General features: G+C 45.9%; 2 protein-coding genes across 2 annotated transcripts; both read right to left on the minus strand.

The window, feature by feature from the left end:
• Positions 1-13,396: 13,396 nt before the first annotated feature.
• Positions 13,397-22,737, minus strand: LOC125757850 (uncharacterized). Its single transcript, XM_049414060.1, has 5 exons — positions 22,727-22,737; positions 20,485-20,632; positions 17,411-17,578; positions 16,160-16,318; positions 13,397-13,576 (listed from the first exon to the last, which is right to left on the minus strand). The coding sequence occupies exons 1-5, from the start codon at positions 22,735-22,737 to the stop codon at positions 13,397-13,399; spliced, it is 666 nt and encodes a 221-aa protein (XP_049270017.1).
• A 12,492-nt stretch (positions 22,738-35,229) lies between these two features.
• On the minus strand, positions 35,230-48,910 carry LOC125757851 (uncharacterized histidine-rich protein DDB_G0274557-like). Its single transcript, XM_049414061.1, has 5 exons — positions 48,828-48,910; positions 43,105-43,235; positions 39,103-39,153; positions 35,778-35,839; positions 35,230-35,505 (listed from the first exon to the last, which is right to left on the minus strand). Exons 1-5 carry the CDS (start codon positions 48,908-48,910, stop codon positions 35,230-35,232), a joined length of 603 nt encoding a protein of 200 aa, XP_049270018.1.
• Between the last annotated feature and the right edge of the window lie 23,179 nt (positions 48,911-72,089).

Raw genomic sequence — 72,089 nt, forward strand, 5'->3', positions numbered from 1 at the left:
ATTCATATAACACGTATATGTATATGCACACCTTCTGGCTTTCTTTTTAAAAATAGGGATTAAGCAACAGTTAAAAGAAATAATACTTCTAAACTATGTTGGAGGCTACATGACCGTACTAATGTAGCAGTAACCAAAGGGATGCCGCAAAGAACATGTTGATGTGCATTTTTCTGTGAACGGCTTTCGCCCAAATTAATAGTGCGATCCCTCAGACGCCGACTGCGGCCTTTAGGTAGGAGGTATGATGAATAATTATGATTAACGAATGCGGACAAGCACTTGCAATTCGCTCTCGACAGTATTATACACCTTGTGTCTTCAGCAGCCTATAACGTGTGTCTTTTTTTCTATATCTTTAAGCAGTTCTGCCTCCAAAAGTTTCGATTATTATTAACGCGACAGCGTTAAAGAGCTCGCTTCGCTCCGGTGTCGGAGTCGGCGTCGGTGTCGTTGGTTGTGAGCGAAAAAGCAGCGTTCTCCGTGAGCGAAAAATTGCAATAGATGCAAGTAAATAAAAATTATTAAAATATTCGGACCCAGTGGGAATCAAACGCAGCTTTCTGCGGGGCAAGCAACTGTTCAGCCACAGAGCCAAGCCCGTGCTCCGAATTCCTTTGGAACAGAAACACTGTATGAATGTTAAGCAGTGCAGGGAGTGTCATGAACACATGTAATATCGCGTGGCAGACGCTTAGAATTTCACGTCACAACATATGAGTAGCACAACGTATGTTACCATGGTTTAAAGTTCTATCCTTGACAAAGCGCTCAAGAATAAGTAATTATCATCATCAGCAGCAGCATCAACGCAATGGCCAGATGCGAAGGTGTGCGTGTTGTCCTACGGATGCGTTGTGAGTACTTTGGTAATTGGCAAAAAAAAAATTTGCAGATTCCATGTATTGTAGGAATTGATGTTACGCGAAGCATGCGCGGGGTGGTGGTGACTGTGGCGTAATTTTTCACATCGAGTGAAACGTTACGGAATGACGCTAGAGAAATATGGAAGTGATAACCGCACACTCATATGTTGAAGAGTCGCATATCCATTATATAACCAGTTGTTTACAATTGCGTAACGCTGGCAATAGCAACATGAGTGTTAGCTACACCAGACACTGTAAGCTGATATGCAGTGCTTATATTGCAGCAAGATGGCAAGTTGGGCCAGTTGGATTACGTTCATAATTGAAAATTTTGTTGAAAATTTTGTTATTCTTCAATACTGGACAGCGCGAATCCGAAAAGGACAAAGAAGGAACACAGATGCTTAGGACAGGCGTTACTCGCAACTAAGCTTTCCCTAGATACATACACAGCCGAGTGGCACGAGCAGGCGCACTGCACGTAAGTTACAGTCACAATTACAGTTGTTATGCTTATACTTGCCCGTTATGAAGGAGAGCGCACGCACGTTTCACGAACCCGTGTGTATGTGTAGAAGGGGTTCTTGACAGTTCTTGAACAACGTCACCATCACCGTGATCAGTGAGCACAAGCAGCTGTACCGAACTTGTTAATCGGATCCGTTCTTGATCGCGGCTATGAGGGGTCTAAGTGTAGTGAAGTGCGAGGTATAGTGCAGCTGGTGGAAATTCTGGACGCCTCTAACGATGAAATGATCTATGATGACGCCTGTCCTCGACGTGGCAGCGAGGTCTTTTGATGCCTTCTCCACATCCAATCCGTCTTTCACGCAGTATAAGGACCAAGCGTTGTTGGGTCTTGATAAATCAATGTTGAAGTCAGCGGTAATGTTTAGAGGCCTGGTTCTCTCAGCGTAGTTATTGTAGGAAACATTTACGCCGGTTTTTGCGTAATCCACGTAGTCCACGTTGCTGACCACGTGGAGTGGACGGTAGGTGAGCGTCTTCAAGGGGTGTTCTTTCATGAGTTTCCTAACTTTCCTTGCGTCCGCCGCGGTGGTGTAGCTGTTAAGGTGCTCGGCTACTTACTGGAAGGTCGCGGGTTCGATCCCGGCCGCGGCGGTCGCATCTCGATAGAGGCAAAATGCTAGATGCCCGTGTTCTGTGCGATCCCGGTGTACGTTAAACATTACCCGATGGTCAAAATTTCCGGAGCCCTTCGCTACGGCGTCTCTAATATCATATCGTGGTTTTCGGACATAAAACCCCAACAATTATTATTGTTATTCCTTTCCTTGCGTGTCAATGTGTGTGTTCGCGGTTACTGTGTTCGTTGAGACTCTGTATCACCTGTGGCACATACCCGCACAACATTAGCTCTGGTTTACGGGTATGTGCCGCACGTGAATGAGAGAAAGGGTTTCATGGCCTACACGACCGGTATTTTGCGGTATTCATGTTATGACCAGTGAATCGTGTTTGTCATACACTGATCCCCTGCTATGCCAATTTTGGTATATTACGAGTAATAGAGACGACCAGGAGAGCGCCCAGACGTAGGCGGCTGGATAGATAGATAGATAGATAGATAGATAGATAGATAGATAGATAGATAGATAGATAGATAGATATAGATAGATAGATAGATAGATAGATAGAGATAGATATAGATAGATAGATAGATAGATAGATAGATAGATAGATAGATAGATAGATAGATAGATAGAAACGGCCAAAGTGCCTGAGGTTCGCTAAGAAATGCTTCGCATTTAAAAAACAAATTATGGCGTAGTAGGCAACTCGCGACTGTGCTTGCAGAGGCATTCTAGGATAGTTTGAAAGGGTTTATGTTAGGTGTATAGACGTTCCTTTGCTTACGGTACGGTTGAGGTGTCCGTCGAGAAGCGGAGCCAGGCTAGCGATTGAGAAGGCGATGTGAACTGAGCCCGATTACGCTATCGCGTTCTATATACTCTTGTAGGGATGCACAAGAGCCTCCAAGTTGCTTTCCCGAACACAGCTAATCTTGAAAGAATAATCTTTGATAAGCCCTCAAATTATCTTCCCAACTAGTAGCCTGAGCGCCCATATTGCAATAGTTAAACTTAAATCCGGCTGTAATGATTCCGTGCATCTAAAAGCAATATTGAGCTTACCACTCCTAAGGTACACGACATTACAGTACTAATACATCGCTTTTTGTTTACGCAGTCTATTACCGTGCATTTAGAAGAAAGAAAAGAAAAACTGCAGGAGTGATCCGAAATGTTGGAATGCTTAGTCTGTGTCATTCGGTGTAATTCACAGGTATCCCCACAAAAAAGGTAAAAACAAAAGCAGCTACACATGTAGTGTAGCTCTCACCAGTTGCTATCACAATCGCAGTGCAGCTTTGTACTCAAAGAGATGGATGGCAATTTTAATTGAAAGCAATTTCATTTGGAACCACATGCACTTTTGCGGTTTCTGTCTCGCTGTCTTGCTAGCCAATTTTCTATCCATCCATCCTCATCTGAGCGGTCTCGCGATCGCCTACTTTGTTTATACAAACATTGGTATAGGAGCGAGACGGCAAGTTGGGGCACTTCGTTGGGATTCATCTTTGCTCGTTTCCTTCTTTTGGTCCTTGTCTAGTGTTGCGCTGTAAACGAGTTCAAGATGCATTCACATAGGAGGCTATGAGTGGATGCCGGATATGATTCACAGGTCATGACATGAATATCAGAACATGCGTGTCGCGTATGTCATAAAACTGTTTCTCACAGTCACGTGTGGCGCATGCGCGCTTACAGCGGCATATGGAATACGGCTAATATTAACAGGTGAATCACATCTTCAACAAGGTATTCAACACGTGATTCATGACGCCACAGATGATAAGCTTGGGTTCCTAGATCGAATCGTAAGTGTCCTATCGACTTCCTCGGCCTTCTAAAGACATTCACCCAACATTTTGTGCTTGCTGCTCATCAATCTGTTCAAGGGCTCTTCTACAACCTGCGTAAGCCAGATAGTCTTATTTACAGCCTGTCCGTAGTCGCCTCGACAACGCGGTTGTCTCGTAGTTGCCTCGAGACCTCGAGAACGCGGGTCGGATTTCAAACCCGGGGATTGTATTTTGGCAGGGCCGAAACTGTGGCTTGCCTCGCAATCATATAATACATTGAAAATGCAAACAACGCACCTCGTTAATCCAACAGTTTGACGAGTTCGAAATGAATTTGATTTTTGTTTTCCTTCCTCGAAAAATATTTTTCGGTGAACTAGAGAAATTATATTGACAGATCCAATTACGTTCTGCGCGCTCCTCTGTGTTTAGCGCGATTTCTTGGGCGCCACTGCAGAATATATTCAGCCACATCCAAATTAAAAGAACAGCTTCACCAGAGTCATTGAGCTGAGGTACAGCTTCCGTTGCTCTTCACTTGTAATTTCTGAGCAATACACCAAATGTTTAATAGCAAACAAAGATATTGAGTGGGTGTGGCTGCGGGCGTCAAGTTGCAGTTTATAAGTGCGTTCACAAGAAAATGATTTCTGCCATGCAGCTACAGCGCTGAAGCCAGGCTTAGGTACGCCTGCATCATCAGTAGTAAGTGCTGCTTGCATTATTTTTCACGCTTGAAATGGGCCAAGCAGTATGTGCAGTAACTACCTGCATCAAAAACAAAACACGTACTTGACATAGATCGGTATGAGGATATACTGTTGCGATTTAGCAAAGGTGGATGCGTAAAACACAATTTAAAACTTCAAGAAGAAAGCTTACAAGTATACCTGGAGAGTGGCTCAGCGTGGATGACTGCCTTGTCTCTTTTGTGGCAGTGGGAAAAGTGGCCACATTTTGTTTCTTTAGTAATTGGTTTCTGTAATAATATTGTTAGTGGGTCTAATCTACAGCGAAGGAGCAGCAGCGACAACAACAACAGAGTAGAAAGGAAGAGAAGAACGACGTGCAGTACTGGCTGACACGCCGTCCAGTGCCTTACTGCCTTACGAATAAAGCTCTCTTACAAACCTCGTAACAGAGTGGTGGAAGTGCTGGGTACGTGAGCACCGAACAACGGAATCGCTACACTTTGACCCCCGTCGGAGTCGTCGCCTTGCGGGACTTCCGCCCGCCTCAGCAGGAGACATGCTACCGGGAACTCAAACACCGAGGTCAGTGGCCCCATCGCAACTCTACAAGGAGCCACCCTGCTTTGCCGGGACTGCCAGTGAGGACGTCGACGAGTGGTTGAAGCAGTACAAAAGGGTGAGCAAACTAAACGGCTGGGACTCAGCAGCTCAGCTGTCACATGTTGTGCTATCTCTCACGAATATTGCGCTCCTGTGGTACGACAACCACGAAGACACGCTCACGACGTGGGAAATATTTGAAGAGGAACTGAAAAAGTGCTTTGGAGATTCAATCACGAAAAAGAAGCGAGCCGAACAGACTCTGTCACAACAAACGGTCCAACATAGTCAGCGAGGAGTTTTTGACTCAGTCCACGTTTCCGCACCGGAGTCCATAACCACACTAGGTCACCAGGATTGTAGGTGACCTGACGGTGTCGACTATCATACCGGGATTTATAGTGCTCTTGTGAAGCTAGAGTACGCAATCGGGCGAGGCGCCGAGTCTCCTCCGCCCGGCAGAGGGTTTCCGCGATACAAGCGTCGTTGTGACTGCAGAAAGCAAAGATAGTTTCCAAAGTGTACCTCGGTGAACGAGCGTAAAGGAGGAAAAACGGGCTGTATCCAGTGGTCTCATGCTGCGCGGTATTATATGCGTACGTGACGAACGGCAGCACTTCGTCCCAGTTCTTGTGGTCCGAGCTGACGTACATGGACATCATGTTCACAAGAGTTCTATTCGTGCGCTCAGTCAAGCCATTGGTCTGAGGGTGATAGGGCGTTGAGTGTCGCAGGTTTGAGGCACACAGACGTAGAAGTTCTTCAACAATATCAGCTGTGAATTGACGGCCACGATCACTGATGATCACGCGAGGGGGGCCATGGCGAAGTATTATCGAATGCAGTACAAAATGTGACACTGCGTTTGCAGTTGCAGAGGGTAGCGCCGCCGTCTCGCAGAATCGAGTCAGGTAGTCGGCGCATACTATGATCCAACGGTTGCCTTTGGATGAACGTTGGAATGGTCCTATCAGGTCGATGCCTACTTGTTCAAAAGGTGATCTGGGTGGCACCACGGGCTTTAGGTAACCGGCTGGGGCAGCAGTAGGTCTCTTGTGACTTTGGCACTCGGCACAGCTGGCTACGTATGTCTCCGTTGTCTTGCGCATTTGAGGCCAGTAAATCTTTCTTTGGCACGATGGAGTGTTCGCGTGGATCCTAGGTGACCTGAAGTTGGGTCATCGTGCACGACGCGCAAAACAGAAGAGCGGAGGGCTTCTGGCACCACGAGAAGAAACTGTGCACCTGTCGCGGAGAAATTCTTCTTATACAGCAACCCATCTCGAACACAAAAATGGCACGCTGTTGACTGTTTAGCGGCAGAGAAAAGTGGCTCTAAACTTGAATCTTCGCGCTGTTCTTTTGCGAAGGTTGCGACATCTGGGAAATCTCGATGTACGGTTGCAATTAAATGGTCAAAACTGTCAGCGTCACATTCCGTTGCACGAAGAGGCATCCTGGAAAGGCAATCGGCATCAGCATGCCGTCGCCCGCTCTTGTAGGAGACAGTGAAGCTGTACTCTTGCAATCGCAGGGCCCATCGTGCAAGGCGTCCCGACGGATCACGAAGACTGACGAGCCAGCAAAGAGAGTGATGGTCGGTGATGATCGTAAACTCTCTCCCGTAAAGGTACGACCGAAACCGCTGCACAGCAAAAATAACAGCGAGGCATTCCTGTTCAGTAACCGTGTAGTTACGCTCGGGTTTGCTTAAAGACCGACTTGCGTAGGCGATGACATGTTCCTTGTTGTCTAAGCGCTGAACAAGAACAGCACCAAGACCTACACCACTCGCATCTGTGTGGAGCGGCTGCGACGTCAGCAGAAACTTCAGTTGTCGAAAGGAAGCAGAACACTCGGGCGTCCACTCGAATGGGGCGTTCTTGTGCAGGAGGCTTGTCAAGGGATAAGCGACGTCAGCAAAGCGAGGAATGAATCGCCTGAAGTAGGAGCATAACCCCAAGAAGCTGCGAAGTTCTTTCACAGACTGAGGTGGCTCAAATGCTTCAACAGCCTCCGTTTTTGCAGGGTCGGGCCTGACGCCGTCTTTATCCACGAGATGTCCCAACACCAAAGCTTGGCGTTCACCGAAATGGCACTTTTTGGAGTTAAGCACAGACAGGCCTTCTTTATGCAGCTGAGGACAGTGTCGAGACGCGCGTTGTGCTCGTCAAAGGTACGACCAAAGATGATAACGTCGTCGAGATAGCACATGCATATCTCCCATTTTAACCTCGCAGAATGGTGTCCATGAAGCGTTCGAAGGTGGCAGGGGCGTTACACAAGCCGAATGGCATAACGTTGAATTCAAAAAGTCCGTCGGGTGTCACGAACGCTGTTTTTTTCTTTGTCTTCGTTATGCATCGGTATTTGCCAATAACCGGATCTCAGGTCGACAGAAGAAAAGTAAGAAGCCGAATGAGACAGTCCAACGCATCGTCTATACGCGGAAGCGGGTAGACATCTTTCTTAGTAATGCTGTTCAGCCGCCGATAATCTACACAAAATCGCCAACTGCCATCTTTCTTTTTGACGAGAATAACCGGTGCAGCCCAAGGGCTCGCGGACTCCTGAATTACTCCCTTCTGCAGCATTTCTTTAACTTGCTCACCAATTATCTTACGTTCATCGGGTGCCACGCGATACGGCTTCTGTCGTATAGGGTGCGCTGACCCTGTATTTATACGATGGCGGACTCGAGACGTCGGAATTGGGGACGTCTTACCGTCTTGCGAGAAGTCGAACACTTCTGCGTGCTTGGTATCTTTGCTTTCTGCAGTCACAACGACGCTTGTATCGCGGAAACCCTCTGCCGGGCGGAGGAGGCTCGGCGCCTCGCCCGATTGCGTACTCTAGCTTCACAAGAGCACTATAAATCCCGGTATGATAGTCGACACCGTCAGGTCACCTACAATCCTGGTGACCTAGTGTGGTTATGGACTCCGGTGCGGAAACGTGGACTGAGTCAAAAACTCCTCGCTGACTATGTTGGACCGTTTGTTGTGACAGAGCGCCTTAGTGAGTTGAATTACAGGATTGCACGCCTAACTGCCAGTGGAAGACGGTCATCCAAGACCGAAGTCACGCATATAGCACGCCTGAAGCCCTTTACTCAGCGACCCTCCAACTGACTTCTCGCCCGGAGGGCTTCGTCTGCAAGAGGAGCAATGTTAGTGGGTCTAATCTACAGCGAAGGAGCAGCAGCGACAACAACAACAGAGTAGAAAGGAAGAGAAGAACGACGTGCAGTACTGGCTGACACGCCGTCCAGTGCCTTACTGCCTTACGAATAAAGCTCTCTTACAAACCTCGTAACAATATGATAGATACGGTGTGATATCATAAATTAATATGAAGATGAGTGCTTGCACTTTTTAATAGTATTACTTTAAAAAATCATGGTATATTATGCAAGAATATCTATGAAGATCTAGATTTATTGAACATTGCATACTACATTTCTCATGCTATGCCCCCAACATAAAATACACAAAAACGAAAAATAATCTGAGATATACAAAATATTTGCTCCGCAGATATTCATATTAAAGTAAAAAGTGATCTATATCAAAAATCGTATCAGATACCTTTTTTTTTGTCTGCCCACTGAAAACTGCATTACTCTATCAGGTTACACGATTATATTTTTTCCTCTATACATATTTCAAACACAGCAATAAAATAAACATAACTGAGAAGAAAATATACATTTGCTATTGATCCATAGGTATTTAATCAAATTACACTGAATGGCAGCAAAGAAAAGAAATTTGATACCAAGAGATAGCACTGAAAATGGCACCGAAACATCCGAAAGCATGGCTTCACCGCACACAATATAAATGTTCCAAACTTGAAGAAAACAGCCTTCACATTTTTATGTCTGACATTATCGAAACTGGTGGAACCATGGCTGAAAGGTCTAAGATGTAAAAAAAACTTTTTCTAAGGTTGGTGTGCGAGCAAAACAGGCGTTACGAGTGGCATTTGTCCAGTCGTCAAGTTTGTCATCTTAGTGCTTTTCTTTATTTTGTACGCTTCGTCAATCAGTAGGACATGTTCTGGATGTTTTTGTTTTAGGAGGTGTAGTCGTGGAAGCTCGACAATGCCCATATAGGCCAGCAGGAAAATGAAATTCACCATCTCTGCGGCCGTGACCATTTCTCAAAAACCATCATCTTTGGCATAAGACTGCTTCTACGGGATTTGCAACGACGCACACTCATTTTTGTTAACGCAAATCCGGTTTGTTACCTCCGCTGTCAAAAAGATGCCCAAAAGGCCGATTTTTGTTGTGACACATATCGCTTCACTGCGCATTACCACTCTGAGGTCACGGCCAGGTAGCCTTCTTAGGATGAACATTGCTCTCTACTGGCTGAAGGTCATATCACCAAATGTTTACCATATACTGTTGAGACACTACAAATGAAATATATAATAGTGCCAACATCTTCACTACACTTCAGTCGGAGTAAAAATCGATGTTCCAGAACGCGTTACGTACTGATCAACACCTGACTGCGATCCGCGCTCGTTCTACGGTTTTTTTTTGTTTTTTAAATCGAACCTTTGGCGCTTTGAGCGTTTCTGTCTATGTATCTATCTATCTAGCCGCCTACGTCTGGGTGCTCCCATGACCGCCTCCTTAACGTGCTGTGGGCCAAAATTGGCATGGGAGGGTAAGAGGATTTGATAAATATGACTGTCTGGTCATGACATGAATAAGGTGAAAATCCTGTCGAGTACGTCATAAAACCCTTTCCTCCAAACACGTGTGGCGCATACCCTTTTACCACAGGCCACAGTGTACGGGTATGTGCCACAGGTGACTGGCAGTTCATATCTACCCAGGAACTTCGAGAACAGACATTGGTAATTTAATTGAGAGAGCGTTAAGAAAAACCCTACACCGGCTTCTTTGATCCGACGAATGGAAAGAATCAAAATTGGGATCCCAGCAGCAATCGAACCCAAGCATACTGCGTGGCAGTCAGGTATTCTACCACAGAGCCAAGCCAAGTCTAATATACTGGTTTGGCAAAACAGCCTATGCAGGCGTAATGGCGGTGCAACGTCAATTGTTCTTATGGTGCTGGCTATCTAATTTCACAAGAAAGCAATATACACTACATATGTACTCCAACAATAGAGGCGACATATCAGATTAACGCCTGTGGCTCCAGTGTTGGCTCCGCTTTTATAGCAGTCTAATAAACATTACCCTTGTTTTCCTATGATTCAGCAAGCTATATTGAAGGGTTGTTCGACGCCAGAGGAATACATCACCGAAAGTTACGTAGGATATCCACATCATTGCACCGTAAAGTGCACGTCGTTTTGATAATACTGACGTATGTGCTCTAACGTGAGTGCTGACGTTACGGCACAGCATGAGTTACCCTTCAAACGCCAGTGTTGTCTACGTGACTGGTAAGCCAACGATGTAGACACAACTACCACACTTACAAAAACACGTAGGTGGACATCGAAATGCTTGGCTCAAAGCCATGAAATACAGCATAACAGTACTAGCTGACTGCTTCGCATCAAACCACTTCCCACAAGGCGTGGGATCTGCCAAATTGTTTACCGTCTGAACCATATTTGCACGATTTTATATCGTCCTTGGAGTCATTTTCTGCTAGAAACGACAGCAAAATCGCTTGTAGACGCAGCAGAAGTTTCCAAGAAAGAACACTTCTGAGAGAGTCTCCCTACCGTTCGTCTGCCATTTTTGCGAACAAACCAAGCGAACCGCTATCCGAGTAGCTGTTAAATATCGCTGCCGCTAGGGGAAAAAATCGAACTATGCAGGAAACGAAACATTGGTGCGTACAGAATGTGCTAGATGGTGTAACTAGTTCATAGGAGCGCTCGTACTTTTAGATTCTCGTTCGGCGTTCGGGTTACCTGTGACCAACGTTCTGTAGGCGCGGTCACGAAAGAGTTATTATACTGTGCTGCCATATTTTGCATCGGACCGACAAATTTCAGGTTCATATTAAAATAAATTGGGTAGATCTTGTGTTTTTTTTATTCGAAAATCAAAACTACTCCTGCGTACTATTTCCGTGGGGAGCCTTTTTACCGTAAGGCATAGAAGTGCCTGGTGTGGGTATGACGTTGTTGCTTTCTATTCATGGTGAGTCAGATCTACCGGTTGCAATCGGAAACGTGATCTCAGAGAACTTAACAAAATGGCTAAAAAAGCTATAAACAAGCGATATGCAGAAGACCCTGTCGCCCACAATAACGTAAAACACAGACAAGCATACATGTGTAAGTCCTCGCTGCAAACTTATGCGATCTAGCACAAACGATAAATAGCTTGATAAGTTGCTTCGCTAAAATATTGCAACTTGACGCTCTATTAATTATTTCAATGTGTGCAGGTTTCCCTTGGCACAGAATGACTCCATTGACAACGACGCCGCAGCACCAAACTTTAGATGCATCCGACGACGATGATAGCCTGGTTAACGTCTCGGTACACATTGCAAGTCGACAACGCTGTATCGTCTGCGCATAGCAGCGCCATATCGCTCTATTAGTTTTGTGCTGTGTGTGTTGAGCGCTTCCGTTTTCCTCACTAGTCTTAAAGTTAGAAGGAAACAATGCGTAGAGAACTTGTATACCGCGTGCTATCAGGTGGTATTCTAGTTCGTTTCAAAACAGTGATTGTTAGCCTTCAAAATAGGAACTACAGTGAAATCTGGGTAGCAACAGAAGCAGCCGCGCATGTTATTTCCCATGCGTTTAAGCTACTGCGTCCATCTTATATTAAGCACGTAAATAGCCCTAACTTGCTTAATGCTATTGTGTAATATGCTTGAAACCCATGCACTTTGATTTAGAGCACGTCAAGAAACCCTAGGTGATGAAAAATTCCGGAGCCCTCTACTATGGCGTGCCTCGTGCTTATTTTGTAGATTTGGCCCGTAAAAACCCAGCAATTATTAGCCTACTATTACATACATCGTTCCGAAACGTTTCTGAATTCGAAACGTTCGAAACGTTTCTTAATATTAACACTACCAGGGATGGAATGCACACAAATATCCGACAGTGTGGACGAGAGAGCACCCTCCGTTGCATCTAGAGGTAGAGCATCGGACGTGCAATTGGAAGCTTGTGGGTTCGCATACCACTGACGGAAAGGGTGCTTGGTCGTTCGCTTTTATTACTGTCAATAATAATGATAATATCTGGGGTTTAACGCCCCAACACCACAGCGTGATTATGAGAGACGCCGTAGTGGAGCGATCCGGAAATTTCGACCACCTGAGGTTCTTTAACATGCACCTCAATCTAAGTACACGGGCCTCAAACATTTTCGCCTCCATGGAAACTGCAGCCGCCGCGGCCGAGATTTGATCCCGCGACCTTCGGGTCTCCAGTCGAGTGCCATAATCACTAGACCACCATGGCCAAGCTATTCCTCTCATTTTAGGCCATAATTAGACTACAGTTAAAACAGGAAATAATGTTCTCAATGCTTTCCTTAGCTTAATTATCTGTTAGTTTCATTGGCTGTGTCTTTCACGAGGCACAGACACACGTTGTCACGTGCTAGACAAAATGAATATGCACACAATATGCTATGTTCCGCTTTAAATAGGCGATTGTGGTGAATGACACATGACAATATTAATCGGCCTATTTCATTTACTTGAATGCATCTAGTACGCATGTGTTGGTTACTGGCCAAAAGAATCTCAACTGCTCCCTGAGCGATGATATCCTTTTTCCCAGTCCTTTACAGATATTCGCAATGAGTTTGTACAGTGAGTGTGTACAGGCTACATTTGTTTCGGCGTGTTTGTCAGTAGTACCAAAACTATACACACTATAAAAAAGACACAGCGTATGGTCACTGCAAAATACCACAAGAAAGCTTAAGCCAACGTAAATATTAACGGCTATACAATAATGTTGACGATGCCAAGGTTCATGTGGTCGTTACTTGAAGCTTCAGCATGGCGATAATGAAGCGATAAATGTTGTTGCAATACACGTAATGAAGGTTGAAATGAGAGGTTTCGGCAAAATAAGAATACAAAGAAGGCTAAAACATAATTAACACACGGAAACTTCGCTAATTAGTGCGTCCACAGCGTAAAAATGTACTAAAACCGAATATCCACTTCGGGTTCATGGATTAACACACCAAACGTGGCACAACACGCAGCGGCCACCGACAGTTTGAAGCACAGCGCGTGTTTTGTGTGTGCCAAATGGTCGCCATTTGTGGCAGCTGGCCGTAGATAATCGCCTGTCATTGATAGATTCACGGCTGATAGTGGGCGGACGTCGCAGAAAAGACGTGCACGTTCAAAGATGTTCTGTCAAGGAAAGGGTCCTCCGTAGAGTTTCGTCATCAGAGACTGCACGGCCGACAGTATCTCGAACTTGCCAAAATTAACAGTCTGGCCAGCGTAGGTAAAATTCCCGGCCACGTTGTCATCTGACAAGTTATCCAGGACGACGCACTTGTCTTGCCCGTAAGCCTTGAGCATTTCGTTAAGCTGTAAGCGAACGCAGCGTCATATGAGTACATTGCAAACCACTTTGCGCCCTTCAAGTGACGTCAAGCAACGAAAACACCCTTTGGAAAGCCATAATTAGCTGATATGGGAGTCTAAGATTGTGACGCCTTCCCTATTATCCTTCTCAGTTGAGCAAGGGTTAATGATCCACCCGAAACATACCTTAGGACATGAGGGCGTTATGTTAAGCAAAACGTTGATTACTGGGAGGCTTTAGAATAACCGCATTTCTTAACGATATCTACAAGCCGACAGTATAACTTACGCACATGCTGTAATTCCGCATTGTTTGATTATGCATGACATGTTTAATTGTGCACTGAACGGCGGCTGAAGGTAATATGGCTGCATATACCAATAGCTTGGTATATGGCCGTGTAGCAAAGCACTCTGTCTTTACTATGCTATGGCTATGTGTAGGTTAAGTGTGTGTATGTGTGTGTGCGTGTGTATGTGCGTGCGTGCCTATGTGTGCGCGTGCGTGCGTGTGTGTGTGTGGCATACAATCCTTCGATGTTCATGCGAGTAGATTTCCTTCGACTGGTAACCTTTGTTTCAGTTTTTCTAGTAATAAGGGTGTTTCAATGATTAACAAGCGGCCATGATATCGGTGTATCGTGCTTGATAAAGACAACAGCATCATGTTAACATGTTTTGAAGTTATCGTTATCACGCATGCCCATTAACGATCAAATCGGCAAACACGCCATCGGAAACATTTCTTAAATGTGTTCTTCGCTCTTACCTGTGATGCATAATTAGCTGAGCTAATAAAGCAACGATGTTATTTGACGCCTGAGGCTTGGCTCGATTGTATTGTATGCGCGAATGGATAGATATTTTGATTTGTGAAGATGTATTTTATCTCAAGTGCATGGGTGTTGGTTTTCCCTAACGGCGCTTCGTACGTAAGATCGCTGCGTTTCCAGAGAGCGCGTGTGCAAGACTTCTCCTCATGCGCACTATGCGAAACGCAGCGTTGTTACATACGCAACGCCGTTACGGACGCTACGTACGCAATAATAAAACTTGCTATTGCCGACAATAATTTCTGCACGGCCTTTCCGCGCACCTTAGCAAGAACACTTCTACTACTAAGACATTCAAATGCTTCATCATCGGACGCGGAGTCTGTTTTTTTTTTATTTCGTACAACACTGCAGACAGTAGTACAAGTAGGAGAGGGTGTACATAAAGAGACACACAAAGGGAAAATATCATAAATTACCGCGTAACAAGGTTGAGGTGGATGACAATGAATTTCACTCCATGATTGTTCGCGGGAAGAATGATTAGTAATACGAGTTACTTCCTGCGAACAGAGTCGATTATATACAGAGATTATTTAGAGTAGCCGTGGTGACAGTCAGAAGGAGGACAATACGGTAATGCGTATTTCACAGGCTATCCAGGATCCCAAATCATTTGCCCAGATGCGGGAGAAGGTCATTTGGAATTGCTGAACGAGCGCAGGTACCGCCGTAGTGATGGCAATAGAAAATTCATGTGAAATCTGCGAGGAAATACGCAAACGGAAACAATGGGTCGCTGACTCGCTTACGAGCTTAACAAACAGGGCTAGTATTGGTACACCTTTCTTCATCGTGGCTTTAAAATGTCACCAGGGGAAACAATGCATGCATACGTTATTGGTCGCTCTGTAGTAGTTCACGTAATAAGCCCCATATGTGCTTTGTCGCCGCTTTATGTCGAAGGACCTGGCGAGAAGCGGCTCCTTCTAGGCTGGGCTCTTGACCTGCGTCTCCCGACGAATGGCAATGGCGGATTGCTAGTTCAGTATCTGTATAAAAAGCTCTCTTTGTGAACTTTTAGTGAGGCTGCCTCTCGTACTTCAAATGTAACATTCCACTGCGAGCTCTATAAACGTCTAAGCTTTATGAAATTAGACTTCTTATGCGGTCCAACATTTTGCTGAGTTTGACATTTAAGATTGTCCTTTCCACCATGTACGCGTGGCCGCTGACTGCACAATAGTTACAGGACTAGACTTGCCTGTTAGTTTTTCTAGGTTTCACGTTCCGTAGCAGCTTTCCTTTATAATCTGGCTTCCATATTTTATTTCTAATTCATGTATATTTCGTATTCGTTATCAGACATATGCTTGTTTCTGCTACTTGTCTTTTCCTTTATTATATGTGTGGTCTTTTCGTTATTCTATACATCGTAGCAATGCTGACGATCGTGAAGAGGACAATATGGTACTGTGTATTTCACAAGTTATTCAGGATCCTAAATACTTTACCGCTGTATACAAGATGTAGCAAACTCTTCGGAATTTTTTCATTCACAACTGATTCACAACTATTGTGTACACGGCAGCTGGAAAATATTGAGGAAGCGAAGAAATTTAAGTGCACTATTAACGCAAACTTATCTCGCAGCTTCCATCATTATTGTGGCAATGAAGATACAATATAGTTTAGCGTAAATACAATCTTCTGTGAACTAATAATGCCGGGACATCGTAAAGCTCTACACATGGTATATTCTTGCGAGGCTATGCTCCATGGCACGTTTCACCTCGTTGCTTGTATGACATACCTTGTATGACAGTGTGTCACCCGTGTCGTATGCGAAGAGGGTTAACAACTTGCCGTCGCGAATGGAGCGCCAAAAGTGCGAGTAAGTTGTATTGTCGAAGTGGTACCTGGTCTGCTTGTCTTCTACCGGGTACTTGTTATTGCTTCCCGGGGTTGTGAACTGCAGATACGTTTGCCGCGCAGGCAAACAGAAAAAAGGATGATTCAGGTGCATTGCGGACAAGGCACGCGCTAAACAAAAAGGATAAGGGTTCTTTGAAAAGCCAGCTGGTACCTGTTACTTGGACGGAAACAGCGCATTAGCACACAATAGGAAATATTAGCCATTACTAAGCCAGTATAAAATAGTTGGGGTTTAACGTCCCATACCCACGATATGAATACGAGAAGCGCAATAGAGGAGAACTCCGGGAATTTCGACCACCTGGGGTTCATTAAAGTGGACCTAGATCTAAGCACACGGGCCTCAAGCATTTCCGCGTCCATCAAAAATGTGACCGCCGCGGCCGGATTCGATCTCGCTCCCTTTGAGTCAGCAGTCGAGCACCGTAACCACCAGAGCGCCGTGGCTGGTCATTACAAAGCCAGCAATAGTGCTAATTAATGCTGGTTTTTATTAACGCTGGCAAGCCAGCAATAGTGCTAATTACTAGACAACATTCATAAAAACCTGCTTTAAAATGGATGCAATAGATACAGAACTGTCAAGTAAAGAACTTAGGTTTCGTGCCACAAAAGTAGATCAGTAGTAATCGACGTAAGGCTAGTTGCTGCCTAGCGAGGTATTAAGTGTACAAGGTGCAAGACTTGAGAAGTGAAAAAAGAAAAGAAGGCAGAAGGAGCGCCAAGTTCCAGCGTAGCCTTTGCACTACACACCTTTATTATTTACGAAACGTGGCCTTGACCACATTGTATACACCTGTCAGAATATTGAGGCCACAGATATCAGTCAGCAGTCAACATTTCAGCCAACGTTTCAGTCTACATTTCAGACATCAGTCAACTGTTTCAGGGGTGGGAAGCGACTCTGCCCAGCTCTGACCTAAAGAGCAAGCAAGAGTTCATTGAGAGAGCATAGTTGCAGCCACCTTTGTGAATGGGCTCTTGAATTAGTTTTCCAACCAAACCCTGTTTTAGAAAGAGTGTAAGTAGGGAATATTATTATAATTATCTTGGATCGCATAGTTTCGAACGTCCACATTAGAAAAGAGCACGCGTTGGTGAGATTTTCGAACGCTGTGGCGGCACTCACTCTTTGCCGTCCGTATCGTTGCACGTCCTCGTCGTTGTGGACTTCGCTGACGAAGTCGATGGGATCCGCGCTGCTGCGCATGTAGTTGATGGATGTTGTGACCGAGAAGCACAACGATTGGCGGTTTAAAACCTGCTTCCAGTGTGGGAATTCGCCCAGTATGTCCAGCTTTAAAAGACAAAGTGAAAGACAACAAGACGTTACCAGCAGGTATTTCAGGCGCGGTGTTTTGCGAAGAAATATTCAGACACCTTCAATCAGTGTTAACGCTACCAACACGCAGCGCACCCTGGCATTCGCTATCGAACGCTACGTTGACGGTCACTATGGTGATTATTATGACAGTTATAGGAGCCGTCTGCGGTATAAGGCAGCGGCAAATTATAGCTTAGCCTATTTGGCCTAATCATGCGTTACTATTTCTATTGCGCGCGTCTAGAGGTACCCCCTATAGACGATTTTTACGTCAGACGTATGGGCGCCGCCACCTTGGGCTGTTGAACGAATGTTTTCATTATTTTTGTATGTCGCGTAGTGAATTATTGATGTCATGAAACGTCGTATGCACCAAGCCAACCGTTTTCATGCGTAGACGTCCACCGTACCGATACTGTTCCTTTTGCTGTGAAAAATACAAAACGACAAGGTTAAGAGCCAAATATGGCGGCACCTGAAATCTCCCGGAAGGTATAGTCTCAGATGAGGAATTTCTGTGTTATTATTCAAACATACCAGCTCTAAGTTTTGTCAATACCTGCGACGTGGCAACCTCTGGTCTGACAATCTTGTATCTGCTGCGTTTTCAGCTGTGCCCCTTCAGTGCTATCATCTTATCTACCCTTGAGAGCGCATCAGCGGAACTTCTGGTCTATGTTACAAGCGGTCAAAGCACGTTACCTATGCAGAAACGTGACGTATGACGCAATTGCTAAGCCAGCACGTCGCGGTCGACTCTCTTTATGACAGCGCTGCTGCTGAAATAGTAGTGCGAAGCGCCAAGAGGCACGGCGTAGGTTATTTGAACCCCGCGTGACCGACCACTTACATTGGCACGATAGCGAGAAATAGCAATACTTATGCAACGCCTCGTCCAACCGTTTACTGAAATGTTTCGCGGCTGTATGACGTTATGACTTAAGTGTTTGCTAAAGTCACGTGAAACTCTCGCGTGTGACGGCGACCGACCGCAAGTTCCGCTGCCGTTCTCCGTAGGATGCAGAATCATGCTTCAGTCTCTCGTCCAGCAAAAAACAAAAGCAAGAACAGCATGTAGATGGACTAGACATCTTCACCTTCTGTATCATCCCTACAGCGGCAACTGCGCACGCACACTGGGACTCGCCCAACTTTTTAATGAGTGGCGACGATCTAGAGGACAGATGTACGCGTGCCACTACATGTCTGCGCGCACTGCTGGCCCAAATTCACTGATGAACGCTACGTTTCATTGAATCTTCATCACGTTCGGCCTCCTACATCGACTACATTCCTCGACTTGTGTCGCCTACCTAAGCAGGTCCTCATTATAGGCCAAGTGCTGTACACCACCGCTCCTGCCCGTCGCTCTACGGCGCGAAGGTTTGACGAGTCAATCGAAATGGCAAAGCAGAAACTAAACCATGTGCTCCAAATGGGCATAATACGCCCATAGTCCACCTCTTTGGCCTTATCATTCAGTTAGTGCTACATAGCAACCGGTATACTGTGTTTTGTACCATGACTACCGCGATGCCAATGCTCATTTTGTCAACAATAGTAATGTGCTATAGCTGACAGTTGGTTGTTTAGGTCTCACTGCGATAGATCGAATACTTTTTATTATAGCGTGGGTTAGGTAAAGCCCAAGATCAAATACGCAAGCATCACGTAGATATACGAGCGCCACGAGAACTCAGTTTGCCTCACTTGAGGGCGAATACTTGAGGGCGCTTGTGAGCCACATATCGTGGCTCATATTTTCGCAGCTGCTCATTGCAAGGCGGCGCGTAGCGTCGGAACTCTACCAGCATGCAGTGATGTCATCCATCTACAATGATATCGCGAGTGCCCATTCCGCACGGTTATTTCCAGCAGCTATATGAACTTGTCAGTGGATGCCCAAAAATATTTGTTCAGGCATTCTCAGGTGGAGCTTTTGTACAACAAATTGCCATCCTTAGAGATCACTTCCCCCTCAAATATTCACGGATTTCTACCACAAAGAATATTGTGCAAAGAAGAACGTTGATAAAAGAGTCGTGCTTATCTGACGCGCAATTCTGTTACTGCTATGAATTAACTATTATTCTAGCACTTATTCAAGGTCCGTGAGTTCGTTGTATCTTTTGCAAGGTTCTGTAGAAAAGTTCTAAGTTGTACCAATACGGTATATGTCACCTTTAACAGAAGGCTTCGTATTTAAATAATTTTGAACCCCAACACATTGCGAGCTTAGAGGGGGTTGTTACTCGTATGGGTGAGACAGCACTCACCCACAAACAAGCAAAGGGAACGCACGAAACAACACGACATTGCAAATGCGCTGAAATATTATTATAAGGTACCGATGACGCTGTTCATAGTTTAATTAAACCTCAAGCCATCGGAGCCTACACCACATACTTCGTACAGCGACTGCCATGCAATCATCTCCCCTGAGATGTTTCACAGTTGGGTTCATAAATCACCCAGCGCCATGCTATCGATGAAGCATCCGTGACGCCAGAAGGGTGCTCCTTCGATATAACTGCGGAGACACCATGGTGCGTGCTCGTAGACATTGCGTCAGGCGGTGTGTCGGCAATCCGCAGAAATCTTCTCCATGCATGAAGTCTTGCATTCTATATTTCCATTTTCGACTGCAACATTCCTGTGAGTGAGCCTCAGATGCTAAGCAGCTCTATGTGTCCATAGTCATTGCGTAATCCTTCGCTCTGGGTTTCGTCACAAACAGTGTGCTACTTTCCATCGGTAACAAGGATTAAATAAGTAACTTCATTATAGAAAGTTAATAAACACGATCAGTAATGAAATAGCCAATGCAGCAAAGTAAAACTAGCAGTTATAAGGTGAAAACAAAAGGACGCTTTCCTCACCATTCCTCGGGTGCCTGGAGCGACTGCGTTGAGGGGATTTGGCGGGGAAGCAGCTTTGTAGGGAACAGCGTTACCCCCCGCTCGGCCCAGGATGATATTGTTCTCGTCGGTGGTGTTACTGGTGCTTATCCCGACTACGTCAGCGTCCCTGCGCATGACAACCAGAGGAAAAATTACAGAGAGAAGTCAAAAACACGCTACAAACGGCTAGGCGTCATGAACTTCATGCACACTTAGGTGTCTAGAAATGCAAATATTCGCTCAACGTCTACCTTTAAGCGAGCGTCAAGTGCAGCTGAAATCGCCATATTCTGCGTTTCCTTTCGGTGCATTCTGTTCCGTCTTGCTGCGTCACAATATCAGAAGGCCAACAAGGGTTGGCCGTCCACTTCCTTGTAGCTTATGTACATAAATACATAACCACGATTGTCTGCTATGAAAACATTGTCTTCATACCTGCACTCCTCCCCCTCCCCTACCTTCAGCACATCATTCTCAGCTACCGATGCGCGAAAATAAAACATAAAAATGAATATCAAAAAGGGGCCGCTCTTACACATGCCATTCAATCTGATGCCACATCTCTAGCGATGCAACACATGCGCCGAATGCGCTGACAACTGCATTGTTGAACAGCCTGAACCGATTGCCATTCACGCTGCGATTTGCACACGACAAAGAGTGACAGTGGTGGTCATTTGATTCATGCATTTTGGAGGCTTCAAAAGTCAGCAATGACCTCTGTGCGCAAATCGCGTTACTTGACAAGGCGCTGATGTTTTGCTCTGAGAGGCCGCGCTGCAATCAGTGAAAGTTATTTCATTTTCGAAATTATTGCTAAAAATGTGGCATTTATTTCTATATAGAAAATTGAAAATATATTAACTACGTAATTTGATAATTGGATGCGGCGTGGGGAAGATACTCCGTATTTCACTGGAATAAAAAATTCGGCAGATCTCATGTGCCGTGGGAATCGATTTTATGCGAAGCATGCGCAGGAAGGTGATTCTGTCGCAATTTTTCACATTCAGCAAAACGTTACGGAATTACGCTAGAGAAATCTGCGAATGGTACACGCACACATATTTTGAAGAGTCCCCCATGTGTTATATTGTCACGGGGTACGTGACGTCGACGAAGAAAGCAGCCGGCGTGTCGAAGGTGAAACTTTTATTTGGCCGAACTTGTGGCCGGGAAAAGGAAAGTCAAACTACAGCAATACACACTGTATACTGATAGCGGCGAACAGAGCGTCGGCCGTCGAAAAACTGACGAGCGATGAAGCGCGTCGGCATTTGTACATGTGCCGTCGAATATTCCAGCGTTATCGCTGGTTGTCGCGCATACTCTAGAATAAGCTCGAGTGTTCGCGTCTTGCGCGCAATCTTAACAAAACCATCTACAATAATCGCGAAGCTTCTCAGACAATAAGGCGCGGTTTGCGCTGAGCGTTGCTGACAGTCGTTGTGGGCGAAAACCGAATACAGTAAAAGTGATAATAAGAAACGCACGTGGCAATATAACCAGTTGTTTACAGTCGCTTGACGATGCCAACAGCAACACAGGTGTTACCAACACGAGACGCAGTAAGCTGATTGTAGTGCTTATATTCTTCAATACTGGCTAGCGCGAATTCGAATAGGACAATGAAGGAACACAGATGCGCAGGACAGACGCTACTCGCAACTAAGCTTAATTCAAGGAAAGTTTCGCTAGATATACACAGCCGAGTAGCACGCGCAGGTACACTGCACGTACAGTTGCAGTTGTTAGAGTTGCGTTAGATTTGTTATGCTTACACTTATCCGTTATGACAGAGAACGCACGCACGCTTCACGAACCCGTGTGCATGCGTGGAAGGGGCTCTTAGCAGTTCTTGAATAAGGTCATCATCACCGTGATAAATGAGCACCAGCAGCTGGACAGGACTTGTTATCAGATCCGTTCGTGATCGCGGCTACGAGCGGTCTAAGTGTAGTGATGTGCGAGGTATAGTTAAGCTGGTGGAAACCGCGGATGGCTTTACGAAGAAATGATCTATGATGCCTCCTGTCCTGGACATGGCACCGAGGTCTTGTGATGCCCTGTCCACATCGAAGTCGTCTTTCACGGCGTCTAAGAACCAGGCGTTGTTGGGTTTTGATAATTCATTGCTGAAGTCCCGGGTAATCATGAGGGACATGGTCCTCTCGACAGAGTTATTGTACGAACCACTGACCCCGATTTTTGCGTAACCCACGTGGTCGACATTGCGGACCACGTGGACGATAGAATGGTAGCCCAGCGTCTTGCAGGGGTGCTCTGTCTTGAGCTCCCAAACTTTCCTTGCCTCGGCCGCTGTGGTGTAGTGGTTATGATGCCCGGCTGCTGACCCGAAGGTCGCGGGTTCGATTCCGGCCGCGGCAGTCACATTTCGATGGAGGCGATATGCTAGAGGCCCATGTACTGTGACATCTTAGTGCACGTTGAAGAATACCAGATGGTCAAAATATCCGGAACCCTTCAATACGGCGTCTCTCATAATCATATCGTGGCTTTGGCACGTAAAACCTCAAAAATTACTAGTAATATCACTTTCCTTCTGATGCAATGTGTATGTTCGCGGTTACTGCGTTGAGACTCGGTTATCACCTGTGGCACATACCCGCATACTAGATCATCTGTGGCACATACCCGCATAACATGAACTCTAGCATGCGGGTATGTGCCACACGTGACTGAGGGAAAGGGTTTCATGACGTACGCGACAGGTATGTTGCGTTATTCATGTCATCACCAGTGAATCGTGTTTCGCCATGGACTCATCCTATGCTATGCAAATTTTGGTATATTACAGCTTGTGGAGACGACCGGGAGAGCGCCCAGACCTAGGCGGCTAGATAGATAGGATAGATAGATAGAGAGAGAGAGAGATACGTAGATTGAAACGCCCAAAGTGTCTGGGGTTCGCTAAGAAATGCTTCGCATTAAAAATATCAGCTTTCTAAGGTCTCAAGCGTGATGCCGTACCTCAACACATCGGAAACCATTGACTCGGGTACGCGTGCGCTGCCACCAGGCCAGACGGCTGCGGTGTGAATGTACACCCAGTCGGGTTCCAGGATGGGCTCACTCGCGGCCCGGAAGGCCTGCGCACAGATAGCGGTGGAAGCCAGAGAACTAAGAGGCCTGAAGCTCTGCTATAGTGGCCACTTGGTTATACATTGCCTTTCGTAATAGCACTGTACCACCTCGTTTTGATGCTTCGGTGTTAATATTTATATATGTCGAAAGAACCAGATACAAACAGTTCTCGGTTTGCGTGTCGTGTTGTGCAGGTCCACGTTTATCTCAATCTCACAAAGTTAATGCTAAAGACAATGGGATGCTTGATTTTTCGAGACCAGCTGCACGAAAGTGCCACGAATGCATTCAAAGTCCCATAACGCATCAATTAAAACAATCGTAAGAGTTGACAACAGACTAAGTATTCTGACGCTAGAAAAAAAATGAATACACATGTAGTCGGTCGAGATCACATACTAGGCTACAAAGTTGCGGCAGACTACAAACAGAGGACGCACTACACTGGAGCATATTTTCCACATAATATTGTTATAAGAGCAGTGTCCTGCTAGGCTTGTGCATATGTTCTAGCAAAACCAATCTAGCTAACTGTGTAGGCCTAATACAGAATATATAAGGCATCTACTTTTCATATCAAGCAGCTCCACTACATCCATGGAACCGCTCTATCACAGTCGGTCTCGGTGTAAAACAAAGGCGGGAATGTACAACTGATGATGTTGTGTACATAAATATGAACACGTGATAACGTCATGAAGCAATGATGAATACAAAAGTTCGTCATGTATTGCCCTTACAATACAACAAACTTGAAAAGACGGCTGAGAATTTCCAGGTGTTGGGCTTATGAATACAATTTTGCTCAATTCGCGATCAAGCGTATCTGCGGCGACGTCTCTTAAAGCCATAGTGTCTTCTTAGGGAGCATTATTCGTAATGATCAAATAGGCGAATTTGTCAAGGCAGGTCTCGGGGGATGTAATGTATGCAGGCACTTTGCTAATATAATTTTCAGGTGCACGCTCCAATGTCCGCAGTTCCCGGAGATACGGAAAACCGTTTGACACACAGCTGAACAAGTGCATAGATGGCTTTTGAAAGCTATTGACATCAGGCGCTGGGAAGGAGAGATTTTCAGCTAAAAAATATTTTCCAATATTACAGTCAGTCAAACGACGTTGTTATAACAATTGAAACGAAATCGAACCCTTCGCAATTGGTTTATGTGTTCTACAAAGAGAAGACTACGCTACTGCTGGTTTATTGACGACATGAGGGAGGGCTACCGAATGGCATATTATCTTAGCCACGTACAAAACTGCCCATATGTTACCAGCACTTGAAGTGTTCAGTGTGTACGTACCTCTCCGAATGATTTGGCACGACCCAATATCCTGGTGTCCTGAATGATGGTGTTAATGATGGCGAAGCCATTGAAGTCGCTCATCGTCAGCTTCTGGCTGAAGTTACTCCGCAGAGTGTCACGAAGTGCTGTCCGGAATATGCCGCCATCCCACAGACTAGCCCTGTAGTATCGACAAGAGAACAGGGTGGCCCCGTTAGTGGATTCACAAAAGACGTTGCCTCAAGAAAGGCGGACGTCGGAATATGTTGATAGCTTAAATAATGTCTGTTGTATGATATACAAGGTCGGAAAGCCGGTATCAATGCCTTTTTTGTAAGAAAACATTGATAGATGTAGAGTAGGCTTTGCAAATTCGAGTATTCCCATTCTTCTGCACTTAACGCTGAGGACGTTACAGTGTCATTTGTGTCAGTATGTGTGTGGGTAATTGTCGAAGTTGTAGCTGTCTACGCTGAATCACATTAGTGGGACACATTAGTGGTGATATGAGTTATGTGGTGAAATCCCCAATGCTTGTAAATATTTACATCAGGCGAGTTCGCTCACTGTCTGTGGACGATGTGGCAGATATCAATCTCTGAGTCGTATCAGACAGCCTCTCAGATGTATCAGCCAAATTTCGGGAAGCACTTGAAATAGCACAGCACGGTCACTATGAATATGCTCACGTCAAGATACAAGAGATCGTCATGAAGTTTCTGTAGCTATTCATTACGTCTAGGTAATGCAGTGTTAATGCAGTGGTAAGTATCTGCAGTGTTAATTTTTCACGTTACTTCCACGAGTGCTAAGCTGGCTACACCGCGAACACTCTTAACATATATTAAGCCTACAATCAGAGTTGGCAAATGGCTATAATAACTCTGCAAGCAAGACCAACATTTTTTAAATGAAATTCTGACGTCACAGATTTCAGCTTAGGTCTCTTTTTCTTTTTTTGCGTCGTCGCTGGTGTAATTGTACAAGGTTAGCCTTTGTTGTTCTATACTACAAAACATATCCGTCTTTTCCGATAAAAACAAAACCTGCCCTGGAAGAGACATCGTATAAACGTACACGATTGCCGCTACTGGACACAAAAAATGCACGGCATACATCACCACCAGTATTTTGAACCTTTCTTTTGTCATTCATAGCTTACTAAGCGTCTCAGAACATCATGAGCACGGCTGTTTTCTAGAAGGTTACTCTATTGTTACAGCTAGAATTGTTCGTTTGACTTTAGCATCCTTCAAACAACTGCTGTTTTACCACTTGCATCGCGCGAAACTCACATGAGCCGGCTGAATGTGGTGCCCCAGATGCCAAGAAACCAGCGCGAGAGAGGAAAGTAGCGCTTGCTGATCTTGACGTAGTTGTCCAGCGCCCTGTACGAGCCAAGCTTGCGCCACACCGCCGGTGTGTCATCGTAGTACAGTTTGGCGACGCCATCTGTAAGACCCGCAAGCACAGCACATAGGAGGCCACTTAAGAAGCCTCTCAACAAGCGACGTGGCAAAAATAGCTGTAGTACGCGAGTCCGAGCTAACTCGAACTAGACTAATTAGAAAATAGAGCTGGAAAAACACTCATTAATCAAACCACCGGTAGGTGTGTTCTTGACCACCACCGTTAAGCACTGGAATAATTATTACAACATTTCATCGCAGATTTCCACTCAGTCTTTTCGCGGTAAAAAAGAATATTTACTGGAATCAGCGCAGTTACAATGCATTTAGTTGTTCACCAAATATACAACTGCCTGAACAAAACATTAAATCGCTTTAATAAAAGACAGTAACTCCGCGCTTGGCGAAAAATGCGCGAAAAAATTCATTCTTTGTCGCCCGTAATACCATTGCTCATTGAAGTGATTTGTAGGGCTTTGATTCGACCTCTTGTCTAAAAATTTTAAATATGATACTGGTGTACTTGCAAACGTCCAAAATGTGTGGAGGGCAACTATGCACCTATTTCTCATATAGTGTGATTTGTAAAATACTTCAACCTCTTCTGTCAACACCGACATTGAACCTTCGAAACTAATTTACGTTCTCTTTGACACCGTACCTTTGGAAATGCCTTTTTGAACGTTCACGGTCAAATGTATGAAGGACGTGTCGTATTTTATTAACTGCAGTTGTCTACATTTGTCGGCCTTCAAAGAGCCTTGAATACCGCTTTCAATAACTTCCTGTTACAAAAGTTAAAGGGGCCCTGCAACATTCTTCCAAGTAACCATCGAATGGCTTCACTGCATGAGCTTAGTGCCTCACGAATCGACCGCCGCAATAATTTTTAGAATACATCATGTACGAGGGAAGCTACTGAGATTGGTCTCATGCTGTAATCGCTTTCTCTCTTCTCTCGTCCCTACGGACGCGCTGGAAGCGAAGCAGGGTGAGATGGCATGGTGGAAAAAAGTTACGTCACGCGTGTCATGGCCTTGAGCACTTTTTATTTTACTTCGACGCGCGGTTTACATTCAGTGTGATTGGGAGCGCGTGCGCGGGCACGTGGCGGCCTACCGCGGCGGCCGCAGTAACTATGCAGTCCAGGATGCTCAAATTCAAATCAGCCAATGACCGTGAATTTGGGCATATGGCGAGGTCATTTTAGGTATATGGCACCATTTGTAAAAAGAAGAGGGAACAATTTCTTGCTCACTTTGAGAATTGATTGTAAAGTCCACGCCGCGTGCTGCGCTATAATGTTTGGCTCCCATGTTCTCAGGAGTCTCGACTACTGATCGGCAGCGTTTTCTGACCATGCTCAAACAGTGTGGCAGAGCCCCTTTAAGATACATATGCTTGCGCATAATCCCTTCTCTCTACTTGAAACGTTCGTATTTCCCATCTACTGAATGCGTCCTTCTAGTGCAAGGGTAATTTAACATATTATGGTAAAATCAAGTTGAAGCTTCTACGAAAGATATAAAACCTGTGCGTGCGTACGTGTGTGATTGGACATGTATGTATGTATGTATGTATGTATGTATGTATGTATGTATGTATGTATGTATGTATGTATGTATGTATGTATGTATGTATGTATGTATGTATGTATGTATGTATGTATGTATGTATGTATGTATGTACGTGCTGTGTGTATGTGGGTATGTGCAAAGCACGTACAAATAGAGCCGCCGCTCACCCATTCGCTTCTTGTGTTCGAAAATCAATGGCTCCTTGTTTACTCGATAGGAATACACGAAGAATCGAATGTACACATAATCTGTACACTGCGGCGTATTGCGGGGAATGGTGTTCTGGAGGTACTCGAACACACAGATCAGAGTGAACGAACCTGCAAGTGAAACGACAACAAAAAGTCACAATATAAAACAGTGGTGTGAAAATATGTCTTTAAGAATATACTGATCAAAACATATGCCTTTTTATAGCCCTTTAGTGGCTACGTGCGCGGCTACATTGAATGTGTGAAAAGTAAAGCGGAGTCAATATTCAAACTGGAGCACCCAAAACGCTCTTTTTTTCTTTCTTGAAAACTTAATCAATGAACAAGTGTAGATATATCTAACAACTGTCAGCGTTGCCAGCAGTACATTTGTTAGATTATGCACAGCTCAAGAATAAATGGTTGGAAGATCTCAGCCATCAAAAATTGGGGGACCCTTAACCTTCGCCTTTAAGAGTTGAACGCGATAGCGAAATCCGGCCCCCAGTGCGCACTTCAACCACTAAGTGCATACTTATTAATGTGTGCTGTTACGCACACACGCGTACACAGACATACATGCGCGCGCTATGTATCTAGTAGTAATGGTGCAGGCACTGGTACAGGTTTTCGATTTAAAGCACTTCCCTGTGCTAGCGTCGAGTCGTATTTCTCACAATGCCTCACAGATTGCAGCACATTAACTAATGTTTACTGTTTGCTTGATCAACGCCTCCTCTAGAAAGGAGCATGGCCTCCGAGATGGCGGGGACGCCGTGCGGCGACCCCGCGATCTCGGAGGCCATAAAAGGAGACGTTGGTTTGATATGTTTTCTGCTAGATGGACATAGTTGTCCATGCTTGGAGCTCTTTGAAAGTTCGCGTGTGTTTTTAGCGGCGATGGCTGCACTTTCCCGGCTTTTTTCGAAGCATAGCGTCGCGCAAAAAATGTAGTTCGGTGGCATCGCCAATGCGCCTACAAATCGCCGAATGGGCTCATTTTCGTCGTGACGTTTTTATGCCCCGATTGCCCACTATCAAAGCAGATACAAGCAAGAGGTTATAGCAGCGACAGCAATACGATTCGGCCACAAGCCTCCAACATGGCGCCGAATGGGTAGCTTCGTCAAACCTCCGACAGATGGCACCAATTTTGCATAAGGTCTATATAATAACATTTCCGGTTTTTCGGTAATAGTTGCCAGGACGTCTCCTACAATCGTTTACAGCATACTGACGGGAATGAAGCGCAAATGCGCATGTGCACTAAGGTTTAGGTGACCGTAAAACAACCCCTGGTGGCCAAGGGTAATTTGAGGTATCTCGGTGCGGTGTGCCTCGCAAGAATATTTTAGCTTTTGTCCGTAAAACAGCCGATTTATTTCGCCTAAATAAATCCCATAGCGTACCATTACATGCCGTCTCTGCCCACCGGGCGTCTGCTCACCGGGAGTGGAAGATGCCACGTTTTCAATCATCTGACATCAAAATACTAGCTGATAGAAGCGGTGCTGCTGCGGAAAGGGCCAAGCAATCGAGCTGACAACCCGCGCGAAAGTATTTTGTACGTACAAAGCAGCCTTAGTAGAAGCGCCGCTAATACATGTGCTTAATGTCACGGCATATATTGTAACTTTTCAGTGTTTGCATGCTCCGAAGAAAAAAAATATATCCTCCTTTGGTTGTTCAAGGTTATTTTGGTGGCATTTTATTTCGTTTATGATATCGTTTACTGCGTTAGTACATGCCGTCATATCACTTTGTCCGTCGGGTTAATTGCTACTTGAAACAACACCGCGAGGAAATTAGCATAATAACGAATAGTAGGATTATTGTATTACATAATGTTCTAGGCTTCGGAATCAGTGGGTCACCCGTTTCTTGTGGGTGCGCAGCGGGTAAACTTGCGGGAAATGGTGAGTATATCACGATTCCCTGTATTCACCGAAAGCAGAGGCGATATTCGGTGAGATGCTCTGTTCGCAGTGAACGCAACCGCAACAAATAACGCGAAATATCACGATTTATGAATAGCACTGTTTCGAGGCATTTCTAAATAAGCACATATAAACTAACTGAAGCACTGTCATTAACATGGTCTGCTACGTATTTCCTCTTCACAGTGTAATTACAACTAATATATGTCGAAAGTTCATCTTTCGTGAGTACGAAAAAAATTGCCAGTAGCAACTCAACGCAAGCCTCGCCAATGTAGGCAATAGAAAACGAAATAAGCTCACAGTGTCCGTTATGTCTTCACCTAAGACAACTCGAAGGCGAAAGCCATCTTCCTTTTCTTCTCAGTTGTGTATTAAGGAGCCTACATGACCGGCCGGTCATGTAGGCTCCCTAGATGTATTGATCCCCGCAACCCCCGAAAGCTTTGAGCTTCTAGCATGCTTTCGCACTGCCTCCAGGATCGGAGGCACCTACCTGGTTTTGCCCTGCCTCCGTGATCATCCCACCTCTGACCAAGCTACAGTGTCATGTGATAACGGTGTGGTCTTATACCACAGGAGCGAAGGAACTAGACGGCAGAACCGCAATCGACACCAGCAGGAAACACGAGTCGTTGCTTCACGTGCCACTGCCAAGCGCCGTCTTTATTTCCTTCCCTTGAGGTCGAACGCTCTCCGGTTTTGTTCGCCGCCCAAACGAGGGCGCTACAATGACATTATGTGGCGTTACGTCAAATGACGTCATGCCATAATTTGTGAGGGCATGATGATGTCACTGTCTTTTGCAATATGTGACGTCACGACGACGTCATATGGTGACGTCATCACGTGATGATGATTATTTGCACCACTCGTCCTCAACGCCGCAAGACGCCGACGGTCAAATTTCGCATTTCACGAGGCATATAAGGCGTTGGCCTTAATAAATTCGGATGCGTTGACGCGACTATGAATTCGTAACAAAACGCCTGTAGCAGGGGGAATAAACACTTATGGAACGTGGAGTCAGAACAACAAAACGGCTTGTTCTAGCAAGTTTGCAGCTTAAACCCTTAGCAAGCATGCATCTTGGGCTCGCCTGCACACGCAAGAGAACGGTACACGTTGTAGCGAACGGGGTTATTGAGGAGGAACCGCATATGATGCTACCTTCTGCAGCCCTGGCGGGATAAATGCTTAGCGCTGAGGATCCCTTAGCAACGTTCTTGTCGTGAAAACAAAAGTCAGCGAATATCAGTACGAGGTATCAAGCTACTGGACAAAACTGCAAAAAATTGTGCCGCCTAAACAGTATAATGGACGGCAAGCAATGCATACATGCAATTGGCCGTTACGTGATTAAGCCTTCCCCAACTGGAAGCTAGCAGCGCCAATGCTTCCAGTGATCCCTCCATGCGCTTTCACGTGGCGGAGATGGACGGCGCTTTTTATCTCTGCTTGAGGCGCCACCGGTGGCAATCCTCGCATGCTTTCACTTGCCTAAAGAGCATACGAAGAGAGGGGCGATGTTATCGATTTGGACATTATGCCGAACATGACGGCGATGGCGAATGCAAAACTGTGCGCCGAGCATCCATATAATTGCTATCGCAGTAAAACCGAAGCTTACGCCCAATCTTATTAGCTACCAAATATTCAAACAACCATCATATGTAATACTCAACAAAACGTATAGTGGTCTAGTTCATTGTGTCTAGTGACCGCGGGGAATATTTGTTTACTTACGTCGGTCGTAACTTGGTGGAGGAGCTTTGAAAAGAGAAAAACGAAAAGCATTATGCACAACTGTGACTAAACATAGAGAGCTTGCACAACATAGGCGCCACGCGGTATGAAAGAATAAGTTGATCTGGCCATTGTTTTCGGGGCAAGCGATCTTTTCGAGAAGCTGCACCCGCGCAAGTCATAGATGATGTATAATATTGCAACAACCGGCTCCTCGCAAGTAAAGTTACCGTATCACAAGACTCTCTAGGGACTGGTTTGTCAATAAATAAAGTCTATGCGAAAAATACAATGTTTATTCACTCGTGCATATCACGCTCTTGTTTCTGACGGCCAGTGGCTTCACTAAGGCCATGTCATTAAGCGTTCGCAGGACTGACTATAGACAGATGTAGCTTATGTCCGGAGAGGCCCCGCGTAGACGACCGAAGCGCAGCAACCGATCACCTCCGCGACGAAAAAATAGTCCTGCTCATATACTCGCCAATGTTCTCGGAAGGCGGGGGCACCCACCGTTCGGCTCGTGAGGTCTGTCTGGAATGAGTGCCCATTAGTGCAGGTTTGTGTGCATCCAGCTTTCAGGAGAAAATGCCGCGGACTTCTCAAGTTGTATCCGACTATCGTCCCTGCCAACACTAAGAAAACTTCCCCCACAATCTTGTACTCAGATTTCCGTGCTTTTCCTAATGCCTGAAAACGAGAACTTAAGTCACTATGCGGAAATCTTGGTTGCATTTGAGCCAGCAGGATACATTGTGGCTGTAACAAGCAAAATTTAATATTATTGCTTAATGGTACAGAATTTTTAGGTGACACCATTGTAATTCGACATTTTAGAAAATGTCGAATTACAATGGTGTCAGCTGCGCTTCAAACACGATTATTAGACGAAGGCACGTGCGAAAGACATCTTCTGTTGTGCGTGTTCATAAAGCAATGAACACCCTTTCGAGATGAACTTCCACCAGCTAGCACAACTTGTTGGTCTATTACAGCTGGAGATGCGATACGTAAACTGAAACCTTCCGCTCGCTAGTTTTGGAAGAGCTTCGCACATCATACTGGTAGTGTTTCGAATGTGCACGTTGCCAATATATACCACTGAACACGTTAGATGTGGTTCAGAACTTCTGACATCTTTGCACTAGAGAGCTACAGACTGGCTAATCAGATAGCGTTTTTCGACGCTACATGCTTTCGAACCTTCAAGCGTCCTATAGATAAACACTAACAGGACAAGAAACAATTTCCTGACTGTACGTGTTTTCATTACCTGTGCTTTAATTCATGATAAAAAATAGTGCAGTATTTGCTGAGAAAAACAATTTGGCGTATTTGGATATGTAATACAAAGAAACAGTTCCTTCGCGAGATAAAAACTACACTGCAATTTAACGCTATCCCTCCAGATGCTGTGGCCTTTTGCTGTACGAGAAATAATGATACCGTGAACACAGACTCATTTCGTGTATTCATGCCAACATGGAAATTGATGCAGGCTGTGTTCAAGCATCCCGAATATAGAGCAAGGTAATGTCATCCTTCTGTGTGTGCTTTTTTTCGCTCAACAGTCCAAGCTTCCACACAGCGCGATGATATTCCTCACTTCTTTCTATAAATAATAAAAATGGTACGATTCTTTGTCCGGTCAGGGATATCACCAAGCTAAAATAACACCGCTACCCGCTAAAGCGGCCGCTCGGCATGAAAAGGACCAGATGTTGGTCTAACGCTCATGAGTGACAAACTAAACCATGATGTGGCGCGCAAAAGAAAGTTTTTGGTTAACATGAAGAGCTCTTGACAACAAAAACAATCTGTTTCCCTAAACGAGTACCGACAAGAAATGTAAATATATTTGGCTTGTTGCTCTATATAAAAACGCGTGTGTCGAGAACCCAAACAACAGTGTCGTACAGCTTGGGAATGCACTGAAGATATTTTTAATACCACTACCTTAAAAAAAACACTTTCGGTTTCGGTATCGAAGAGACGGCTTCACAGTGACGTTTCAACAAAAATCTGACGACAGAGGAAGACGGCAACTCGCCAAATATTAGCACAATCTGTCATTTGCTGTCAGTCTAACGCGGTTCACGTAAACAACATTAAGCGAATTGTCGTCCAGCGATTCTGAGAGCGATTTCTGCAATTTAGGCTGCATGCTGGACGCAGATTTTGCAATATTTTATACGCGTTGTCTGGTTACGGCGCGTGGAGAGCGTTGATAGTGCATATCATGGATACCCAAAATGTCCCTTTTGGGGTGCCTCAAAATCATGTCAGTGCTCCTTTACGGGCGAAGGAATGAATGCGATAGCAACAAATCCTAATGTTACACGAAGTCAGGCTAGCTCTTTTGGATCCAAACTCGCGTAACTAAACAAAATTCTGGTTAAAGGAAACACGGTCGCTCCAGAGACCGAAGCGGTTTTCGTGCTTTCATTTCACTAAACGCCAAGTAGGCGTTGAGAGCACAGCAATTACGCGTGCAGTCTCCCGATGCTTGTCGAGATAGCACGCGCGCTAGCAACCGCACCCCTTGACCGACGAAGCTAATAATGTGATGTTTATTCACTCGTGCCCAGTGGCGTAGCCAGGGGGAGGGGAGGGGTGCACACCGGGCCCTTGCCCACCCCCCTCTTATTTTTTTTGCCATGGCGTAAAGAGCTCAAAATGACACTCGCTCACATTTGCCTTCCCGACGCTCTCTTCAGATCAAGGAGGTGCCTCCCCCACCCCCCCAAATGATATTTCTGGCTACGTCCCTGCTCGTGCCCACCACTTTATTGTGTTTAAGAGCCAGTGGCCTCACTAAGGCCATATCAGTTACTATATATCGCAGGACTGACTCGTACTGCGATAAACGAGAGAGGGGAGGGGGTGTTTCCTGTCAGCTTGAGCAGCAATTGACGGCAGGCCTCGGGCGCGAGGTGATGTAATCGCATGCGCCCTCCGCGCGACGTAGACGGCCGGCTCGTTTCGTCTCCCATTCAGTGGCTTTCGTCACCAACGCTCGGGAACTTTTTCTAACGGGTAGAAAAGACGATGCGCAGGGTGAAGTTTTCAAGTGAGACTTTATACGGAAAATGACTGTGATGGCAAAAGCCCATTGAGAGTGTACATATCATTGCTATCGCAATAAAATATCGCAGTTTTCTCTTAAAAGAAACAGTGCAACTGAACGCTCTTCTGTAAACAGTTATAGCTGCATTGTGTGAATTTTATGTAGTAGAAATACTCGGCGGATGTGTGACCTAAATATAGAAATTTCATAGTACTGCATTCGGCTTATGTGCAGTTTTGACAGAATCAACCAAATTAGCAATTTGAAATGCAGCATAGTAACTCCTGAATGAATTTTGACACCTTGTTGGCCATCTATAAAATAATGGAAGCATGACACTTCGTTGACTTTCTGAAATATTTTGGCGTATCGTACAAATGAGTAAAAGTAATATTTCCGCACACTTACGCGTGGTCGTGGTTGTTGTGGTTGTTGTCGTGGTTGTTGTCGTGGTCGTTGTCGTTGTTGTCGTTGTTGTTGTCGTGGTTGTTGTCGTGGTCGTTGTCGTTGTTGTCGTGGTCGTACTTGTAGTCGTACTTGTGGTCGTACTTGTGGTCGTACTTGTGGTCGTAGTTGTGGTCGTGGTTGTGGTCGTGGTTGTGGTCGTGGTTGTGGTCGTGGTTGTGGTCGTGCTTTTGGTCGTGCTTGTGGTCGTACTTGTGGTAGTGCTGCGAGTCGTACTACGGGTTGTACTGCGGGTCGTGCTGCGGGTCGTGCTGCGGGTCGTACTTGGGGTCGTGCTTTTGGTCGTACTTGTGGTAGTGCGGCGGGTCGTACTACGGGTTGTACTTCGGGTCGTGCTGCGTATCCTACTTGTGGTCGTGCTTGTGGTCGTGCTTTTGGTAGTGCTGCGGGTCGTCCTACGAGTTGTACTGCGGTTCGTGCTGCGGGTCGTGCTGCGGGTCGTACTTGGGGTCTTACTTGGGGTCTCACCGGGGGTTGTGTGATTTACTGGCGTCACTGTGGGCCTAGCAGTTGTTCCCGGTGGTCCTCGCGTTGATGGCTTGCCGGTACCTGCACAGGGGTGGCAGCAATAGTGGTGGCAATGTGTGAGCTCTAGCTTACTACAGAAGAACGTAAGATACATTCTACTCCAATAAAAATCGCGGAATGAAAAACGCGCTGTACATTAATGAGATTGTGAGTACGTACTATATATAAAATTGCGCGCAGATTTACGTGCTTAAGTTAGGAATAGAGGTGCGCATTCGAGCCAGTCATTTATATTGATGTGGAGAGACGTGAGATAAATATTATAACGAAAGTGCGACACAGTTGAAGAGTTCTGACACAACTTTTTTTGTGAAAAACAGAAAATCAATCTTTAAGCGCATTACTGTCAGAAAAATTTCTATGATGTTAACCGTTTCATTATGGTAAAGCTATGGAAGTTAAGAAGAATGATATACACTTGGAGGGTCATCTACGGGTTACTTTTGAATGTTATTAATTTAGCCTTCGGATATGCTAGTTGCGCACTTCTCGGTAGCTCTACACGACAATATCCCTGCAATGTGTTACTCCCAGCAGTTAGACTTTTGTCTGCAAGTGAAAAAAAATTTCTTGACAGTTGTCTGGCTTTTGTATGTGCAGCAATAAGCAAGACAATATTACGCAATTACGTCGAAACATAAATTCATCATCATCAGCCTGTCTACGCCCACTGCAGGGCAAAGGCCTCTCCCATGTTCCGTCATTCAACCCGGTCCTGTGCTTTCTGCTGCCACGTTATACCTACAAACTTCTTAATCTCATCTACCCACCTAATTTTCTGTCTCCCCCTCACGCGTTTGCCATGTCTTGGAATCCAGTCAGTTACCCTTAATGACCACCGGTTATCCTGCCGACGTGCTACGTGCCCGGCCCATATCCATTTCTTCTTCTTGATTTCAACTATGATGTCCTTAACCCCCGTTTGTTCCCTAACCCACTCTGCTCTCTTCCTGTCTCTTAAGGTTACACCTATCATTTTCCTTTCCATCGCTCGCTGCGTCGCCCTCAATTTAAGTTGAACCCTCTTTGTAAGTCTCCAGGTTTCTGCTCCGTAGGTAAGTACCGGTAAGATGCAGCTGTTATATACCTTCCTCTTGAGGGATAGTGGTAGATTACCATTCATGATTTCATAATGCTTGCCGAATGAGCCCCAACCCATCCTTATTCTTCTAGTTATTTCACTCTCATGGTTCGGCTCCGTGGTTACTACCTGTCCTAAGTAGACGTACTCCTTTACAACTTCCAGTGTCTCGCCACCTATCGCAAAGCGCTGTTCTCTGCAAACATAAATTATGGGAGCACAAATGCGCGCAAAGTGCGTAGTGGTGGGCCCACTATCCACACCCCTACTCATTTCACATTACTCTGTGCATATCCGTGTGATAAAAAGCAAGCGGTTGAACCTCACGCTCTCAATCTGCAGTCTTTTATTTTACTTTAATAAAATCATGTGCAAAGGCATCCACACACGGAACAAACGCACATAATTTATGCTGTTGTACCTTTTGATGCAATAGTATCTCTCATTTAGCGCACACAGCCCTAGTAACGTGTCCTTCCGACTTAAATTTCCTTTGTTTTCTCACAAAGTTGAGACGCTTCATAGCATTTTTATGGTGGTGTTCTTTTAGGTTTACCTGCTTTCTTTGCCTTTTTGTAGTTAATCGGCCTTTACCGACGCCCGGTGAGCACGGTCTCGCTATATACTCATGGCCGTAAGCACCGAACACCCGAGGCCGCGCGCGCAGCGAGGGAGACACCAGACGACACTCACCAATCGGTTATTTATTACCCAGATTTTTTTACAAAGAGATCATTAATTCAATACAGCCAATCGTACGTAACATAATGATACAGGACACCAATTAGCTAATACGAGTTACAAAGTATATCGATTAGTGGCCGCGAATGGCACAGCTATAAAACAAGGAAACAAACAAACAAAGAACCAAGTTTCGAGAGCCGCCCTACTCTATTGTCAGTGCTCCCGCGATCTCGCACCACAGAGCAGAAGAAACAGAACAGACGAAGGAACACTTGAGAGAAACACACGGTGAACGATCGCTGGGCGCTGCCTCGGGACTTCGAGACCGCGGAAGGGAGCGCGCCCGCCGAGGCCGGGGCCCTGACGAGACGACGTAACCACCGGCCGGCGACGAAGAACAAAGAACAAAGGATCGCCGCCGGCCAGAGAGGCCAAAACGCATGCGCACCCTCCGAGATCCCGAAGTGGTCTCCCCAAATCCCGTCGCGCGCCCCCGCTTCTCAAGCGAACGCGAGCAAGGTCCGAATCCCGCCAAAATTAGGCCAATGGCACACCATGGTAAGCCTTCGAGGGGCGGGGTGGCGGCAAAGTGACGGCGATTTCTGACCATCTGCCGACCGTCCAGCCGGAAGGAGACGGACGCGAGAACTCTCCAAAGAAAAATGGCGTCGAGCAACTAGTGCGGACACCTCAGTTCCCACAACTTCTAACCGACGACTGTGCAACGTAAATTCTATTTCTCGGCCGCATTTCGTAGGGAACCTCGAGCGGGAATGAATTTGATCTCATTCCTACTTAAACCTTCACATGTCTTTTTTATGATAAATTTTATGAACTTTTGCATGATTTTAGACCTGTATTATTTACGTAGAGCCTAAAGCAGACAAGGCTTTCTGAATGTTATTCGAATAAACGTTTTTCGCCTGAAATGTACTGATATTCAATATTTATTACCATGTGCATAACACTGGTTTAGCAATTTATATAATATAAAAGTTAGGCTTTGAAACATACATCAAGTCCAACACAACAAGTCTTATTCCTCATTTCTCTAGGTACTGTAGCTCCGTTGAAGCTTCTTAACTATAGTCTGTCACAACTTAAGAAGTCCACAGAGGCCCACCCAGACGACCGAAGCGCGACTGCCAATCACCTCTGCGACTGAAGAAGTACTCCCGCTCGTGTAGTCGGCAATGTTCTCTGAAGGCGGGGTTACCAGCCGTCTCATGACGCCACTCAGGAGTGTGCGCCCATTGGTGCACATTCATTTTTGTAGAAAGCGCAAAAAAAAAACACAGCACAGAGAAACGAAAGGAACAGGACGATGCTCTTTGTGTTGTGTTTTTTTCCCGCTTTCTACAAATATAAATTTGCACGAACTCGACCAACTGTCTCTGCAAGTTTATTGGTGCAGGCTTGTGCGCATCCACCTTTGAGGAGAAAATGCCGCAGATTTCTAAAGTTGTATCCGACTATACGCAGTTTAGGCCAGCAGAATAAAAAAAGAACGATATCTTACTTGTTGGAGTTGGCACACGGCTGCCCGGGCGGTACGTCACGTGCATTGTGTCTGCAAGTGAGAAGACGCGAGTGCTTTAAAAAATTCAGGAACCCTTCGTTCAGGAGACCTTCCAGGAGCCCTTCCTTCTTTCTTTCCTTCCATCGCATTGCGCAATGCTCCCTCCTAACATGTTTTTTCCTCTATGCCGAGAATTGGGCGTTCACCTACGTGCTTAGCAGCGCAACATTTAAGTTGTCACATGCAACAACCACGGTCATGGCTACATATGCAGGCAACAATGATATGTGGCGACGTGAAATGACAATTCACCTGGATAAAGATCACATTGCCATATCACAAACGGCTGATCGTGGACAATCTGAAGATCGATAGAGCATCAGTTGATGGAAAACGGCGCATTCAAATAAGCATGACACCGGCGCAACTGTGAGGGCCGCATTTCAATACGGTCACCTGACGCCGTATTTTCCACCTACGGCACTGCTACCTATATCTGTGGGTCATAAAATTCTTCGTCCGAAAAGGCTTCACGCGGTCGGCCTCCCTTTTTCTAGCTAAATATATTGAAAACTAGATATAATTTAATTGGCAACTACTCAATCGACTTTGCCTGATTTTGCTGACAAAGAGTAAAAACATAATGACATACACCACTGGAAGCAAAATCGGGATTCCACGCTACCTGGCTTTAACTGAATTGGTATATCTTTTTCGCGTTTAAAAAATTTGAAAGCTAACTTTATACAGCCCTCGTACCAAGAAAAAAAAAGGGTTTCGCAGTAGGACCAACAATCCTGGTTGGAAAATAGAAGCAGTAAAATTTGATAATGATTTTAGCTGATGCAAATTTGTGGCACTGTTTTCAGGTAGTTTCCGTAAATATTGTACTGACTATCGTAGAATATTCTATATTTCTTAATTTGTATCAATTACAATGGTCCTTTATCTGTACTCTAGCTTTGTTCCGGTTTCATAAGCTATTAGCTCCAGCGCCGACTTTATTTCGTGCGACGAATTTTCGTTAGCCCTATTTAGCGCAGAATGTATACCAGTCGGTTAAGCAATCGAGAAACAGGATTCACAAGAATGCGGGTATGGCAACTGGTTTTAGGTGATGAAAACTTTATTAGTCTCAGTACACTTGGACTGGCCATCAGTAAGTTTCTTGTTAGCCAATTTGAGTAGTTGATATACCTTCATGCTTCGCTTTAAATGTATCAAGTGAAACTGAAATGTGTGCATCGCAGAGAAGTGGCGGAATCATTTCCATTACCTAACTAAATATATATAAAACCTTAACGGTAAGGCCCTGTCCTAATATGTTCTAGCTTTTGAAATATACTATGGCAGATAATGTCTAGAGAAAGGCGCGAAAGAACTTACCAGCCTCATCGTCGTAATCAGCTGAAAAACAAATAGTATATGTACGTAAGGAAGCCGTGTAAAACATGAGCACATGTGTGAGTCATTCGGTGCACACCCAGAATTAAGAGCGTGTTCGTAGAAAAACGGTGCTTTAGATTGTATCGAAGGAGTCGAAACGCGGACCGCAAGAACAGCACTGGCAGATGAGTCTAGCAACACCTTAATTAACCACTGCAAGTCCTAGTAGGATGTGACATACTTGTTCACGGAACTTGACAAAAGAAAGTAAAATCATCTGCATTCTAATACGATCACTCTGGTGCTTGCAGTTATTGTCCTCTGCGCTTATACGTTGCGCCGTAGTGACGATATGGCGCCACCACTGCAGCCATGAAAAAATAAAACCAGAAAAGTGAGCGGTAGTACCTTATCTGCGCGAACAATGACAAGAAAACGTTAACACACGTGAAGTAGCGCTGGAGAAAATGCAAGCGATTGGAATATATCAAACAGCGCAAAAAAAAAGAGACCGTGAAAATGTCATTTTTTTCACAAATCAACTGACGTAGCTTACTGTTTAAAACCTAAATTAGCATGCAGCCTAAAAAACGTTGTCGGAGTGCATTTGCTGTTGACGCGTGTACAAGTGCATTGAGTAGAAAAACGCTGAAATTATGTGACACCTCGTGAGCACGGTGCAGTACCAGTATTGACGTGAATGAGAGTGCAGTAAGCAGTTCGAAGGCTTCATGTTTCAGTGATACCAAAGGGCGACTGGCGGCAAAACGTTTCTTGTGGCTTTTTTACGCTTTCATAAGTCCTGTGAATGTCATTCACGAAGTTCAATGGCAGGTGCTCTAACTGGATAATTCTGAGGTCGTAATTAGGAACAAGTCTGGCATCACTTCCAGAGGCTCGTCCAGAATAAACTGGCGCCCAACACGTCACTCAAATTACGGCGCCGCGAGCGGTAGAAACGAAACTGACGCTCTTGCGACATTAACCAGGCGGCTGCATGCCCAGGCACGGGCTTCTCGCCGAATTGATATCTACTATAGGACGCCTGCCATTAAACGAGACGCGACACAACAGCGTACTAAACATTCACTTCACGGCCAATAGTGTGTCCCTCGGAAAAATAATTCCTCGCTAGGCTACGTCAAAACCAGCGAGCATAAGCAGTGGGAACCACACGGCGAACAGCCGGACGGTAGAGTGAGACAGGAAAAAGACGAAGGCAGCCTTTGCAGGCACGTATAAGTGGTGGAACGCGAGGCCCGCAAATTTGTGTCTGTTAGGTTGGCAATACTCGTGGAACGAGGGAACGGCGCAGAGAACTCGAGTAGCCCTCGAGCGCGTCATATTCATGACCATGCTTCAAGATGCTGCCTCTTGGTGAAAAGTCGCGCTTTCAATGAAGTTGTATTGAAAAATGTTTAGAGCAACGTTGGCCTCTTATACTCGGCAGAGATGTTTTTGTATGCGAAAGAATTGAACAAAACGAACATCTCGAGCTTTCTTTGTTGTTCGTGAACTTTAGCAATATGCGAATAGTAGTGATTAACCAAGCACGCATGGACAACTCACTGAATAGAGTACACCGCAGTAAATTCACGTCGCTCTACGTGAACGTTCAGTACGAACACTTGGTCCAACATCCCAAAATAAACGGAGAAGTTAACAAAAAATGTTATAGAAATTTTGAGAATTGTCTTCTAATGCGCAAGCCGTTCCGGATCGTCTGTTACTTCACTTTTCTTTACATATACTAAGCTTAAGCATGCCACCTATTGCTTTTCTTGGTGCCATTGAATGGTTAAGCATTAGTGTACAGTTCTCAGAAATTCTGACATTTTACACCACTTGGCCGTTACTATACAGTTTCATGACATCGCCTTGACCACTAAGAACCGCCGAATAAGCAACTCCTGACCCCTACTTCGCCGCTACTTGAACTTTTTGCATAAACTCATCCAGACTTTTTCCGGACTTTAGCTCGACCACTATTGACCATCGCTTTACTACTCACCACCACTTTACCACTATTTCACGTCTTGCTTACTCTCTGCGTTCACCGGTTCGAAAGCCAACAGACTTGGAACGCTGACGGTTCGAGTTCTTGTAAACTTTGGAGGTCAAGCGGTAATATCTCACACGCTTCGAAGATCTGGGGCTAAAGCGCGTGATTACCCTGGTGGTCAAGGGTTCGATACCCTTAATATTAGGCAGGGGGTGAGGCTTCGATACTTGGTAGGTATTGAGTTCGAGGACTGCACTGAGCTTAACTCAAAATCATGTCTCGGTAACACGGATACTATCTACAGTTTTATCACGTGTTCCTTCATAACACTTGTTATGGGTAACATTATTGCGTGTCGATATATGTTCACTACGTGAACTATTACATTGAAACATGTGGCTTCAAAATACATCGCACAATCCCATGACGTGTGTTTGATGCTGTGACACAGAGAACAAAATTAAGTGACGTCAAACTGCCCTGTGATGTTAAAGCTTTAGAAGTTAAATGGAAAATGTGATGTACCGACGCTACGGATGAATTACTCCAGGTAAACCACGCATGCGAATCAGTATGCGCAAAGTGCAATACGCCAGAAAAATACAGATACTCACTGACGTAGACGTTGGAGATAAGGAGAAGTAGGATGATCATGAGGATGAACAGGATTAGAATGCAGCAGGAGATAACGGGAATAATTTCGTCTGGATAAGTGTCGTCGTCGGTATTGGTTGGGTTGCTAGCCCTGCACAAGACGATGTTATACAGCGATAAGTTACGTCATCAGTTTTTGTTCGACATATTGCAAGTAGAGTTGTATCTTATGATACATGCTTATTTTACACATTTAGGGAAATTTTCCACACAGCATTTCAAATTGACTGGTGTCTTGAGCCACCTCAACACCATTTTATTTCACGGAAATGCGATGGTTTGTTGATTGTTTATATAATTCACTGTGCGAAGGTCACCACGAAAGCTATACACACCCACCTGTCTCTATATGGGACGACAACATTGTTCGGCACCGTTAGCAGTTTGTACAATAACGATGAGGCAAGTCTAAAGGCGAAACAAATGTCGCATTTAAGTGTCTTTAATGGCGCTATAGCTTCTAGCATTCGGAGAAATTTCACTTGGGTAGATTTAAGGTTAACATTTTGTCGTCGAATTCTGTAGCTTGAGTGTGCAAGCACAATGCACTAGAACGGACGTGTTCACAGTCGTCCCCTTCCAGTGTTCATGGACCAAGCAATGTGCACGTCCTTTTCGTACCACACCCAGAACAGCAGATAACAATGCGTGCTAACGCAACCGCATATTAAGTGGGAGTGGGCGCGGAGCGAGCGCAGCCACGCAAAGGAGGCGGGCGCGCCGCGCGAAGTACGCGTTGCATTTTTAGCGTTACAGGCTACCTAGCGCTCACGTCGCCACGGAGCCTGCGCGACAGAGGGAAAGGATCGGGTGCGCCTGACGACAGAACCACATGACGCAGCGCACTCTATGTTGCGACGTCAGCCCTTACCTCACTCTCTACTAAGATGATGCATTATTGCAGAATCATGAATCAATTGATACAGGGAAGGCTGTCCTGTAGTTGGCATATACAGTCTAGATAGCACATACGAACGGACAATACTCTACTCTTTCAATGAACACCGACAGGCCATTGACCCTTAACTTTACAAAACTTATATCCAATATTATATTGACGCGAGGTAGGCTGGCAACTGTAGTGACCAGGCTCTTGAAATAGCACAACGAAGTTAATCGGTGTGCGCGCTCGTTTGAGTATCAACCATTTTCTAGCGTAAACGCCTGTTTGGCGTCTTCGCCCCTGTGTCATCTAGCATACACCTATTAGCCTGGTGACATTTTCTGGTTGAGGTCCTGGGTACGGTAGATGATAGGTCTCCAGAGCCTACCGCAGACACACGCCCGCCGACATTTCGACCGAGCTTAACCCTGTGCACGTACGTATCAGTCGTCACCTCCAGCGCCTCCACTTCAACGCACGATCAATATGAATCAAACACCTCCTAACGCTACCGCGCAAGCACCAATCAGCTTGTCGTCAACCAAACGTGGATGCCGAAGGCATTTCACTCGAACTGCTTTCGAATATGCTGACGACTGGCTTGAGCACTTTGACCGGGCTGTCATCATCAACGACTGGACCAAAGAACGCAAGCTACGCTATGTGTATAGCGCTCTCGATTCCGCGAAAACATGGTTTCAGAACCATGAGGCAACGCTAGCGTCGTGGGACCAGTTTCATCGGCAGTTCCTCAACGTGTTCGCCAGAACGGACAGGAAGGAGAGAGCTGAGTGTGCCATGGAGGCGAGAGTTCAATGCCGAAAAGAAAGGGCGACACGTACATAGAGGGCATCGATCGGCTTTTCAGGCGTTTTGGGCCTTCCATGACTGAAGCCAAAAAAGTTCGCCACCTAATGAGAGGCGTCAAGGAAGAAATGCTTCCCGGCCCCATTCAAAACCGCCTGCGACACCTGCGGAGTTCGACAATAAGTCACTGCCATAGAGATGGCCCTTCAACAGCGTACCAGGAAGTATAACCGCGATGTCCTCCATTCAAGCGAGGTCACTTCGGTCACTCTCGGCAATACATCATCGCGTTGCAAGGGCTCAACAGGGCTGTTATCTAAGGAGGAGCTACAAAGGATGAAGATTTCCGCTTGTCTGCAGAGACACGATTGTCACTGTTTTACGTGTCTTCTACGTTCCTGTCTTAACATTTGCGCAATCAATTGAAGTTCAGAGATGCAGATGATTTGTCCACCAGTAGGGCAGCTGCTCCGTTGCGGTGGTTGTGCGCGTCGAGTTAGGTCGGGCCGTCCCCGCATCCCCAAAACTACGAGGCGCCACAAGAGCGGCAGTTCGTCGAAATGAGCTACGCGGAAGCAGTGCGACGTCCTTAACCGTGTAGTACTCCCGGCACGGTGCACCGCACACAGAAAACGGAAATAGGCTTCAGTCCTCGCAGCCCACTGTTCATCGCCGAAGCAAGGCCAAGACAGAGCAATGTCCAGCGCACAATGCACCACAGGCCGCTTTGTTTTCATTGTGGGGAAGCCGGACGCATCTACCGAACATGCCCTTACCGCAGTATAGGTCTCGGTGGATTCTCGGCGAAAGCCAATCGTCCGCGACCTGGTGAGCGACCACTGGAAATAGAGACCTTCATTTCGAATCGTCGCGATGTCGAGTGTCGATGGCGTGAGGCCCGCTCGTCGTCGCCTGCTCGTTATAGATCACCAAGCCCAGCCTTTTCACGCGGCACTCCGAGACGCCGCTCGCCCAGTCCTGCAGGTCGGGAAAACTGAGTTCAGTGACTTCCGTAGAGGAGGCCGCTGACGCTCACTACACAGAAGATCCTCCATTACGGTGATATCGACGACAGAAAAGAGGCACAGCCGCAGTCAGATGCGGTGCAAAAAGTGGTAACGTCAGATATTACTGTAACCGTGGACGACGAAGAAGCAATGGCGCTAACTGACACTGGAGCAGACCCTTCAGTTATGAGCATAGACCTTGCGTGCAGGCTGAATAAGGTTTCTATCCAGCGGACTGGGTCGCAGATTCGCATGGCAGGAGGCCATCTCCTAACTCCGGCGGGAAGATGCACAGCGCGAGCAAGCATTCGCGGGTTCACGTATCTCGGAGCTTTCATGAAACTTCCCATTTGCTCGAGTGACCTAATTCTCGGAATGGACTTCGTGCACGGCATTGTGCTGCGTCACGGTGCACCTGCTGTTCTCATCACAGATATCGGTGCAGGGTTTACTGCGGAGTTATTCAAACAGGTCGCTAAGATGACGCACACTAACCACCGGAACACCACAGCCTATCATCCCCAAACCAGCGGTTTGACGGAGCGATTAGACAGAACACTAGACGACATGCTATCTACGTATGTTGAAGTTGAGCACAAAACGTGGGATGAAAATTTGCTGCATATGGGTTGACTGATAATACAGCTGTGCAAGACCACCAAGCTTGCACCGTTCGAGCTTGTTTACGGATGTCGTGTGACAACACCGCTAGACGCCAAGCTCTCCGTAGAACAAGACACTAGCCGAAATGGCAGCATTGACGGCTTCATTCAGAATGTCAAGGAAGCCCGACAGCTTGCTCGGAAACCGCATTCGCACGTAGCAGGATACCGACGCTCGCCGTTACAAGCTGGGTCGACGGAACATCCACTACTAACGGGGTACTATGTGTGCGTGTGGACACCTATCCGACATCGTGGGCTCTTGGAGAAGTTGTTACGACACTATTCTGGACCTTGCGAAGTTGTGCGCTGCCTTCGTGATGAGGATTACGAGGCGGTGCCCCAAAACTCTGATCCGAGTTTGAGCCGACGACGCCCGCATGCTGAGGTTGTCCAGGTAACACTGATGAAACCGTACCACGCCCTCGAGTGATAAGCAACACTTCGCAACCCCTTCGCATTATGTACTGCATTACTTTGGATATCTTCTTTTTTTCCTTACGCAACCACCTTTCATCATAGAGCTGTCCACTTGCACCTGAGCCAATTGACCGGGATGGTCACTCTCAAGAGGGGAGGATTGACGGGAGGCAGGCTGGCAACTGTAGTGACCAGCGTCTTGAGAGAGAACAACGCAGTTAATTGGTGTACACGCGCTTTTGGTTGTCAGCCATTTTTTAGAGTTAACGCCCCTGTTTGTATCTTCGCCCCTCTGTCTTCTAGCGTTTGTCTGTTAGCCTGGTGACAATATGTATGCTGCACAATTCCCAACTTGAACCACAACCTCCTTTTTATAGGAGTTTCTAATTTTTTTCTTAAGTTTCATAGCATTCGAGCCAACGCTCAACTTCCGTTTGGTTGGCCGCGAATTACAGTGTGCTCCGTGAGAAACAAATGTCGCTGGGTGCTTGAGCCATACACGAAGTAGGCGGCGTTAAAAATATCGAGGAGACCTTAATCCTTGCCTTAGGTTTCTGCTAGTGGCACTGGCGATGGGGATCACTAAGGCCGCGTAGAAATACGCGCCTGCTTGAGGTCTGCTCCTCGAGGCTCACAAGAAAAGCGTCTGCTCTTTTAATCAACTCATTAAAGAAATTTCATTAAATATCCTGGCAATTAATTGGCCTTTATCTTAACTAAACTATCCTCCGATATCATGTGTATCGAATGTAACTGTCGATGTGAACCACACCAATGGATTCAGTACCATTTATTCTTTTTAGAAGACATTTGCTCAATATTGAGAAAATTGGAACTAAAGTGCTCAACCGGAATCGCATGGAATAGAAGCACGAGTGTCACTGGCTGCTTGTGCCGCTAATAATGACCACAATAACTGCACGACAACCGCACGACAAGCGAAGGTGGCAGTGGGCGGGCCCAAAACTGCACGAGTGTAGATTTTGCAGCGCCAAATCTTGTTGTCTGGCGGCTCTTTCGCGTCATATATGCGACCTAAAAATACATAAGTTCATGCAAATCTACGCTCGCGCTACCAATAAACAGGAGCGTTCACACCGATTCATGTAATTCAAGATAATATGAATCAATGATAACGCTGCTGTTGATTAGTTAATTCAAGGGTGGTAGCATAATGAATGTAAAAGCTCCAAATATTCAAAAAAAGGGCAGCGGCTATCGTGATCTGTACGCATTAAAATAATGGTACTCTATAAAAAAATCACAGCATATCCACGGGGTGAATGATGATGAGTGGGGCGAAGCTCCGGAGGGAGTCATCGGTAAACCGTGAAACTCTTCCGTGAAATTCGCCCAGTACATCATATGAAGAGTGTGAAACACCATGTATATATTAAACATCAAACTTTTATTGTACTGTTGGTTTACGTGGTCCCTTCATTATCCCCGCTTTGTGATCGGTAAAATGCAGGGAAAGTGTCCGCTCCCGAGCGAAAGAGAAAGCGCGCCAAGAGCGAGCGCCTTGTCTGCCTCCATCGGGCGACGAGCGAAAGAAAGCGCGCCAAGAGCGAGCGCCTTGTGTGCCTCCATCCGGCGACTCCGAGCGAAAGAGAAACGCGCCAAGAACGAGCGCCTTTTACGATCGCAGGCATCCAACGACATACGCCATTCGCATTATCCAAGCGCCATCTGTCGTCTTTAAACAGCAACTCTAAGAAATACATGAAACGCCATCTAGTGAGCAATTCATTAAACTAGAGCTCTAACAAATACATGAAACTCCATCTAGTGAGCAATTTATTAAACTAGAGCTGGCTACATACATACATACTACTACTACAGAGGAGGGAACAACCCACACCCTAAAGAGCTTCGCACCTAAAAAGTTTTATTGCTCTACTTACGTTACGGTGCTGACGCTGCTCGGCATTAGGCTGCTCTCCGAGTCGCCAGTTGACATGGCGGAGAGCTCGTCGCCCGTGCTCATGAAGCTCTCCTCCGTGCCTGAAGCGACGAAAAAAAAAGGCGTTGCGCCCCAACGCGATGGATAGTATAAGCTACACTTCGAAACGTTCCAACATCTCGCCATAAGTGCAGCCTACAGTAATTAAATATTTATTCGCCCATCACGAGGACGATAGTAAAGTAATCGCAACAATCATGACAACAGTTACTGTAAACCTCCCAACGAAGTTTACGTAATGACTGGTTCATTTTCATCGCGGTATGGTGGTCACCCGAAAACGGAAAAGAAGGCTAGGTTAGCAAACAAACACAATGCAGTACAGCGGCTTGATAAACGAACGAACTGTAGGAACACATTTCTTTGTCGAAGTACTTACCTGGGTCGCCATGCAAGCAACGTACGTACTTTTGCAATATAATTGGCGACAAGTTTGAGTGGCAGGAGAACCAAGGCTACTCAGGCGAAGCGCACATCTCTTCACTGCGCTGCTGCGTCTAGTTCGCGAACGCAACTTTTTGTAGACTACGTGGCATAAATGTAAGTTTAATATATATTTATTTTCGTGCACAGCAAAGCTCTTTATGTCTGGGATCTGGAAAACGAATGTGTCCGAGATGTTGACAAAAACACACCCCTTGGCGTGATCACGCCGTCTATCGTAGGTAGTGCGAAACCCGCACCGCACCAACCGCGCGCGAGGGTTTCCCGCCGCCGCCGAGAGATAGCGTGACAACACCACGCGCCCGTTTAATGCGCCAGCAGCACCAGAAAAGCTAGCGCAATCGACGTCGCAGGGCTAAAATTACTGACGAAGATCGGACCGCTAACGCTAAGCGCAAGCGCATCGCCGGCGAGGATCTTCAAGCAATACCAGTCGTCGAGTTGGTTACAACCAAGTCGAGCGGTTCGCGGCAACCTCGGTAAGACTGAAGGCGAATTGGTCGGGAATTGTTTCGTGTTTGTTTTATACGGCAGTGGCCAGTATGGTATCAAAAGGCGACTGATGGCGCTTCTCGGAAAATTACTATGTCGAGAGAGAACACTTGAAAAATAATTGAAGAAAAGAAGGGGCTTCGCTGGTCTCTCTCTCTCTCTCTCACACACACAAACACACACACACACACACACACACACACACACACACACACACACACACACGCGCGCGCGCGCGCGCGCACACACACACAAAAATGATCTGAATTATTTCATCTTCAAGGACATTTTCATAAGCAAGACAGGTTACCCGTTACAAATTTTTTTTTGCTGTTTATCGTTTTCCGGTGTTGATGTCTACGTTTCCTGCCCCTGTAGACAACAATGGCGTCGCTAGTTTGAGCAGGCGTACATAGAAGCTGGCTTACAAGCGAGCATCACCGAGTGTTCAGAGGCTGATCTGGAATAATCGGACAGCAAAAAACGACGGCAGTGGTGCGTTGCGGAACATTTTGCTCTGAAAACATCCAAAGTGACCGAAATTGCAAACAAAAGACAAGGTACGCGCGCGTAAAAAGAAATCGGAGCGCACTACAGAATAATTCGAAAAATATAGCCGGGAGCAGACAGATCGCTCAGTAAAAAAGATGAGGTTATGTGGCGAAAATTGCAGACGGGGTATTAAGTACAATCTGTTGCTTAGCAAACCAAAGACTGGGCGTTTCTATCTATCTATCTATCTATCTATCTATCTATCTATCTATCTATCTATCTATCTATCTATCTATCTATCTATCTATCTATCTATCTATCTATCTATCTATCTATCTATCTATCTATCTATCTATATATCTATCTATCTATCTATCTGGGCGCTCTAGTGGTGGCCTCCTTAACTTGGTATTTACCAAAATTGGTAGAGCAGGGTTTGAAGGCATGGCGAACGACTGTCTTGTCATGACATAAATAATGACAAAACATTGGCGTGCATGTCATGATACCCTTTCCTCCAGTCAAGTGTGGCGCATACCCGTATACCATGGGCTGCGGTATGCGGGTATGCGTCATAGATGATTTACAGTTTATACCTACCCAGGAACAGCGAGAACATACATTGGTAGTTTAAACGTGAGGGCTTAGAGAAAGTGCGGCATCAGCCGAGTTGACCCGACGAAAGCAAACAAGTATTTTGGCAGATCTCACGCATTGTGGGAATCGGTTTCATGTGAAGCAGTCAGCAAGTATCTGTCTATGCGGCATTATATTATATTATATTATATTATATTATATTATATTATATTATATTATATTATATTATATTATATTATATTATGTTATGTTATGTTATATTATATTATATTATATTATATATCTTTAGAAAAACATTGCCAGGAACATCGACGATATTTTTGTAATTAGAGTAGTTAGTTTTGTGCACACCATAGGCTCGTCGACACGTCACCTACACTGGCGTATAAAAGACAATTTATGGTCTGATGCAACGTCAGTGCTCGCGTTAGAGCACTGACGTCAGTTTTATCCAAACGAAGTGCAAGCTAACGTGCGATAATGTGAATATCATTCGTTAGCGTATTCCTCGGCGGTCGAGTAACACTTCAATATATATCTTGCGGAGCCATAGGAGTGCATATTTAATGTTTATTAGGTTCTTATAGAAGTGGAGCCTACACTGCAGCCACAAGTGACGTTAACCTGACATGACGCCTGTATCACAGAAGTACATAAGCAATGTATATAACCTTGTTATCAATTCGGACAGTTAGCACCGAAACTGCGATTCACGTTGTACTGACATGACGACTGCATAGTGTCGTTTTTCCAAAGCAGTTTCAAGACATGGCATGGCTCTCCGGTAGAATACATGACTACCACGCAGATGGCCTGGATTCGACTCCCGCTGGGATTCTGATTTTATTTCTCTGCATTGGTCGGATCAGTGCTGCCGGTGCCGGATTTCCTTAATGCTTTCGCGTCTAAATTACCAATGTCTTTTGTCACCCTATAAAGATAGGGCGTGCAAACACGGACACAAGAAAGAAGTCGGGACACCACAAACGGCGTTTGTGGTGCCCCGACGTCTTTCTTGTGTACGTGTATGCGCGCCCTGACTTTATAGAATGAATACTTACCAACTAGCTCAGCTCTCTTTTGTTCTGTTGTCACCGTTTCTGGGTAGATATAAACAATCACCTGCGGCTAATACCCGCATACCGCGGCCCGTGGTACACGGGTATGTAGAACACGTGACTACAGGAAAGGGTTTCATGACGTACATGACAGGATTTTCACGTTATTCATGTCATGACCAGCCTTTCTCCCGACGCGCAGTGACTGATATTCTAATAAAGCTTGTCCTCTCTTTCTCCGCATTCAATCACGCGGAAAGAAGTTTTGTTGTGTCTAAGTGATGCCACTAACGCAAGCACATCTCTCATCGAAATAGCCACCTTTAGGGAGGTTGCTTGGCCGTCTTTAGAAAAACCACCAGCCTGAAAGCAGAGCCGAGGTGTACATGAACTGGAAGCGAAACTTCCATAGAAGTCCATGCGTAAAGAAGTCGGCAGCTTGTTGCCATTGTCGCCATCTGCGTATCTTGGAGACGGTTAACAGCAAGCAAAAATATCGTATTGCGTTAGCAATTATATGTACAGCCTCGACTGATTTTTGCCGTCGCCACCGTAATGCACCGCATATGTATATGTCTATACATACATACATACATACATATATATATATATATATATATATATATATATATATATAAAAGCCACAAAGAAAAATAATTCAGAAAAACTTGCCGACTCGGGGAATCGAACGGGCGCCCTCTCGCTTCGCAGCTCGCGGCGTTAGCAGTTAGGCCACCAAGAGTACCGCCTTTCAGCCTGCTAAAAGCGAGCTATTTATATCCACCATTTACTTCAGCATGCTTTCTCAGTTACCATAAAGATGGCGTGACGTGCGCGCGTGGAGCGTTTTAAAGATCGTCGCCCCGCTCCTGCGAACGCCGTTGCTCTTCGCCCTACAGGGCGTGATCGCCTTCGTGCACTGCACTTATCTCGAGGAAAGAAGGGGCGGCCGGGGGTTGGGGTGGTGCGGGGGGTTGTATGTCTTGTGCTTTCCCCGCGATGTCCGCGCCGAAGTCACAGAGCGTACGAAGCTCACTTCGCTCGCTGCAGCGGCCGCGTTTGCGAAAGGAGCGCGCTGTTCAAACAGAAATAGCTGACATCTGTGACAATTAGTTCGCGCTCCTCCTGTGTGTACCTGTTTGTTCGTTTTCGTGCGTCCTGCTTTATGTTTGAGCAGTGCGCTTCAAGTGTCGAGCTCTGACGCATGATAGTTCGCGCTCGTCTTGTGTGCGTTCTTTTCGTGCGTCCTTTGGGCTCGAGCGACGCGCTGGCAATTTCGAGCTGCTTTCCGTTCTTCGCGTTACATTCCAATTTATTGCTATCGCATTCATTGCTGCTACTTTTGTTTAAACGTGACATCGCAAACGGAAGCTGTATCGATGTCCCGTATTTACGCCACATGGTGCCGAATTCTCGTATTTTTGAAAGTGCTGCTATTTCGCTTGCTTTTGGTACCACGCCATTTTATTGCGTTTCTACGGCCCCCAAATACCGGCATACGGGAAAAAAGGAAGACCATAAAGAAAAAATTGAGGCGCAAGCATGTTTCCTTTGCTAAATAGTGTACTTGCAATTGCCAAATATTTTGCAGATAAAAAATACAATGAACTGCTAATGAGCACAGTCTTTCGATGAATCACGTCGCCCAGTCAAGGAAAGGCACAGGAGAGAAACAGCAGCCGTGAAGGGATCGCTTTGGCAGCCTTACAGAGCGCAGTGTCCGAGTTTAGCGTGCGCCATTCGCCATCAGAAAGGACGAGGGCACGCTGGCCGTGCGCTAGCGAAAGCAATCGGTCGTCATAGGAAATATCTACAGCTCGTTTGAGCTAGTTTAGCTACTCCGAAGTGTCGCGCCAGTAAACAACACATAGGCGAATAAATAACCTACGGAAGATACACGCAAAACCACTGCACAAAAGTGAACGATAACAAGTTGACCCGAAAATACGCCGAGCTAAACGCAAGCATACATTGCATTATTTGTAGATTTGCTAGTAAATTGCTCTTTTGCTCTTCCATGTTTAAAATTCAAAATATTCGAAGAAATACCATTGAGTCGTTGGTTTTCATCATTGTCCCCGCCTCCCACACTCCCGCTTCAATCATTCGCCGCACGTTGATGTCCACGGCAATAGCTTTTCGACCGCTTTGCGTTCGGACTTGCGCGACCGATATGAGTTGACCTTGGCAGAACTGCGATCAGAAACGGTCGAGACACGTGGTGAGCAGCAGTGTACTACGCACCATTCGTTCGTTCGCGTCGCATCTCCCCTTCAGCACTGCTGCGTACCAGGTGTCGCGACCGTCGAGATCGATAAAGCGTATGTGACCACGGGTAACCTGAAAGACTTCACCAGCTCTTTGCCTGCAGTGAGCCCACTATCCCTCTTCTTGTTCACTCTAGCCGTAGAAAGGACGTTCATGCTCTCGCGCAGCTCCTACTTCTCTGACAGCATCGCTTCGCCTGGTTACGTCAGTAGTTGGTCTTCTAAGTGTGCAGTGGTACACTGAAGTATAAGAAGGCTCATGGGCTCGCTGGCGTCCAACGCGTGACGTCGCCGATGTCTTCTTGTGTACGCTGGAATCGACAAGGCCACACAAAAGCCGACGGGCCGAGCGCCACTACCAGATACCTACATCAAGCATCAGGGTAGCCTCTAGATTTAATACAGAGGTCGGTGCCGCCTCGGGGAAAATGTTCTATGACGCGTTCCGCGGTGCCACCCCGTATGCAAGCGTGTCGTTCGCGTCGACGCCATCACTAAGTAATCTGTATGGGCGAACACCGGCAGTCCATTCTTTTCATCATTAGCCTTAAAACGCTATCGCCTTCATGCTATCGCTACCAGCTTCTTTTGGGTTCAACAACCCTTGTGGCGCGGAGTATCAACCTGCAGCCACTTAAGCCGCGTTCAGACTGCAGTCGCATTTGTCAGAAGTGTCGTATCGCGTAACTGCTGTAACGTCCGTTTACGTTGCTAGCGACTACGAGCGTCACATTGAGCCCTTCGGCAATACATGTTTTTTTTACGACGGGCCAATCACCGCTCTGATTTTCCAACATGGCGCCGTTGGTCGTAGAGAATGGGTCTTTGACGCACTTCATCGACGAGCAACTCATCGCTGCACAATGAAGGCCCGTCCGCACTAGTCGTGGAACTTGTCGCGACTACACAAAACAACGAACATGGGTGAACCAGCTCCACAGACTCGATGCTGCATGCCATGGCGTGCATGAAGACGCGGAATCTGGGGAGACCGGAAGCCCCATGAGCGGAAAGTGAAAACCGAAACTGCTTTGCCCGTTGGTCGTGCTGTAGTGGTCGCATCAGTAGTGGTCGTAAAGTCGCGGAACCGCCAACATTTACGCCGGAAACGCTACGTACTTTACGCTAAATACAACAACGTCTGAGCAAGCTCATTACGCTTAGGGTCGCGATCCTCACCGATGATCCGTACGTTGCGCACGTAGTCTGAACACAGCTTTACTCTGCCGATAACCTGCACACTAATCGGTTTGAAAGCGAGAGCTGCCAACGCTGTTGCTGGAATTTCACACCGCGAACTGATCGGTGCGCGAGTCAGCATGTGAAGCATTCTTTGTAGTCTGCAACTATTGCTGACTGCGTTCGAATTCGACGCTTCTCAGTCATGTCCATTCGGTTTGTGTTGACAGCCGCGATGGCGGAGTCATTAATAAATTGCTTTGAGAAATTGTCCCGAAGTCGACTAGGAGTACGAGTACCACATCCAGCGAGATTATCCTTTTCTATGCTGAAGAAGGAACACACGCTAAGCACGAAAGTGGATCAACTGTGCGGTATTCGTGAAAACCGTTCGAAAACGGCGAGGCCTTACTTTGTAGACCAAGATATTTCCACAGGATAAGGCGTAATTTCCACTGACTTGCCATTTACGCACCGGGCGCGCGCCTACCACGGTTTCGCGGTATTTGGTAGGTGACATTGCATCCTAAGGTGCAAATCGTGAACTGTTCGAGCGTAATGTAAAAATAACTGAAAATTGCCGGATGTTTGATATGGGAACTACCACACTCTAAACGAGCCTTTAAATGCCTACATTTTTGTTGTACAAAAACTGCCCTGCCTCGCGTAGCTCCGTGCCTGAGCGACCAGTAATGACGCTGAAGAGGACATTCACATCGAGAAAAGCACGATTCCCAACACCATGATGAAATTGCATTGCCATCGTGCACGCGGAAAGCTATCGAGTTGTGTCGTCATTGTCGCTGACCCGAGAAAGAAGAAAAGTCGTTATTTAGAGATCCCTGGGCGCCCCGTAACGTTTCGTTCATAGGAACAGCCTGGCCAAAATCGACGTCTATGCAAGCATTCTGCCCAGTTAGAGGAGGAAAAGGTAAGTGGGAAAAATGCACCAGGCTTATTATTGCGTCTCCACGCCTGTGCTTTCGAGAGGGCATAAATTGCAGAGAAGCCACCCTACTGCTGTTCTTCAGACTTTTACTGATGCAGGCGTAAAAGAGGTTCAAGAACTCCCAAACGACGTGTCCCATATCACGTTCCTTTCTTTAACGCAAATCAGAAAATACGGCGAATGCTGGCGCCTTGCTCATGGTTGTTCTCGCGTCGTTAAATGCACATGAGGAACAATAAACTTTATTGACAAACCTTTTTTCGAACGGCAGCTGGAGCATAAACACAAATATTATTGATACAAAATGGAAACGGAAATATTTTTTCACGTCAGTCGGTACGCGTCAGTTGCTTTTAGTGCTTGTCCGATTTCCTACTGTGAGTAAATATGTTGAAGTGTAAGCACAACATGCGTCAACCAGCACGACCGAGTGCTGCCGTACTAAGGCGCTGAACGTCGAGCTCACGCGACAATTCTTCTCCAGCTGTCTTGTGTGCACGAGCTGCCTACGTTTGGAACGGTGACAAATGAGCATTGATAGCTGCAAACCGGCAAAAGACAGACTGCCTTACTGTCCCCCATGGTAGACGGCGTCCGGACCTTGGCTGGTGTTGTCTTCTTCTGTCGCTCTCGTGCTCTCGAGGAACTAGTGCGTGCGCAAGGCGTTGATAATGATGATGATGATTCATAAAACAACCGCTGCCAACTGAAATAGGGTGAAGTGTAAGGCTGTTGAATAAACTGTAATGCTATTAGCGTACGAATTAGATTTCAAGAAATCACACAAGGCCAGAGTAATGCGGAAACATCGCGAACTCCATCAGCCTAGTTTGGCAAATAGGAGTTAATCGACGGAACTAACAATAGCCAGTGTACGACGTAATTTGCCGATGAAAAGAGAGGTCAGGAACAATGTGGGATTACGAATGCTAATATATCGGCTTCTTTTTACTTTCACTGCTATCGGGAGACAGATGGAAATTTTTTCTAAGTATAGTATTGCTTCCTACATCTTCAAGTCATTCAGTCAGATCAGTAATCAGTGTGCTCGGTTAGCGTGGTTGAACATTTTGGGATCATCAGCCCTGTCTGTGGCTCTGGTTGCATTACCAAATTTGAGGGCTTGGCACACGAGTTCTTTGTTGCAAGAGAACACTGGAGCAGGTCTCTGTGTGCACGCTAGGTTAGTAGTGTCATCGCGAATTTCGGGCTAATGTGCGTTTCCCCTCGGATATCGAATCATCACGCCGCAGGAACACTTTGACAAATGCCTTAGGTGGGATTAGGTGGCTATCCGGCCTTTCCAGCCACATATGCAGCTTGATATCACTTCACGAAATTTGGTTTGTATAGTAGTCACATCACGTGACGTCACACATGATGTCGTCGCTTGGTTAAAGACGGGCCGATCACGGAGGCTGTGCAAAGCGATTTGATGCGTAGAAAGCTCGCAATGCTTGCGATGCTGGAGGAAGTACAAAAGCACATTTCGCGCAAAGTTTTCGCATTAGGGCGAGGGGGAGTCAGTGCATGGACTGTGAAGAAAAAGAAGACAGCTTTCGCCTTCGAGTCGTCTTGGTGCAAAAGGGTCCCTGTAAGCTTTTTTCATTGGTTATATTTTGCCTTGTCACTGCCCGGATCTTTCCCAGCCCAGTCCTTTCGCCTTCGTGTCACGCTAGCCATAAGATCCTGGTGCCTCTCGGAACGGCGGGTAGGTGCTAGTGGAACAGCGAGAAAGTTGTTTCGGGGACTTGAGAAGTGGCACAAAACACCGCTCTCTGGCGTTGGGACGTGGCATCAGACGCTGCTTCCTGCATTTGTGTTAAGACGCACGCAAGCCACTTGCGGATGGCGTCATGCGTTTGCGAATATATATTGGAACGCGCAGTAAACATTTTGTTCTGGAGCTGAGCATCTGGCTCCGATTCACATCCAATACAGTAGGTGGCGGGTCACGCGGCAGGCCAGCACGGGCCCGAACAAGACGCACAGAGCTACGCCAGCTACGCCAGTCAGCGGCATCGGGGAGTACCGTCTGGGTACAAACGCGCTGTGGGGCGAGCATGTCGAGCGATGAGAAAAGTGCTGCGAAGTCAACAAGCTTTCTAAAGATGAAGAAAAGCATGCGGTTTTGCTCAGCTCCTGTGGAGAATAAACGTAGAGTATCCTGTAATACGCTGGTCAAAGCCGTAAGGCCGGCTTCTGCAGCCTACCAACAGATGAAAGCGTTCCGAGGGCACATGCATCCGAAGCTAGCAGTGCTATACGGTAGATTTTTTTTTTCAAGCGTAACCGAGAGCAAGGCGACAGCGTCGCAGATTACGTGACATCGCTCAGCAGATTGGCGGAAAACTGCGGTTTTGGAGACCACACGATATGGTGCGAGACCGCTTCGTCTTCGGCATCAGTAACAAGGCGATGCAGCAACGCCTACTAATAGAAAAGGACCTGATATTCACTGTGGCGTACGAAATGACCGTGACAGCGGAAGCAACTCAACGACAGCAACGAGATATCCGGAGTGGACACAGAGCCTGAGCAATGCGAACTGCACAGGCGACGCGGCCGTTCATTAAACGTGTTCAAAAGAGCCGGCTGCGTTCAGAGGTCGCGTTTGCTACCGCTTCAACAGTAAGTACAGTTCCGAAACTTGCAAATTTCGATATGAGGCATGCCACTACTACAAGGAAAGAGACCATATAGCTAGAAATTGTCGCTTCAGAAAATAATCGACGTGAAATGGTAAGCGAACTGCGGCACAGAAGCCAAGAAAATATGAAGCACGAAAGCAAAGTCAGGCAGGCAGACCTTTGCACAAAGTGGAAGAGCTTTACTCGTGTTACGAAGTTAACGAGTGCGAAATATTTATTACCACTGCCCCGATCCAAGGGAAAGAGGTAACGGATTAAAGTAGTCTGAGGAGCTGGTTAGTCAAGAAACGTGGAGGGGGATCGAAGGACGCTCAGGCGAAATTCTACTAGTCAGTACCGGAACGCAGCTTGTGACTTGGACGAAAGAGCCACTAGAACCTGAAGGGGTTCAAGCATAAGTTATGTATGGTCGTGCGTGCTTTTGTGTGCGTAGGGGACAGTCGGCACATCTCTAAAAGAGGCGCTCTCTTTTGTCCGATCTTTCAGTTTGTGCGTGTACGAGTGCGTGTGTGAGTGTGCGTGTAATCTCATATGTTAGACTGCACGTCCCCAACCTTAACATGGTCGAAGAGACCTTCGAGCCCCAAACTGAATCATAAAAATGCTAAACCTTCTCGTATTAGCTCTGCTGCAATAAAAATCACACCGTCAGGCATCTCGAATTAAGCGCTGTATAAATGTATCAGCAGTTTTTTTGAACCCGGTTAGAGCTTTGACTGGAAATATTTGTATAACTATTGAGAACATTAGAGCGCAAGACCAGACATCACCAGAACGAGATACACAGGTCGATGTTGTGAATGTGTGTATTTGCGCGCCAATGCTCCCGAAACCTATGCACCATCTCGCTGAAATTTAAGTTTTGTATAACTCGAATCTTTTCTTGTTTATGACTATACGTTCGTGCAATTTTTGTAGCTTGTTAATAATGGTTTTGAGTACAAGGAAAGCTACATTTAAGTGCAAGTACCCATTAGTCATAACCGCACGAGGCTGCTTCTGAATGAGTGTCGCATTGCCTTTGCATATTTGCGTCCATTAATTGCTAGGAAGAGAATACAGCTAAGATATTTAATTTTGTTACAGTGCTTTCTATAGAGAAATCTCCTATAATAATAAAGCAAGACAAGTTCCACGCAAAACATCGTGTTCATTTCCCGCGTTGTACATAAAAATTGGCGAAGATTGCACTAAGCCGAGCAAGGCTTGAAACGGCGAAACTGGACGATTCCGAAGAGTAATCTGGTTGCTTCTAGGATGTTCCTAGGCCTTAGCTAGGCGATGAAAATGGTTTCTAGGTTGCTTTTAGGTTGTTGCTAGGCTTTAGCTAGGTGATGCTAGGTTGTTTGTACGTTCATTCACAGCGCAGAGAGGTTCGACTTAAACCACAGCCAGTCACAGACACGACACGGTTGCCCAAACCCTAAAGACAGAAACTCGCGCTGAAACCAAGCGTGCGCACCTCTCATAGAACTACGGGCATGTCGTCGTTGGCGTAGGGCTTCCATAGCTTCGGGATCTTCTCGCAGCCGCCGTTGCCTTTCCCTTTTCCTAGTATTCTCTCGTTGTACGTACTCGGGTCTTCAGGCTCGCCGTCGTCGCTTCGCAGCCATTTCTTGGGCTAACTGTTGCATTCTTAATTTTTAGTGGACCAGTGTTGAGTACTGGGATTTCCACAATTTCTCTGGCACATACCTGTTTTTGTCGCAGCCACTAGCTGGGCTAACTGTTTCCTTCTTCTTTTTTAGTGGACCAGTGGTGAGTAGTGGGATTTACCAAATTTCTCTGGCACCTACACGTTTATAATGATGATAGTCTTCAGGATCGACTCACAAGGAAGCGATTTGCTAAATAGCTTCGCTGTTAAAACACTTCGCTGTTTAACAGCTTCGCTGTTAAAAGTTTATGTTTTTTCTCGCCTTGCTTCATACATAACACATGTCTATAAACTCTAACTTCTTTGTGGATACCGATACGCCATCTTGTGCCGAAAAAAGTTTCAGTTTTACCGAATAAGTGACCACTTCGTTTTGTTAAACAGTAATTTTAGTCACGTTACGCGAACCTATAGCCATACCAACTATGCCCCTATGTATGCGCAATATATTGAAGAATCATTAAAAGAACAACATTAGTTAAAAAATATTAAAAGCTCCATCATGTTCTATAGCCAGAGCAAACCAGTAGAATACTGTCAACAGACATAAAGTGCATTTCGATTGGACTGGCTTTTGCCCACCTAATAATCAAAATCATCCAAACGTCGGCAGCTTTAAGCTAGCAAGTCAGTCAAGAACTTTTATTCACAGCCAGGCAAGTATTATACTTTTTTTCACGTTATCAGTTATGGCTTAGGAGTGCTTTGGTCTGGGCAACTTGGTGCGACATTTGCGAAGTTAACCGGCACGAAAGACGAGATAAAATACACATGTACAATAGGACCAGTGTTGAAGTACCAACTGGGTTTTATTCGATGAAGGTGCTTTTTATAGTGTCATTCGTTACCACCGTCAAGAAGCCACGTGCACAAAAGTAGCCAGTAATAACAACATACATAACTGCTATCTCTTAACGAAAAAGAGTGCGACGACATAGTTGAATATACAGTTGTGGGAGTATACCAGATATGAACGAGTATTTCCAATTATTGCTGGACTGTATTAACCCCTTGTATTTCATGATGCTCGTAGGCGCAGAAACAAACATTTAGTAGCTGACTTTTTACCAGAAAGTGCCAAATGATACAGAAAAAATAACTATCTCTCAGTGCACCATATTTATAGAGATAATGAACGTACATAGATGTTTAGGCTAGGAATGCGAGGTTACATTGTGTGGAACATTTCGAAGCAGTTCGCTGGTCCTTCTGCGATAGTATATGTACACCTTGCACGTTTTTGCATTGAAGCCTTGTTCTTCGTGTGCATTGCGGTAGCTTGCACCTCGGAGTACTACTATGCGGCACTTTGATCGGCACATGGTTCACACCATCATTCCTACAGCCACATTTGAAGTGGTCACATCTGAAGCTCGATTCGAGCTGACATTTCGGGTGAATGAACGATCATGGAGGGGTGCTATACGTGACTTCTCACACTTCAATAGGCCAAAGGCGACTTGTAAATTGAATAACGCGAGCTGCATTTCAATATTCCTAATTGTGCGTTATAAGACCACGCAAATAGGGAAACATCGGGAACCCCACATTCCTGACGGCAACATATGTGTACGCAACGAAGTAAAGAGAAAAATGCACTTCTGCTCGCTTCTTTCCCTCAGAAATTACATAAAAATACTCTCAGTTTATTCCTCTATCATGTCACAAGTATCAAAATGAACCAAATAATAAATATATTACGAGAAAATGCAAGAAACTTTAGGTGCATACCGCCGTCGAGCTCATTGTGGAGGAAGGCGCTTTTCTTTCTTTTGCTGCGCGGTCCACATTATAGGTAAGTGCTATCTATTAAGTTTATTTTCAAACCTCAATATGGCGCGCAATACGAAATTTATATTTCGAGGCTCGGTGAAACACATCGTATTCGCAGTGTCATTATGCGTTATGGCAACATTTGTGGCCTCTGGGATACAAAGGGTTTTACTCCCTTTTGCGTGAGCCGCTTATAACTTCTTGTGTCCTTGCGTTTTCTATAAGCTGTTTTGGGGACGTTTTGCCTCTGCAAGTGTGGCATATTACTTTCGCGAACGCTGCTAATCTACAAAGGACAATCTTTAACGGTCCGCCAATTATATTTCCTGTTAGTAACATAAGCGCTCACGTGGCGATGGTGAATTTGAAGTTGGTGGTAATGATTCCATGAATCTATAGGAAAGCAAAATGAACTTATCATTGCTAAGGTGCACGACGGCAAATGGCTGATGTACCCCTTTTTGATAGCGCTATATTTAGCCCCGCACTTTTTTAAAACATAGAGAATGCATAAATAAATACTTAAGCCCATATAAACACACAGGCGCGGACGCACACAAACAAATTACGTCACTGGCCGCAGCCACACTGTCACATGCGAGGCAAAATCAGCCTGTAGACCACGTGTTAAGCTCGGCGATAGATAGGTGGTTGTGGTGAAGGACACATGGCAATATTAATCAAATTCTTCGCTTGACGTTATTGCATTTTGTACAGTTGTGTTGGTTACTGGTCAGAAAAATGCCTGTGCGGTCACTGGTCGCGGTGCTTTGCGAAAACTCACAAGACGTCTTTATTCCGACTTTATACAGGCTTTGTTTATTTTGTCGTTTGTGTGACAAATCATATGCATACCATAACAACCACACAACATATGTCCACTGCCCAAAACTAAAAGATGATTTAAGTTAAGGTAAACAATAAGTGTAATATCATAATATCGATGATGACAAAGTTCATGTGCTAGTTATTTAAAGCGTTAGCATGGTGTTGATGAAGCCATAAATCTTATCACAAAGAACGTAATGAAAGTTGGAATGCGTGATTTCGGCAAAATAACAATAAATACAACTCTAACGGTGAATGTCACACGATGAACTCGCAAATGAGTGCGTCCAGAACGCAAACAAATACTGCACGTAAGTATACACATTTTGTCCATGCTTGAACTTCCTAAACGTGGCACGACACAAAGCAGCAACCGACTTTGTCTAGCACAGCGTCTCGTGCATGTGCCAAATGGCTGCCATTAGTGATGACTCGCCGACGATAATTGCTTCTCGTTGATAGGTTCAACACTCTCACTGATGAATATTCGTAGGCACCTGAGGAAGGACGTGCTGGTTCAACAATGTTCAATAACGTCGCCTCTGTCAAGGGAAGGGTTCTCCGTAGCGCCTCGTCATCACTGACTGCACAGCCGACAGCATCTCGAACTTGCCAAAATGAACGGTCCGGCCAGCGTAGGAGAAATTAGCCTCCACGTTGTCATCTGACAAATCATCAAGGACGACGCACTTATCTTTCCCGTAAACCTTGAGCATCTCGTTCACCTGTAAGCGAGCGCAGCACCATATGAGTAGGTCGCTCTGACTTCCGAGTTGTAATACACCAAAAGTGAAGCACGCGGTGTGAGTATGTAAAAATGATAAGCAGAATGAAATCTGTGATAGGTTCGTACAGACTTTGGGGTGTATATGTATTTCTTTCACTGACTCCTCATATCATAGTTTTATCGCTTTTATGTGCAGAAGTAATGTAGCTCTGTAGTTTTATTGCGATAGCAATTATATGGACAGTCTCGGCTGGAAAATGCCCGTCCCCGTCGCCGTCATTCACCGTATATGCGTAAGTATGTATATATATATAGAAAGGCCAAAAAGAAAAATAATTGGGAAATTCTTTCCGACGCGCGGAATTGAACGGGCGACCTTTCGCTTTGCAGCCCGCCGCGTTAGACGTTAGGCCACGACAGCACCGTCTCTCAGCCTGCTAACTTCGAGCTATTTATATACACCAGATAATTCAGCATGCTTTCTTAGTGGCCACATAGATGGCGCGACGTGCGCGCGTGTTGCGCACTTTTAAGATCGTCGCCCCGCCGCGAACGCCGTTGCTGTTCGCTCTACAGGGCGTCGTCGCTTTCGTGCGCTTATCTCAAAGAAAGAAGGGGCGGCCGGTGGGGTGCTTCGCTTCGCTCACTGCAGCGGCCGCGTTTGCGAAAGGAGCGCGCTGTTCAAACAGAAATAAGTAACAACTGTGACAATTAGTTCGCGCTCGTCTTCTGTGTACCTGTTCGTTTGTTTCGTGCGTCCTGCTTTATGTTTGAGCAGTGCGCTTCAAGTGTCGAGCTGTGACGCATTAGTTCGCGCTCGTCCTGTGTGCGTTCTTTTCGTGCGTCCTTTGGGCTCGAGCGACGCGCTGGCAATTTCGAGCTGCTTTCCATTCTTAGCGTTACATTACAATTTATTGCTATCGCAATCATTGCTTCGCCGTTTCGGCGAAACTGTGACTTTTTGCAGATGTCGGATAAGGTATTGAAGTAGGTTTTACGAACTTGTTGACGACTTCGTGCTTTCAACTACTGATATCTCTACTTAGTCGAAGCTTTTTCGTAGTCTATGAAAGCTAAAGAAAGGGGTTGGATGTGATCAGCAGCTCTATTTTTCCAATTTCTTGCGCCATGTTTCCCTATTTAGTTTCCTATTTCTTGCTCATTAACGACGCCGATTTTTCGCTTGCAGGCAACGCCGCCGACACCGTGATTTCTATGACAAGGGTTCTTCAACGCCGTCGCGATAAAACGGGAGGGCGGAGGGATGGCGGAGGCTTTTAAGTGAGGCTAATGAGAAGTAGTCCGCCAAGATCCGGCAAAAAACCACCTTAAATTGCTAATAAAACTGAGAACCGTCGTGCTAATGCCGAACTACACCGCATTGACATTCCGGGGTAGCAAGCAAGCGAAAAAGCTGGGTCGCAGCTTCGCTGTAGGTTATTGGGAAGCTGGGCTGTTATTCGTATACTTTTCTTGGTGGTGGCCTTCAATTGCATCAAACGGGACAATGCGCGCTAAATGCGCTGGTCGCTTGAACGTAGTTCAGGTATTCCACCTCACGGTGCTTTGGCGCCCCTTCTCGAAGGCTCTGCCGAGGAACAGCCCTTTCTTGGCTGCGCCCTTGTCATTCGTCTCTACCGAGGAGTTATCGGGGCGGTCTTGTGAAAATGGGGTCTCTTTGTGAACTTTTCGTGACGTTTCCTGTCGTACTTCAGACGTGGCCTTGCATTTGCAAGTGCCTTCTAAGCTGTATGAAACTAGGCTTCCCATTGCGTCTAACATTTTCTTTCAGTTGACATTTCAGAGTATCCTTTCCACCATGTTCAAGCGACCGTCCACGGTATAATGGTTACAGTACTAGACATCCATGTTAGATGTTATGGTATTGGTCGTCCCGTAGCGCTGTTCATTTATATTCTGTTTTTTTTTCATTTTATTATATTTAATTTATTCTTCGAGTTATGAAGGGGTATTTGTTTGTCTATGCTGTTCTTCTTTCCTTTATATGAACATATTTCGTGTAGACACGGCAGCACTCGTAAAGATCCCAAAGAGGACCGTATGGCAGCGTGTATTTTAGGGGCTACTCGGGATCCCAAATACAGTGAAACCTCGGTGATACGATCACAGCTCATACGAATTTCGGGGTGATACGAATTTTTCGTTGGTCCCAGCCAAGGCATATTGGCCTACAATGTAACGGAGTATGATTGTTGCGAACTGATTTTCACCCAGCGACGTTTGATACGAACGTTCGCTACCACCCAGGTACAAAGAGGTGCTGTCTGCGCTGTCGCGGAAGACGCGCCAAGTACGTGCGAGCGCGGGAACCTCGGTGATACGAATCTCACGGGAACACCAAAAATATTCGTATCACCGAGGTTTCACTGTATTTATGGTTCATAATAAGCTTTAGAAAATAGTTCGGAATATCCCATTCGCAGGTCACTGAATACCATTCTTCGCATCTTAACCGCGCCTTATTTATTTACGGTATGCAGAAAGTGAAATACACTATTAACGTAGTGTTACATCGCATGTCCCATTGTTGAAGTGCAGAGACATGAAGATACGACATATCTGCTGCAATAACAGTGTTCTGCGAACTAGCCATGCTGTGGCATTAGAAGTTCTAGCACCTCCCATATTTTTGCATGGCTATACTGCATGGTATGTTTCTTCTGGTTGCTTGTTTTACATACCTTGTGTGCCAACGTGGTACCCGTGTCGTATGCAAAGAGGGTTAACAAACGGCCGTTCCGCATGTAACGCCAAAAGTGCGAGTAAGTTGTGTTGTCGAAGTGGTAGGTGGTCCGCTTATCTTCTACCGGGTACTTGTTATTGCTGCCTTTGGTGGTGAACTGCACATAAATGTGCCCAGCAGGCAAAAAAGAGAGAACTTATTCAGGTGCAGTGTGGACGAGGCGTGCGCGGCGCAAGTGGCAGAAGGTTTTTTTGAAGGCACACGTTCCTCCTATGGAAAGAGCGCGGAGACGGGAAACAAGAAAGGCGTTGTGTGCTTCCTTCATTTTGTCCCTTCTCCGCGCTCTTTCATTCATAGAAGCAAATGGATTCTAAGGTCGACAAATTGCCACCGGGTTTCTAGCCATCTGGCTAACAACTTCAATGCAGACAATGATTGTGTTCGAATACTCATGGTAGGCGGCTATAGACAACCAAGCGCACAGCGACCACCTTAAGTGGCAGTCCCATCTTCACATAGCTGGAAAAATACACAGCTTTACGAAGATAACAGTGGAAACGAATACGATGCAGGCTACTTTTCTGTCCAAACAAGCTGGCGGCTGAGGAGAATGTTTAAATGGACACTAAAGAGCAAAACTATTTTTCTCATATTATTAAAGTACTCTTCCACGATACCGAAAACACCAGGCGTGCGGCGAGAAGACGCTTAGTAAGTGAGGAAACGCGCAAAAACAAACTGCGGGCGGCGATGCCACGTTGAAAGTTTCCGCACCATTCGCCATGACGTCACATGTTTTGACGGCGCCTGCTAAGGACTACGTAGTTCCTAATCGGTAAAAATGAAGTACATTGTCATCTGAGGGGGGCCATAGACTTAACATTCCAAGTTTGAGGTAATTTTGTTGGGCCAATGGCGCCAAAATACGATACACATTGAAATTCGTGACGTCACGCGGGGAGATTTTCGGCGACGAGATTTAAAAAGGAAACTGTGAACTTGATTTTCGCCTCTATTGATAAACCTATGATCGCGCAATTAACGACAACAAGTTTTCAGAACACAATTTATCGATCTAAACCTGATTCATTGTTTCTCTTTAGTATCCCTTTAAGTCGCCCAGAATTCGCTGTATGGTCGCCTGGTCCAAGGTAGATCGTTATTACGCGTTGACTTTAAGCCACGTTCAGTTTTACGCGGATTTGAACAGCGGGACAAGTTATCTGTATTGCCTGCATTGTTTGGTCTACGTGAGATGGCGGGAGATCGCAGTGACGTCACACAGATGAGTTTCATTACACGGACGAAAGGGGTTCGATGCTGCATTTTACGCTGCCAGTGTAGACTGTTTACGATGCTGTTTAGAACCTGACTGCAGCCTAAGTTTGTAGTATAGTTACCATAAGCCTCATTAGCAATTACGTAACCATATTTAGCCAAAATGATGAATAACTCAGCAAACATTAGCCATTGCAAAGCCAGCAGCAGTGTTAATTAGAACCAACATTCATAGAAAACACCATAAATTGTATTCGATAGATAGATCTGAATCTGTCAGGCAAATTATTTAGGTTTCGTAGCGAAAAAGCAAATCAGTAGCGAGTGATCTAGGGCTAACTGATACATAGATATAAGTATACTGAAGGTGTAAGGCGCTAGAGTAAAACTAGATGTGAAAAAGAGAGCACAAAGGGCGCCGACTTCCTGCATAACCCTAGCCTCTTACAAATTTAATATTTAGGAAAGCACATATTTACTGCGTATTATACAGGTGCCAAAATATTCAGGCCACATATATAACATCCGCCCACATTTTAGGGGTACGAGGCAACTCTGCTAAGCTCAGACTTTGAGAGTAAAGTAGAGTTCACTGGGAGAGCACGGGTGCAGCCACCTCAGCGAACGGGGCACTGGTCTAGTTGTCCCGACCATGACAACCCTCTTTCAGGAAGAGTGCGAACTGCGTTTTCAGCTTTCCCACTTGATACTCTAGTTTCGAACATCCTCTTGAGAAAATAGCACATATAGGTGATTTTTTTACGAATGTTGCGACGACACTCACTCTTTGCCGTCCGTATCGCTGCACGTCCTCAGCGTTGTGAATTTCGCGCACGAAGTCGATGGGATCAGCACTGCTGCGCATGTAGTTGATGGATGTTGTGACGGAGAAGCACAGCGATTGGCGCTGCAGCACCTGCTTCCAGTGTGGGAATTCCCCCAGTATGTCGAGCTATAAAAGACAAAGCAATAGACGGATAGAAATTGCTCACATTTCCGGCGCGGTTCTTCTGCGACAAAATACCCATACAATTTGCACAGTCTGCATCCTGCGCGTACGCAGCGAACCCTAACATTCGCTACTGTAAACCTAGTTCGCGGCGACACTGACGATGACTGTGACGGTTATTGAAATCACCTAAGTAAACGTGCGGCAACAAAGTGTAGCTTAACTCGTTTGCTCTTCTCAGGCACTACTCTATCTATCGCGTGCATCTAGAAATACTCATGATTTTGACGAATTTCTATGATTTAAATGACACGTTTAAGCTCTAAATTTTATCAATAGCTGTGCACCTAAAACTAGGCTGTGAATATTACGAATCTACTGCGTTTTCAGCTGTGACCCTTCAGCGCTACGCGCTTCCGTACCCTAAATAGCTCCGCAGAGAAACTATTATATATATCGGGCGCCTTCAGACGCGGAATATTAAACTGAACTGAGCAGAAACTTCACGTACGACTTCGTCGGTACTGCGGCTAGTCGTTGTCGACTGTGGTTCTGGCAGTACTGATGCTGACAAAATAATGACAACCGCCAAGGGGCACAGCTTAGCGCACCCCCCCCCCCCTTTCCTTGATACGGACCAACCACTCACCCTTACTTATGCAACTCCCACGCAGAATCCTCCCATTTAACCGAAATTTTCGCGTTGGTATAACGTCGCACTTGGCGTTTCTGCATAGGTCATGCGAGGTCTTCGCATGTGACCGGGACCGAAAGTTCCGATGCTGCGCCATTTGGGCTACGGTAACACGCTTCAGCGCTCGAACAGAATATAGGTGGGCTGGACAGATTGACCTTGTATACCGTCCCTGCAGCGGTAACTGCTTACGTATACTACGGTTCGCCCAACCTTTCGACAGGAGGCGGCTATTTAGGCGGCAGAAGTAAGCTTGCTACTAGCTGCCTGCGCTGACTATTGACCTATTTTCACGGAACAACGCTGGGTTTCGATGCGTATTTCTCGATGGTCACGTTTCGTTTTCGCCATTGACAACTCTCTTCGGCTTGTGTCCCATACGTTGGCATGTGTTTATTATAGGCCCTGCGGTCTATCCCACCATTTGTGCCCGCGGCGCTGCGGCTTGAAAGTCTGACGAGTCGATCGAAATGCCAAAGCGGAAATTAGAGCGCCTGCTTCAAACGGGCATGATACGCCCAACGTCCAGCTGCTAGGCCTTGACGTCCACTTGGTACTAAATAGGAACCTCTACACTGGGTTTTCCGCCATAATTAGCATGATGTCAACGCCATGCAGTCAAGAACAGTTATGGGCTATATCTGACGTTTAATAGTTTTCTCACTTGGCGGGATACAATACCTTTTTTTTTTAGTTTAAATGAGTTATCATCTTGTAGTGATTAAGCTAGTGCTTAAATGTAACGTTAGCAATGTGCTCTGAAGAAGAATGTTAATAGTTGAATTAAGTGTATATGAGGGCGCAAACCTTTGTCAGGCAAATATGCCTTTAGTCCAGGCATCCCTGTTGGTTTGTCAAGAAAATATACATTGAATTCAAGTGAATTAAAATAACAAAAGCCGATGTAGCAATGTTATGTTGGATATAGCAGTCATTAAGTGAAAATATTAGGACGCTTTCCTCACCATTCCCCGGGTGCCTGGAGCGACAGCGTTCAGGGGATTTGGCGGGGAGGCAGCCTTGTAGGGAACAACGTTACCCCCCGCTCGGCCCAGGATGATATTGTTCTCGTCGGTGGTGTTACTCGTGCTTATCCCGACCACGTCGGCGTCCCTGTGCGCAGAAACCAGAGCAAGATTAGAGGGAAGCCCAGAACACGGTACAAGCGGCTAGGACATCATAAACTTCATGAACTCCTCAACGACCCGTTTTAGCAAGTGTGAACTGCAGTTAAAATCACCGTTATTTTGCGCCTCCTTTCGATGTATTCCATTTGGTTTTCCTGCGTCAAGATACACGACAGCCAACGAGGGGTGACCATATCCGTCTATGTGTCATATGTACAGAAGACTGCACAAGTTTACGGTTCCCGCGAGCGCGTGGACAACAGCTTCTTCGCGACAGTTCCTCTGCTCAGTGGCGATCGATACTAACGCAGCGTCGAAGACTCATGCTTACCGTAATCGATGGCCTATTTCATTTCTCACTGACTGAGCACAGATATTTTTTTCTCTTTTTAACGCGAAGCGCCCTTTGGCATCTGTGGCTACGTGCTTCTTTATCTAGAGCAGGATATGTATATTATGCTATCAGTCGCAACACCTTGTACAAACTGATATCTAACCAGCGGTACACCGCTCCACGCATGCCGTGAATGCTGCCATACTGCTATCAAAGGAAAGTAGAACATCCATGACGCAGATCTGCGTTTTGCCTGAAAAGAACTAACTGACAATGAACTGCACTGCAGTAGAAAATTGATATGCCAGTGTATGAAAGGCCCATTTGCGGCTAAGCGATGCTGTCAAGCGTAGGTGGCGCGCCTAAGTGGCACGGACTAGAGTTACTGTATATGCTACCTTTAGGTAGCAGAGTTGCGCATCTGTCTTTCAAACGCCGCTAGCAACCACGCATTGGGAGAAGCTGAAGCTCGGGCCAATTTCTGTATTTCTCGACGCCGCCGCTGCAGTAAACTGAATTAAGACTAGTCATCGATAATCAATGTTTATCGCCGGTCTTCGACTCGCCGGACATGTTAACTGCCGACACCGTAGGCATGTCGCCTGCACAACGGAGTACTGCTTCACCGCATAGCAGTGGTTGCTATCCGGACCTATGCGCAACTCTGCTACCTAAAGGTAGCATATACAGTAACTCTAGCACGGACAGCCAGTTTGGCACGCGCTCGCGTGGCGCGTGAAGTTGTGCTGTGGACTGCACATCATGAAATAACCACGGCAGTCCCCTATGAAGGTACTGTCTTCATACCTTCGCTCCTGTCCCTCACTGTCCCCAAGATATTCTCAGCTACCGATGCATTCGAAGAAGAATAAAATTGAATTGTGCACCTGTTACGTATGTCATTGAATCTGATGCCGCATCTGTCGCGATGCAAAACAATATAGCCCAACACGCTGATAACTGCATTGTTGATCAGCTCTCACTGCTTGTTATTCATGCGTAG

The sequence above is a fragment of the Rhipicephalus sanguineus genome, chromosome 3 (assembly GCF_013339695.2).
Source record: "Rhipicephalus sanguineus isolate Rsan-2018 chromosome 3, BIME_Rsan_1.4, whole genome shotgun sequence".
Classification (NCBI taxonomy): Eukaryota; Metazoa; Arthropoda; class Arachnida; order Ixodida; family Ixodidae; genus Rhipicephalus; species Rhipicephalus sanguineus.

What these genes read in the sequence shown, in the direction of transcription:
- LOC125757850 (XM_049414060.1), bottom strand. An exon ending in AACGATACGGACGGCAAAGA is followed by an intron (nt 16,319 to 17,410) that starts GTGAGTGCCGCC and finishes ACGTATCTGCAG; the next exon opens with TTCACAACCCCGGGAAGCAA. An exon ending in GTGACACACTGTCATACAAG is followed by an intron (nt 13,577 to 16,159) that starts GTATGTCATACA and finishes GTTCGCTTACAG; the next exon opens with CTTAACGAAATGCTCAAGGC.
- LOC125757851 (XM_049414061.1), bottom strand. Translation starts at nt 48,910, where the DNA reads ATGAGCACGGGCGACGAGCTCTCCGCCATGTCAACTGGCGACTCGGAG. An exon ending in TATCTCCAACGTCTACGTCA is followed by an intron (nt 39,154 to 43,104) that starts GTGAGTATCTGT and finishes TCTCACTTGCAG; the next exon opens with ACACAATGCACGTGACGTAC. An exon ending in CCGTGTGCCAACTCCAACAA is followed by an intron (nt 35,840 to 39,102) that starts GTAAGATATCGT and finishes ACCCCTGTGCAG; the next exon opens with GTACCGGCAAGCCATCAACG.